The sequence below is a fragment of the Ischnura elegans genome, chromosome 10 (genome assembly GCF_921293095.1).
Source record: "Ischnura elegans chromosome 10, ioIscEleg1.1, whole genome shotgun sequence".
NCBI classification, from domain to species: domain Eukaryota; kingdom Metazoa; phylum Arthropoda; class Insecta; order Odonata; family Coenagrionidae; genus Ischnura; species Ischnura elegans.
The window spans coordinates 28967854-29039942 of record NC_060255.1 but is presented as its reverse complement, the minus strand read 5'-3'; positions in this window follow the sequence as shown (position 1 = coordinate 29039942).

The window sequence follows — 72089 nt, the reverse complement described above, 5'->3', positions numbered from 1 at the left end:
AATATTGTTTCTTTTTTCGGTTTGGAAAACCATGGATTTAGCATTACCTTATTACCCTAGACCCCCTTTTTACTTTACTTTTTACTTATTACCCCTTTAATCACAAACTCTAGGAATATACTAAAAATTTTTACTTAAGCTTCAGTGGCTTTTACTCTGATCTCAATAATCTATGCCTTGCATTTCCGAACTTTGAATCACTAGCCGAAAATTCAGCCTACCGTATATATTCTATGTACATCATTCTACCGTATTTCATTCGATATTCAGGAGGTGTCTGCAGAAAACAATGGAAAATAAATATTTTAATTTCTTACGAGTTTGTACATTCTGTTTGTCAAGTTATTTTTATAACGCCAATATGCATGTCTCTGAGGTATGATAAAAGTTTCAGCTGTAGTCATTGTTTAGTTTGTCCGTGGCAGCCGTTAAGGTTAAACGTGAATTTAAAAGCACGGCGATTTTCGGCTCTCACTTCATTGCTTGCTCGTGAATGTTTGGCCAAAAATAAAACCGTAACGATACCTCAGCCTCCATATTCGCCGACAACATAGCTCCGCGTGGCTTTTTCCTATTTCAAAAAATAAAGATAACCTAAGATGGCCGTCGTTTTACAGCGATGGATCACATTAAAAGAAATCGCTGACGGAGGTAAGGGCCAAAGACCGAGTTTGTGAAGCTTTTCGAAGTTTGTAAGAAGCGCTGGCACAAGTGTATATTATCTAATTAGAACTATTTTGAAGTTGGAAACATTAGTGTAAACGAATAAATACATATTTTTTCCAAAAAAACTAAATTCTCATAATTTTCAGTACACACACCGTAGAATAGAACTTAAGAGAAACATTCGAAAAAAGAAACAATTCAGCCTATATGTATTTGGCTCATGCTACATTAACAAACCAAAAATGTAAACAATGTGATTGATAAAAAAGTGGCATACGCGCTAAACAAATCATCTTCGCCGAATAGAAGTCAAGGGCATTTGGATATCGCTTTTACCACCAACATTGCCGAAATGGAGGAGTACTTTCCACTTTGGCTTGAAATTTACGCTTCTTTGAATGAATTCTTCTCGGGTTCTCAGCCAGGTAAATTCTTTCATATCAGTCGACGTTTCGAGAGACGACTTGTCTCCCTAGTTCAAGGCGCCGTTTTAGTGTGTGTTGTTCATCAGATTAGCGCAACCAGAAAAGTCGGCCGTGGTAGAACACAGCATGAATGAAGACCATGCTATTAGATGTGGAGATACAAAAACTCTTTGCCACGCACAGCGTTACTGCGACCGCACAGTTAAGGAAGCCATAGAGATCCGCCTCAATCCCAAAAATTTCAATCGGGCACCGGCTTTCATCTCAGCAATACATGGAGACCTGTAATCAGCTGCATAAAAAACATAAGGGAAGAACATGAAGAATTTCAAAAGACCTACTGCCAATCGGACGACACTTGATCCGTATAGTTGTCCTCGGTAAACGGTCGTAGCGGTTCAGTGTGAAATTGTACTTCCAAAGAGCAACACGGCCTTAAAGATGGGAGACAAGTCGTCTCTATAATCGTCGGCTTATACGAAAGAATTAACCTGGCGGAGAACCCGAGAAGATTTCATGAATAGTAGTCACCCGGAGAAATTAAAATCGTTTATTACGCTTCTTTGCTTGAAAATGTGAAATTATTGTAGTTCCTGCGTAGTTTTCCGCGGCGTTGTCTAGATGATGTCTCCATGTTCCTGGGCTTCACCGCGTGGATTTTTCTTTATGACGACAGTTTCTCCGGTATTCCAACCGGCGTCTTCAGGTCGATCGAATTTTTACTCGATCGACCTGAAGACGCCGGTTGGAATACCGGAGAAACTGTCGTCATAAAGAAAAATCCACGCGGTGAAGCCCAGGAACATGGAGACATCATATTGTAGTTCCATTCAGGACTTTTATTCTAACTTCAACGAGGGCTTCTAAAACTTCGACGAAGAGGTTCGGTTAGCACGTAGGCTTTTTCTATCTTAAGGACGTTGTTCACAACTTTCGTTTGTTAATATCGCATATGGCGAAGCTTTGTATAGGATGAATACTATATTTTTCCGAATATTCCTCGAGAGTTCTATTTTGCGATGGTTGTTCATAAAATAACGGGAATTATAGTTTTTTGAAAAAAAATCCAGAGTAGCTCGTAATAAATTCCTGAATGGAACTACAGCAATTTCAAGTTTTCGATCAAATGAAGCGTGGACTTCAAGCTGAGGTGGAAAGTGCTCCTCCATTTCAGCACTGCTGTTGGGAGGCGCAATATCCAAATACCCCTGACGCCCTCCAACCCTAAACACCCACCTCGCTCCGGGGCAAGGCACGCCGCAGAGCTTGTCTCAATGGGCAACAATCGATTGGGAGTGATAGATATCGTAGGCGGAGAGCAAGTGGGATTGATCTCATGCAATCACTGTGCATGAGGCGACGAACACCTAGCCAATTTTCTACTCCTACACAACACCATTGGATCTTCCACCAGAGGTCACTACCCTATCGCCTAGGCGCTGACCAGTGAACAATTCCTGGGAAGCATTCGAATTTTGAGCGGCTTTTAAATAAACAAAATATAAGATTTTGATTCGATAAGAAATGGATAAAGTTATGGAAGTTTCTGATCAAGTAAATACCGCCACAGTGTTCCCTTCATGAGCTCTCATTTTAAACCAATTCCGTTTTTTAAATACTACTACTTGGATGGCAGAGAGAAGAGTTTTATGTCATCTATTAACAGTTACTTCGATGAAAAAATTTGGATTTTTTTGCATTTGAAATATCCAATGATTCAACCTTCCAACTTATGGTGAGGTTGTGAAATTTCTGATTCATATATTGTAAAAGAAGTTAATTCAATTAAAGAATCCCTTTTTAAAATTCATAATTACGCAATTGAATATTCTTAAACTTTTACTGTTTCAAGTTTCTCACCAACTGCAAACGATATGAATAGCCGTAAACTTTCTGGAACACTTAATATATTGTTTTAGGGCTAAAATATGGCTAGTTAGGTCCTAGCGGTACTATAAATTATCCTCCGAAAATTAAATTTCAGAAATATTTAGATATGAATTTTGAACACATTTATTTCAACTGTACACCTGTAATTTAACTTTAAAACACGAATCATCGTTATCTAATTGTTTTAACCAGTCCCCCTTCATTACCAATAATTACAAATTCAATTAAAAAATGTAACATAGATGGAGCAAGGCCAGTTATGATGCGGGCTCTCTGCTTGTAATCTGGCATCCCACGATATGCAAATCCCAGAGTTAAATGCATTTAATAGCATTTTGCTTGACTCAGGATTGACGCAGTAATTGGACGGGCGTAGACAGTGACATCAAAAACTCGTATTTATTTCCCACTAAAATTTTAAAATCTTCTTTTTATGACAGCCAATAACTACACAAGTAAACAAGAGATAAAAAGCGGTACTTATACTTCCGCATTCATATGAATAAGAAATTTATCATAAATATAGATGGGTTAGGGGAAACAAAAAAGTATAGATTAGGCCTGAGCCCACCAAATTATCGTCAGTGAAATAGGTTGCGTATTCCTATGACTCGGAAGGTTAGCATTCTGTCCTCCACGGTCAGAAGTTGAGAACAGGCACTAGAAACCTCTTATGGCAAACGCACGTATGGTTCTCTAATATGCTTTTGGATCTTCAAATCTGCTTTAGCTTTATTTAGGTATTTTTATTCCTCTTCAAGCTTTCTATCATCGAATAAAACCGGATATCGCCGCTATCATGTTCTAGGCACCTACATTCTGACGAGGATACATCAATCTACTACGCAGCATACGCATGGCATAGGATGCTCTCACATTGGCATTCAGACGTACAACAATCCTCAACCATAGAGCAACCCTCGATCATTGGAAGTCCGTAGTTTCTCGTCGAGCGAGAAAATTGGGCGTGGCAATCAGGGGTGATGTGTAGGGCCGATCGGACCGAGCGACTCTCGCACTTCCGGCGAAGCTCATCGAACAAATGAACAACGGTCAAAACGATTGAGTGCCGGATTCCTGCATGCTCCGTACGACAACCCATTGTTGCAGTAGCAGCAAAGAGGCCCGAGCGAGGGTTGAAATGGTTTCGGATAGAGGCGAGGGTTGTTCCGAGCCGAGCGAAAGGATTTTGATGGCGTGAAATGATTGACCACATGCTTTCGGGGACTTCGCCTTCATTCAGTCTAAGTGCTTCCCTCTAACGGCCCGGCGCCGAGTGGCGTATAGTCCTCCAACCCACTCGGGGCATTGCCCCATTGTCATCGGCGCCATCGAATCGGCACGGCGACAGTGCTTTCCACTGGTGCGGGTATTGGCGTGCAGTTCGGAATTCGAGAGTAGCCATTTCATTGACCATGGATACAATTTTGCAAAAACGGAAATAGAGGGGTCTGTTTCACAGATATTCTGGGAAGAGTCTAGGCTCACCGAGCTAGTAGCAATAGATCTATGTTTAGGTCAATATAGCAATTGAGTTTTTAGCGAAGTTTGAAAATCACAAGAAGAATATTTCACATCGGTAAACCTAATTTATCCCCTTTAATGCCAACTCTTTATAGGCGTTTAGTAGCAAGGTCATATAATTAAAATAAATAGGGCACGAAGTAATTCTATGGAAATGTTTAATGCTAAATTATTTAGTATTAAATGATAAGTTATTAAATAAAATAATAAGTTAACTATTGAGTGTCATTGTTGGCTACAATAAGCAATGTAAAATACATGGCAATAGTTGATATAAAATATTCTATTTGGGTGCTAATGAATAATAATCTCATAAATAAATACTTTCAAAAAAACACCGACGTATATACTTGAATACCCTACACCTAGAAATAGCTTATATGTTTGGTTAGTAATTGTTTTGCTCAATTTTCGAATTCGGAAAAAGTTACTTTTCATCACACATAAAACCTCTCCTCCAAATTGTACGTACACATTAGTATCTGGTGATAATTTTTTTATGACACAAATCATTTAGCATGTCAAAATTGATGAATTAATTATTTTCGCTTAATTTTGATCACGGGAAATCCATTGATCAAGTAAATGTGGCATATAAATTACTTGCTGCAAAATTTTCTAAGCAATCAACGTAATAGGAAGTAGCTCCCATGATAGTACAGCTCTTTGATGTGGCGCAGGGGAATTCAAACCCGTATAGAATAGATTATCGTCACAGTTTTACCAGTGCAAAATTTACACTAGCAGCAATTCGTAAAAATCGTACTTGTTTTGGGGGAAATATGGCTAAGCACAAGAAAATTCTATGACTCATTAGGGAAATTACCTCTCATTCAGTCAAAATAGATTGGCTTCTACCGCACGATTCATTTCAATCACCATTAAGAACGCTAAATTCGTCGATATGCATCTCATGCCAACCAACATACAAAGCGTCAGATATTTCCTAGCTACGTATCCTTTAGTAATCAAGCGTGGATTAGAATATAAATCAACATACAATGAGAACACAATAAGAGCCATATCATCAATCATATCTACAGAAAGCCATCACGAATGAAAATGAGAAAAAAATAAAATTTGACCTGAGGGAGGGCGGGTTGGTGTAGTGGCTGGAATGTTGGCATCCCACACCGTGGACTCGAGTTTAAATCCCGGCGATGGCAGAGATTTTTCAGAGACTGCCCTATCGCTGCTTAAATGCAATGTGGAGGACATTTCAAGCGCAACACTCCGTCCGTCGGATGGGATGTTAAGCAGTGCCCTTGGCGCCTTTCGTTAGGAACAGGCTAATACCGACGGCGGATTTCTCTCCACCCTTCCCTCAAGGCGCAAATGACCTAAGCTGTCGGTCGCCTCCTCCAAATACTATACCGTCTTTGACCTCGAGAAAATTGGTTGAGAGGGTTAGGAAATATTGAGTGCGTACATTCCTCCTATTATTCACTCACGGCGCGGCGGCACTCGACCGAATGTGAACCTCATTGCAGACGTGTAACTAGGCATTGATTTTCAACACATATCAACCAAAGCGTCAGATAATCCCTAACAATACATCATTTAGTACTCAAACATAGCTTAAATTATATAATAACATACAATGTGAACACAATAAGAGCCATAGTATCATTGATACATAGAGAAACCAATCAGAATGAAAACAGAAAAAATACAATATGGCGTCATTACAAATGATTGAAATGTTTAGGAGCTCTTGAGTACGTACTTACCTTCAATAATTCAACCACGGCTGCACTCTGTACCGAATGTGAAGCTCAGTGCAGACGTGTAACTAGTCGGAAACGAGTTCATTGAACGCTGGGGCAAAGAGAGAGACTGGTGATAAAACTTGTCGCATTGCCAGCAGCGAAACCACCGCCACCACCGACCTGAGAACAATAAAAGGTTTTCATAACTTATCGTGCTTTGTAAAATACGGCGCCCAGGAAACGGTCGCCAGACCAAAAGGTCGAATTGAATCACATTTGAGAGTGTGTGTCCTGCATTACGAGACCGATCGGAAATGAACATTTTGTGGGGGTGGGTGGGTTAAAGAGTGTTGGGACAATCGCCACGAGCTGGATTGGAACAGAACGAGTTTTCGGTCGCACTTTGACGTCTGTTTGCCCCTCGTGTCCCGCAACAGGCTGGTCACACAACTATTGTAAGCCTGTTGAATACGGGGAAGCCAAAAGGCGAACGTTTTTGCCCGCATTAAGCCCCATGACACACTTATTACTCATTTCGATTACCGCGAGTTTCTCCCTAAGGCCTCCCTATCGTACTATTGCTCTCTCCGAGTCAGGTTTATTGCTCGTAATTTATGGTTGGGAGCTCGAGTTATTTAACTGTTTCCCTACGAGTATCAAATTGAAGGCAAATCAGTTTTCCTCGACACGAATGCTGAACCTGAAAATAATTTCTCAAAACAGCATGAATTACGAAGCGTGAAACTAAAAATCCTTTCAGCTTGATTTCGTAGAAAAAAGGTAAAACTTTAGAGCATTGCAAAGAGTATTCATTACCTAATCCTTCTGAATGCGAGTATTGCTGCAGGAGCATGAAAACTGAAGAAATATTACATGGCGTATGAACTATTTCAGGATATGCTATTTCACTGCAGTGAAAAATCAATTTCAATTGGAATTTGTAAATTGCCAGTGTATCCGCTCAATGTATATTATCAGGTCATCCACCTGGTCAGGGCGTCAATATGGACCAACGCTTTAATCCTCGGCTGAAGGAGGATCATATTTCATGTCGCCTTGAAAATGATCTAGTGGAGCATCAAAATGTTGCCTCAAATGGACATTCTCGATTACAATTATTTAACATCACACCTGGCGCTCCAAGCGTACTTGTACCAAACTACCTAGCGCAGGCTGTTAGCTAGTAAAAAGCATTCATACTCATTAGATTCAAATACCCAAAAGAAGGATACAAAGTTTAGTCCACTTGAAGTATCCAAGGGATGTAAGGATGTCTTGATATTATTAATCAGCGAGTAAAGCGATGTAAATCAGTTTTAAATTGCTGCTTTTACCATTGAATCAATTCTATATCATTACAAAACATTAAGCAGAAGAAGGGACAACTTAGTTGGCCACATTTTGAGGCACGATAGTCTGATGAAGACAATCGTTGAAGGACGACTGGAAGGGAAAAAGGGCAAGGGACGGCCCCGAATGAGTTATATAGGACAGGTTATAAAGGATGTAAAAGAGAATAAATATGTAGCTATGAAGAGATTAGCGGATAGGAGAGAGAAATGGAGAGCTGCGTCAAACCAATCTTAGGATTGTTGACTATTGATGATGATGATGAGGAAATATGTATAATTAATCATACATATGTTAAATATTTGATCGAATAAAAAAGAGGAAGAGGGGAGGAGCTCCGCGAATCCAGTTTGGCCTTCACCACCAGGAAATGAAAATAGGCAAGCGCTTGCGGGTCGACTTGTCGCGAACAGGAAATAGGAATGATCCTAAATGTTACCACCTAATGCATTAGAGCAATTCCACGTAAATGTCATACTTACTGGTTAAATAAAAAAAGTGGTTGGAGGCTCTGATATAGATCACAATTTGTGTTATAAAGTCTAGACTTTCATTATTAAGTGCTGACACTAGCATGAGTCGCGTGTGTCTCTGCTAAGAGAAATTTTTTAATGTATTCACCACAGTTTTTAGCCACATACTAAATTGAATGAGTCATCTACGCGCAAAAAACACCTGTTTCGCTAATTGATTTTTATGGCCACTGTATTAATAATTTTTTTCTATTTTGAGGTTCGATCATTATTTTGAATGATTTTAAGGGTTTTTGCACAATATTTTTTTAATTTTGAATTTAAGAAGTTATTTTGTAAAATTCTTTGGCAGTGAATAAATTTATACCAGAAGGGAATCACAAAAGTCAGTCCGTGACATTTCTGGTCAGTCTGTGACGACGCTTTTCAAGAGGAATTACTCCTCTGTAAAATCAGTTATTGGAATGGGCTTTGCAGCATTATGAAATTTGCATTTGTTGTTCTGAGATGTATTTTACTGAAACTCTGATCACTCTTTGTTTCAGAGCACTTAGAACCTTACTCTGAGCTGAAAGTTTGTTTCATTTTTGTCAGTCCGTGACACTGAATTTCATGTCACGTAAGACCTGTATTTTTCAAGACAAAGTAGTGTATCAACCACAGTTAAACTTCGCACCATTGTGCAGCAATTTGGAAGTTGAAAAAGTTTTGTATGTCAGTCCGTTCGCGTTACGTGTGTTCTTAAAAGTTCAAAAACGTATTGTGACGGTCAGTCTGTGACGCGTGGAATCGCCCATTAGGCTCTTTACAGGATACTAGAATAACTGTTCACACGATAACAATGGACTTGTGATCGATTGAGTTGCATATTGATTTCTCGAAAGATGACCATAAGAACCAACCTCAACCCTGTTCAATCGTGAGGGCTGTGACCTGGAAGCTGTTTTCATGAGATCACATAGACTACATGATTTCCCAGCGATCACAATACTGCCTTCAAAATTGATTTATAGCTTGGATATACATAAAAAAATATTCATTACTCTTCCCAAGGTCCACTACACTATTTCACCTCAAACTACGGAAGCACGAGTACGCTGAAGGGAAGGTAGAGAGCTAAGGAAAAGAGTGGCATTGTTTTATACTCACGATACACACCAATCAAGACCTTAAGCATGAAATGGTGATAGACTGTAGCAAATAAACCACTTCTGAATGCATTGCCTCATTTATGAACTTTTTTAGATATCTTTACAGATTAAAATTTAAAGACTTTTGTGGTATGCTCATAAAAGTTTCCCATAGCAAGCTTTTTTATTTAATAGCGAGTTGGTTGTAAAAAGAGTAGTTGTTGTATAGATTATTACGTAAAAAACAATTATGGAACAGAAGTCCATGATTTGCTGTTTTTAGCTTTAATATGGTTTTCAAGACATCTATAATAAAAATAGGTAACCTAGAGGGAAATTTATTGCTCATTTAAAAATCGCTTAGCATTATTTAATAAATTATAAAGAATCAAGTACAGAGTAAAATCAGTCAAAAACGTGCTCAATGCTCCAATTTAATGCGTAGCACACAACTAATACACTAATCAATCATAAAAGATACAGTTTTTTGTTTGCGTGCCAATTAACGACAAAAATTAAAATAGTTTACCAGCCTCATGTTCGCATAATGGTAAACTAAAGAGATTTGCATCATGAAATCGTTGAAGGGGAACTGAAAAACATTTCGTATTGAGATGTTGATTCCGCTAAGCCATGGTAAGGATAGAATCATGGACCATGTGATTACGTAAAAGTTATTCTTGCTTAACGTATTCATGTATAAATCCCTTTGCTACCTCTAATTGATACATTTACTCTTATTTCCCGAAGAATTTCTTCTACAAGAAAAAATATCAGTCTTCTACAAGTATTACCTAATATATCGGCCCATAAGCGATCGAACAACTCGTACGCAATACGGGCAGTCAATGCTTATGTTCCAGATAGTATGCGTACCAAGAAGTGCGACAGATGCGTTAGCGTTTAATATTTATTAACACATGATATTAAGTCTACTAAGAAGAATAAATTATAAGAAGTAGGCAAAAAATTTACCCCTACTATAACTCTATTTTTGGTAATGTGATTTCATAATTAAAAACTCTTTGAAATACTAATTCTTCTATTTTATAGCGAATTCAACAAATCCATTCAATACCATTCAAAGCCTTGGTGTTTCATTTTTACTATCTACTAAAATTACGATGAGTTCCAATTAGAACTTAAATAGTCCCTCTTCATAATGGTTTTTTAATAATATATGCAATAATCTGTAGTAAATTTGCTACGAAAAAATTAGATAAAATGCATCCCAACATAGAGGAAACGATTCTCTACCTAATTTAATTACTTGGTTAAAAGTAAACGTGTATAAAAAGCGGGAGTAATCATGTATTTTCTACTTCTGTTGAAGAACTGTGATTTCCGGGAAAGATGGAAGGGGAGCGTTTGATTGTGAGAGACGAGTGTGGGAAGACACTGGGCGGCGAAAAAGTAGGTTGAGTGGGTGGTTGATAAGTGCAGTTTGAAAGAGCTTCAATTTGAAATCACCTCCATGCTTATTCATTCATGCGGAGTAGCAAAGAGATAATTTTAACCACATTCCGGAAAATGTACACATCGCAGACTAGCTGATTTTCTCGTATCTTTACCTTGATATATTCAAAGAAACGTAATTACCCGATATAGATCACGAACGATGACGTGGGAGCTGAATAGTCACAGGCACGTACCTTATGCTCTGACTGCATACGATACTTCAGAAATTTCTCCATTGAAATTCTGTGACTGGAACATTCTACTAAGACTACTCTAAGAAAAATACGCAATGAAGACGTTCAAGTTTATTGCGTGGGAAATCAAAAAAAATCCTCCTTTCAATTAAAAGCGACATGCTATCATTATTATGCTTGTGAATAACGCAGGGATAACGCAGGAATAACGCACAGAAAATTTGGATGGAGAATTCTGACAAATTAGGTATAAAAAAGTAATGCAAATATCTCTATGTCTGCGCTAAGAAAGAACAACCTTTGTAATAAGTGCTAATGAACGTTGAATGACAATGACTACAGATGTTATCGTTACAAAACTATTTCCAAACATAAATGTATTTATAGGGTTGCAAACGTATTCTGCAGCGACTCTACAAAAAAATTAGCGATTGAATGATTTTAATTCACAAATCTCAGACAAACGATCAAATATATTAATCAAGGCTTAAAAGACCATTCCACGGGTATTTAAAAGCAAAAGAGTTTAATCATAATTTAAAACAAACACTGTACACTTCCTTCAGGAATTGTTAAAACGCCTCTAATATGATCGTGCGCCTCTCATAAACCTACTAAAATTGAATGTCCCCATGGATTTAAAAGAATCATTGGCATCACATGATAAAGGAATATAAACACGTACTTCCTCAGTAAGTATTAAATCGAATGACGTAAGCTCAATGACTGAGGTTTTTCATTTCACACAGAAATGCACAAACTAATGGGAATCATGAAATTAAATAATATTAAAGTAAAAAAATAATATTTTTTAAGACCACGTTTTATTAAAAAGAAGAAAATAACTGCTACGGTCCCTTCTATTATTGGAAATTTCAAATGTGATTTATAAGAAAGTAAGATATGTTTTAAAAGTGCATTTCAGATATCAAAAACGAAACACGTCGAGCGCATGTGACATTATAAAAATAAAAATTGCTAGTCAATATATATACCAGATTTTTCTCCTTCGAAGGCAAATATAATAAATAGTTGAAATTATATAATAATAAGTTGACGTATTACCTTAGTATTATATTTACAAATAATAATAATATCTATTAAAAATCCTCAATCGATCTTATATGAGAGGGGAAGAAGACAAGGGGACCAGTGGTTTTTTTTATGAACCAAGTAAGGTACAGAAATTGAAAAAAATATTTATATGGTAGACAAGGGGTTCAATTGAATTTTTGTTCTGTGATGACATTGTTTGGAATATCATATATTCTACTAAATATCTAATTGATCTCCTCAGTTTTCTTCAACCTCCTGTAACTAATTCCGTTTGGAAAAGAAAATCACTTGTACCCTTTCGCCCCTCACTCCCTGATATGATTTCTCAGAGTCAAATGTCCTCTAAGCATAAATCAGCCACTCAGAAGCAGTTGTTTCACCTAATAATGCTTCTTTCCATAGTATCCATCACTTGTACCATTCGTAATCTACAACCTTTACATTTTTTCCCAAAGTAATTACGTCGGAAGATATGCCTATATGTAGCTATGTAAATAAATCATAGTTCTTTCGCCAATTCACCTCTGCTACAGCATGCTTTTCGTTAATTAGGCTGAGTATAGGACTGAATCGGATAATAACTGAATGCAAAGCGATAGACTTTATTTCCCTCAATGATCAAATATAATCCTGAGAACGGCTAATTATTCATAGCATCAATTATACACCCTGAAATTATCGCCATAACTTTTGACTTCGACACCATAAAATATGAAAGCGTTCATATCCATTTTTTTTGGGTTTCTGGGTGGAAAGGCATGGAAGGAAATAATAAAATAGCAACATTATTCGTGTAACTTTGAAATCCTATCTCAACCCGTTAGTGCTTAAGCTCCGACATATCGGATGCGGATATTTACTGCCCTCAAATAGATGTTTTTTTTACCGCTGCATAAATATCTTAGTTGCCTTAGTGGATTTTTGCTGTCAATAAGCATATAAGACGAGGCAGTGAATGAATTTTCAGTGTCCTTAACAGAGGAAGTGAAATATTTAATTTTATTTCGCAGCATAGTACATTGGTAATATCAATTAATTTTTTCTGACAAATATGATCTATTACATCGGTTTATGATGAGTTTTTCTTGACTATTTTTTATTTATTATGACCACAGAAAACTGACCGTCCTATATATCAAGCACGGGATACCAAGTACGGTAATCAACTTCTGTAGCCAATGTAATGATACCGGCTCTAAAACTGCTATCTTATACTTTCATTTATTATCGTATATTTTCACCTCTATTTATCCCATCTAAAAATTGAATGCAATTTCATTATCAATAACTTCTAATAAAACGGCATACATTCTTTCATGGCTTTGCGTTATATAAATGCTATATGTTCATAGTTAATGGAATTATGGAAGCTCCGTGGAATACTCTGGTTGCAGAAAGACTTCAAAAAGCAAAATCACTGCCAGAAAAGCTGGATATGGCAAGGGCAGCAACAACTTATATAATCAGTATGTTACATCATAAAATTGCAGCAGTAAATTAAAAAGAGCCCTTAATGAAATCTCATTAATATTGAATAAAAATTATTTTATGCAAAAATAGGTTAACTAGCTAAATACCTACATTTTTGCCATTTTACCAAATATTTATTACTCTATTTTTGCGTTTCATTTTGAATACAGATGTCATATTCCATTATATATGTTTCACATGCAACTGCGGCCGTAAGTATATTTTGTTACACCAAATGCCGGGATAGTCCACTAATTAGAGCGGTAAATATTAATAGCAATCCTAACTTCGCATACTCTAGCTTATTTTACTGATATAGCAGCTGCATTGCATGAACAAGCTACAAAATACGTTACCAAGGTGTTTAATATCACTGGGAAAGGTTATTCATCTGATAATATATAAGCATGTTTCTACGACGCATCAACGAATCCGCAAGGCTCCATTTTATTAATGATTCGAAACCCCCAATATAGAGATATTTCAGCTCAATCAGATGGTTTAGAAGGACATTATGGGAGGTTGCTGAGAGAATCTGAAGTCATTAGCGAACCCTATCCCGTTCTTAGCAGATTGATCCGATAACACGGGATTACAAAATGACAACAAATCCTTGCCTAAACGGCTTAAAGCTTGAACTGGAAAATAGACATGGAGGCTTAGCAAAACGAATCTCCGAAACGGAATTGATAGCGTTAACACTCTCCGCTTGATGACTCCCGCTGCGAGCGACGAAACCGCTGCCCATGTGAGACGAGTTGGTTTTCTCAATTTGGCCATCGGACGCTGGTCGGCCGAGGACCCCTCATATAACCTGACGGCATCCCCACCATTGAGTTATCTTTTGCCCAGTCGAGCAGACAACATACCCGTCGATCGAGGGAGCTCTCTCTCTCTCTCCCTCCACGCTGGCAAATTTTTGGCCAACTTGATAATGCGATCATCAAATGATGAAAATAACAAATCCATTTAGGAGGAAGCCAGAAGGGTGGGGAGAGAACGGTGGGGAGAGAGAGGTTTTGTGTGGTTGGGAGGGAGGGTTTGAGGTCATGTTTCACGCCGCGGGGAAGAGAACAATCGATTTGTCAACTGGCGCGTGGATGAGCGAATTTCTGCTGGGTGGGAGAGGAAGGGGTTGTGCGTCGTAGCGGAGTCGAGCACTTTCAGTGCTAAATTAAAGAGAAGTACGCAAATACAAGAGAGATACTTAGGTCACTATGTAAAGTGCATTAGGGTTTACTAGTGGTTTCTTACACCGCGGATATGGAAATATACTAAACACAATTAAATAAAGCACAGTGAAACCTCTGTTCACGGACACCTCTGACTTAAGGACTATTTCATTTCCTCGGCAGAAATATATGATTTGCTAAAGAATGGAACCCCTAGTATCCTTACTCTCCCACTTACCCACACAAACAGTTTTCAGGCACAATTTTAGACTTTTGTGGACACTATCGCCTTGGGTTTTCTGACCAATCTCTCAAAAATTGAGAGTTTTTAAATAAAAGGATTTCATCCCACTGCCTTATATGCCTATCAACTATAATTCTTGTGGGTTAATATTGAACGTAAAAAAGGTTTATTTTATCAAACTAATAAAGTTTTTTAAGTCCTGGGAGGCGCCCTGAGAAAAATTAATTAAGTTTCCTTTAAGTCACCTCCAACTTAAGGACACCATTCACTTACAGTCATATTTTCGAGGATCGTAAGTGTCCGTAAATGAGAAGTTTGTAGAACTAATTTTTAAAATATCGAACGGAAATAATCGACATTTTTAGAGATTATTGTCTTTTAAATTATCTTTCAAGCTCCACGTTACATTTTCCATAGGTAGAAAACCTCTGCATGTCCGGAACGATGCATGAAATTGAAATCATAGGTCCCAGATCAGTTCCATAGATTTGATTAGCAAGAGTTTATGATTGACTGGAGATTGAAAATGTGCATTAAATATATGCTATATATGGATTACTACATTAAGCAAATGCTAGAATGGAATGAAGACAGGAGTAGGAAAGAATGAAGTATGCAGACGAGCACCATAACTGTAGCGCTGGTTGCCTGATATGCAGGTAACCTACAATGCCGGTCGTATATAATAAAGGATACCATGTGATGGGGGTTGCCAGTTACGCAGGTTACCCGAGGGCAGGATCTACTGCTTGTCGCAAACTTGGACTGATGGAATGGTAATCAAAAATTTTTTTAACTGCATTTTAATTTTCTGTACGCATGTGAATGAGTGGAAAGGAAGTAAAGAAAATTCCCCACGTCAAGTGAGTCCTTCGAAGCTGGCACGATAAAGCTTCATGCAAGTAAAAAATATGTGTTAACCAATATCTAATGATAATTTTACTTAAATTTGATCATTTATCAATACCATCAATACATATAATTTTGTATGCACGCATAGGCTTCTGAAAATTTCATTCTTAATTCCAAGATTCCATTTCCATTGCTAAATTGAAAACATCAGTATTCCGTTTTAGGGAACCTAAAACGAACGACATGAAGGCGTGTTTAGTAAACTGTATACAAATTATTCACACGATAGTGACATTAAAAGCAGCGAGAGGCTTATTTTAAAAAAGGGGCTGTTGTCTCCAGGTTTTTATTTGCGATGGGATTGCTAAAACTGAATCGAACATGTAACCCTATAATGTACAATTTGTTGCATTCATTAATCATTTACCCAAGCCTTATGTACTCACATTGCCACATAAGCATTATTTCACACCTGAATAGTGAAGTGAGACTGTTTATTCAAACGATTTTAATCAAGTTATGAAAGCAACATACGTTTGAGCTGGCTCCAAATGAACGTTTACCGTTTTTAAAATCGAAATAACACCTGATATATGCGAGAATGGCCTCATTTTTGCTCTTCCGTTTGTTTTATTGCAGTGTAAAAATTAATGCTCATTAAATTTTTATATTTCTGGTGATAAAAAAACCTTTTGCGGTGAATTCGTTACACCTACCATATTTTATTTGCTGGGGCGTCGAAAAGAAATGCGGCATTTGCAAAAGATTGTATTCAGCTCAGGGAGCAAATGTTACACTTTCATTGATCATGATAGACACCTTCACAAAAAAATTGGCCTTATATTTTAAATTATATTTCTACTATGGTAGGTGGTTTGAGTATGGCAACTTGAAAATTGCCTCAATAGTCTTCATTTGTTTCACACAACTTAAATCCATACACAAACCGAATAATTTTATTTTACATGTTTCTCAAATAAGGTATTCGTTGATAAATTCTTCTCGGGTTCTCAGCCAGGTTAATTCTTTCGTATAAGCCGACGTTTCGAAGGGACAAGAATTCTTGCTAAAATTGAATCGAAAATGGAACCCTAAAATAATACCTCGAAGATGGGAGACAAGTCGTCTCTCGAAACGTCGGCTTATACGAAAGAATTACCCTGGCTGACAACCCGAGAAGAATTCATCAATAGTTTTCACAAGGAGAAATAAAAATCTTTTATTAAGGTATTTGTTGTTTTGCCGAGCAATATTACCATTTATTAAAGGGAGAATCAGACTAATAGAGAAAATTACATTATTAGCCGATTGAAAACATTAATTGAATATGCACAAGTTTTATAACGCCAACAATACTTAATAGATATTACCGACAGAAGTGGGAAACCAGGAACTTTGAATTCATGGTCACATGGCATAAGTTTTAGTTAAAGGAACAAAGCTGTTATAATGACGGTATACATACGTAAGAGCAAACAATGTGAAAAACGATTTTCGTATACCGCCCACTGGATCAGCTTATAAGCCGTGCCATTCCGCAACATAAATCGCTATGTAAGTCCGCACGCGCGTAGACCATAAACTTCATGTGACTGCTTACCACAGAAAAAAGGTTTGAGTGAAAGGATTAACTGTAAATGTAGAATCGTTTGAGTTACATATTCCCTTTTTTAGTGTCAAGAGTTGTGCCTTCCCGGCAGGATGACCAAATATAGTTGTTATGTTGTATGACGTGACGTAGCAAACTGCAATGAGAAAACGACGTAACGGATACGTCAAACACAACCACAATTAGCATTAAGGGCTTAAGGAATATGAGATGTGCCTAAGTACTTCCTTTGGTTGCAACACGGTTGATGGCGATTGATGATGATGAGTATATGACTGCAAATAAGGTGACGAGCAGAAAAGATCAGGAGGTATGTATGCTGGATGCGGACTCACGCGATCCTTAATGTTGCACAACATCAAGGGCACTATCGAGAGCAGGCGACAGCAAGAGCACAAGTAGGCAAATGAACTAAAGGGTCTGCCTGAACAGATATCATACATCCTTGCACCTAATTCATGGTTCCAAATTTTTGTTAATCAATTAAAATCAGTATACATATCAAGTGTTCAGGGTTCACACGTTGGAAACATACATCTAAAGTGTGAAATAACTCACTTTATAATGTTCCACAAAACTTTATTATTCCGACCTTGGGTTTTAACTACTTGATAATAATTATCAAGGTGATCAAATGTTTCACCAAGAGGTACCGCCGCAGTACAATGAACCGCCTCCCTTTACACCCTCAATGTGAAGGTAAATAAGGGGCTACCTGTAAACCATTTGATCACCTTGATAATAACTATCTACTTGTTAAAACCCAGGGTCGAAATAATAAAGTTTTGTGTAATATTACAAAATGAGTTATTTCGCACTATAGAATTAAAATCGGGATTAAGACATGCATTAAAGAAAACTACTGAGAGTTTCATCACCTTTTCTCTGAAAATCATTACTTATTTATTCGACCAAGCTTTTAGTTTGAATTATCCAAGGATTACGTGCATTCTGTAAAGGAAAATTACCCTTGAGGTACACTCCACAAATTATGTAAAGGATATGCTGATGAAATTCAACCGGAAATAAAAAGAAATCGCTCAAAGCTACTAATAACCGCTGAGAGCTCGAAATCTATTTTCTGTGATTTCTTGAATGCTAATGTTTGCAGGTCGTACAGTGAAACATGAATAAACAAAAAAACATGTATCAAAATACCTATTGCTTGTATTCTCTTTACAAATGCAATTAGTAAAAACCTTATGAGGATAATAAAAATGAAACAAATTCAACGATTTCAAAGGGCCCAGCTATGATAACAACTTATCTAGATGAAATCACACGTCAAAGTCACTGCAAGAGGAATAACAGATGGAGAATATTCAATTATAACGGAACTCAGATCTATCTAATTTGGCACTGAAGTAGGAATAAGCTCACGTTTCATTTTTGCTAAGTTATCATATTATCGTATAGTCTCTGTAATACAGATGCAATCTTTATAGGCTTCTGATGGATATTAGATTTTAAAACTCACTGATGCCAATGGCGATGTGACTGTTTTCAAAGATAACAAGGCAGCATAGATTTATTTATAGATAGTATTTTTAGAATAGATTCAAAGCTATTGGATGTTATATTTGACTAAAATTTGAATTTATATTATTTAACTCAAAAATCAATGCCCAGTGGTTATAAGCATAATGTATGAAATATAAATTTTTCCTGATTGTTTTACGAATTTCGCAAATAAATTGCGTTAGCAAAAGCATGGTCTCATTTAATTACTGTGGCGTTTCTCATACATTACAAAAGTGCATTGTAAAAAAATATTTAATTTGTAGTGCTCTGAATGTAACTCATAGGATGTGAGAATAACATTGAGTTTATCGTCGTATCGAAATTACAGGACTTCAATTGCGCACTACGGCACTAGGGTATAACCTATGAAATGCATATCCAAGAAACACTATGTGCCAAATATTTCATCTATCAAATAATACGCTTACCTGTATATGAAATAATCAGCTAAATATGTAAAATTCGAGTTTAAAGATTAGAATTCATCGTCGTATTCATTTTGAGCCTGTCGGTGGCCCCCCTCAAATCTATATAACATGAAGCCCCTTAACGACCACTCATTCATTCATTCATTCACGTATACAAATGTTTGGGGTGAACGAGACGAGATACGGCAAAAAGTCTAATGAAGACCCCCTCTAAAATTGTCTGAAACCCCAGGAAAAATTATGAAAACACTAAATTTACAATTATTTATCCGTCTATTCAATTAAAAGTGAGTATAGGGATTAGTTCAAAAAATGGCCACCAAATTCCAATGGCGGCGCGGCAGTCATACAAACGAACAATCATAGTAACATATTTGTTTATGCAAACAAGAGGAGCTAAATTGGGAAAGAAGATAAAGGAAATGAAACGAAAAACTGATAAATATAAGGTAGGAAATTAAGAAAGTAATAATTGAAGTGTCTATTTCTTTGCGTCTTCTTTCCGCAAGAACAAACATCTGTTTAAATCAAAGCGCATTCAAATCAAAAGCGGAGAAATGTAAGGTAAGAAATTAGTTGTTGTTTTTGGTATATTACATCGAGAGTGTGGTGGTTATTAATTTCAAAGTTAACAAGTGCTCTAAATGCCATATTAGAAATATGATTCGTGCTGTTGACTATAGTTCGTATCTTGTTGGCGATACACGATTGTAGTAGAAAGACTTTTAAACAAGTCTTACATAATATAGGTTGGTAAAAATGATTTTATTATCGTGTTTTGTGATGGTGATAACTTTTTATTTTTGTTCACGTTCTTTTTTCCGTTAATTTCCTTTTTAATGTACAATGTTATCCGTGAGCTGCAGGAGTGAATAGGCAGTGAATAATACAATATGGAAGATAAGTGCAAATAAAGGTATTTCTTATTCAATTATTTGTCTTGCGAAAATCACGTTTCCTTGAGTGACTAAGTTATTCAACTGTGAAAATTATCGAAATCTTGACATTCACTATGTCTTGTACACCAAAGGCTGTGATCCGTTACTCACCAGATTTATTGCGCATTGCGTTGGATATTAAAGCTGAGATATTTGTGTATCCCGATTCATTAAAACTTTAAATAGAGGTATTTCTGAAGTGAAATCATTCGCGATCAGGATCAATAATATTTCGATAAAATTCGTCATACTAGCCCCAAATCATGCTAAGGCGCATTTGTTTCTAGATATTGATATTCAGTCCCTACGTAATTCGCTTACGAAGCGGGGAACAGCTGTTACATCTTATTCGTATATGATATAAGAATTTGGTTGAGTTTTGTGGAAAATAATTAATAAACGTGTTTTTCATTGTAATTCGTAAAGTCGTTATGCTATGATATTACGTATGCATTGGGTGTTGCAGTGGAACGTGGTCTCAACGTTTTTTGTATTTGAATTGAATAAGTTAAAGAAACTCGTAGAAATTTATTTTACTTTTTTAGCCCCTCAGAAAAACTTTTCTCTTTATAATAATTTACATTCATGTTGTAGCCTACGTACCATGCGCTCGTTTTACGTGAAAGTGGAAATATCGCTTATACCTAAGCTAGCCAGCTTTAAAGTAAACGATCCTTAAGTAACAAGTAGCAAACAAAAAGTGTAAGACCTCCCACAGTGAGCATAACAGGCCGTAGGCCTTTTTCGGGGGGGACTAGGGGGGGCAGAGCCCCCCCAGCGAGCATAGCGAGTATAACCAATATATTTTATGATCAATAATTTCTAAAAAATTAGTAAATAAATGCCTCGAAAGAAATAAAACCACCCTGATCAGGGAAAATAGATAAGGTGTACGAGGAAAAGGAATTCAATGTACAAATGTACAATGTACAATGTGTAAAGGAATTCAATATACAAAGACTGAAGCAATACCGGATAAGCCGATGAGAGGAAAGGCAAAACGGAAATCAGCGAAGATATGATCTCGTTCACCGTTTTTTCCCACCAAATAGGATTGTGTTACAGTCGAATTAACTATAGAGGGCCGTATTTTCCAGTTATTCATCCGTCGCTTACTTACGAGTTACTCGTGTCGAAAAAATCGATGGGTAAACCTTTTCACAGATAAGTCGATGACGTCATGAATATTTGAGGAGCTATTCACCGCTTCCCGACAATACCTCGACCTAGCACATGGTAAACACGTAGTTTACTATTTCTCGCACTCTTACATGCGATTATTTCCCTTACTTAGCGGCCCTTCTGGGTAAAATTAATGAATGGCAACTCTGATGACGTCATCAAATCATTAAAAACGGGTCGGATAATTTCACAGTAATCACCTTACACTTAAGAGAGAATGCATGCATCGAAAGATCCATTTCTTTGCCGTAGCTTATCTTACTTTTCTCTGTACTGATTTCTTTCCATGAAAATCAATTTATGGTCGGACAATAAGTGCACATGCCAATTGAAAGTACCGTCCTTCGTCTAGGCGTCACCGTCTTCTTACAAGTAGAGGGTTATATACCTACGCAGAAGGAGATGAAAGGATAAAATGAGCTAGAAAGGTAGAGACAGTAAAGAAGACGCAATTAAAAGGATCGGTAAAGTACAATATTAGCATCAGTGAAAATATTTCGCAGAAAATAGCAATTAAAAATTTTTTTCCCACATTAGGAAACAAAATATCAGCAATTCAGACTATTTTGAGGACACTAAATCCAACCTAGCTAAAAATACAACGTCCAAATTATGTCTAAAACAGCTCTAGCTGAACTAAAATTGGAGTACAGCAAGTTTTGTTGGGATAGGTGTTGCCCAGATATTATACTCCGTTTAGGATTGTAAAATACAAAAATCTAAGACATACGTTTCGTTGCATAAGTCTGTTAGAACCTATTTTCAACTATTATGTTCCTAATTCGCACTACTTTTGAATGTCGATTGAATAAATTCCTGCCGCCAGGCGATTGGTGGCTTCGCTATCATGGGGCTGCTTTCCAAGCTTTGTCATGCTGAGGGATGAATGGATTTTGCTTGGGGCTAAACTAAGGCTGCCGACCAGAGGTCGAAAACATTCCAACCAAAACTGCAAATATGTTGAAAATCCATGCAATGGTGTCTTCACTATCTCACGCTGTACATCGACAAATATCTTTCCCGCATTGTTTGGAATGTTTTTGAACATCCATATAATCACCTATTTTGCACCAAGCCATTTTTATTTGCCCCGAAAAATGATAAATCCGCCGGCCTCGGCGGCGGTGGGGCAAAGTCCTTGAATGCAAAACCGTAGTTTGCGGGTTCGGGTCCCACTTTGGTAGATATCCCTTATCCAGTGTATGGGTGTAATTGTGTCTTTTTCAGTTGTTGAAACCCCATGATGTAAAGGCCTTATTGTGCAGTTTTCAATGGTAATAGAAATAAATATATAAATGACTAGAAACTCAGTGCATTGTGATTAATGGAATGAACACCTTGAATACTACCCTTAAAAGCTTAATTCCACAGAAGGGGTGATTAAGTATCTTAAAGTCAAATCAATGTAATTTCAATCCACTCGATATGAATGTTATTTCTGAATCATGTGTTGTAATCATGTATGTAATATCCCACAAACCACCAAAAAAGGCGTGCAGCAAAGGGTGTTAGGACATCAGCCCTTTACATATGAAAATAAAATACTAGAGTAAAATTACGACCAGCGTTTATTGAAGTCCTTCATAGCTCGGAGAAAAAACATATTTCCATATCTATCCGTCAAGCAAAACATATATCTCATTTTTTCGCTCATGTCGTAGTGTTTTCTTTCGGCGATCCAAACGATGCATTTTCAAAACATATCAGGAAATGCAATTTAATGAATGTTATTTCTGTAGTAGGTGTAGCTAATTACGATTTTTTCCGTTGATTAAAACGATGCAACCCCAAAATATATCAGAAAAAAATATTTCATGGATTAAGATTTTTACTATAATATTGGCACACCAGTGTAAAATGGAAACTCACAAATTATAGTGATAATTACGTGAAAAATACTTCTAAGCTACGTTATATAAGAATTATAGAACAATAAAGGCTGCCATATAACGAGGTACTTTTAATCCCTGAATGGAAATTAGATTTCGCACTACCCTCGATTCGTCCTTCGCCGCGGTGCCAGGGCAAGCGGGGTTGGGGTTGTAGTATGTCCAGGTAATAGGGGATAGAGGGAATAGAGGGAAAGGACAGGAAAGGAGGGTTGAAAAGAAAGGGTCGGCCGCCTACTTCCGGTCACAGGAAGCGAAGGGGTAATGGCGAATGTGGAGGGCGAGAATGGAAGTTGCCAATGGCAGCAAAGGACTGGCGGCAGAGAGAGAGAACGACAAACAATGGAAAGGGAACAGCGACGGGATAAGCAGTGCCGGGCGGACGATTACGGGGGAAATGGGCAAAAATGGCCTCGAATCCCCGCCGGCGTCCATCCTGCTCACTTCTGAGTGGAGACGAAGGGGAGGTTAAAGGGTTCTCCACACCACATAAGCACTGCCCTATAGATGGTGAAAGTAAGGAAGCTGAAAAAATCTCTTGCTTTCCAGCTCTCTTCGTAGAAGATGGAGCTAGCAGAAAGGAAAATGAGCCATAAGTAAGGATTTTTGGAGAATCGGATGGGTTCACATTATCGTTCAATTGCACAATCGCCGGTCTCGGTGAAGGCGGGGTATAGTCCTCGCCGGCAAAAAAAGTAGTCGTGAGTTTGAGTCCCGCTTGTGTATGTTTCCCCTATCCAGGGCATGCTTCTTCGTGCACTTTTTCTGTTAATGTTTATAGAACCTCGATGAAAATAGTCAAAAAATTTCGCTGTGGTCTGGATATAGAATAAAAAATAAGAAATTTTCCAATAAAACGGACAAAAGCACTTCTGCATTGAGGGGAAAGTAAGAAAGATGAAAAAAATGTCTTGCTTCCCAGCACTCATCCTAGTAGATGGCACTGAAAGGGAATAAACCATAGGCACGGATTTTCAGAAAATTAGGTTGGTACACAATATCGTTATTTCAAATCTGCCGCATTAAAGATAATGTACCTACTTCATAATTTTATTTGCTATGACGCGTTCACTCGATGGAGAATCGATCCTAGATCAAATGTGTTTCCTCTCAACTAAGAATCCCACCACGGTAAATAATTCCGCTATAAAGGTGATAGTGATAGGGAAAACATAACGTATCACTGACCTTCGTGAGGTGCCTCGGGAAGAATTTAGTGATGGGTGTGCTCTATCCTGGTAAGTAAAAATTCAACATGAAATATCCGCATCATTACGCAGTTCTCGTGGCATCAAGGAAAACCACAAATATTGCCGGGGGGTTCAACGGAAGGTGAGAAAAAAACGCAGCAGATTGTCAATGTCAATCATTTTTCCCCCCATAAGATATGCTAGATAATTTCCACACACTAAAAAGTAGTTATATAGTTTTTTTATATTTTATATGAAACGTTCATAGCCTGGTGTTAAAGGTAAGGCAAACTCTTTCCGTTACCAATCCAACTCGATACAAGTGATTGAACGAACTACGGCCGTTAAACAGTTGAAAGAAAATTAATTCCACAGGGCCGTACTCTTTGGTGGGGCCGCAAGGTGCGTGTGTGAGAACACACTCTCACTAACGCACCTCGTGGATTTGCTCCAAGGAACAAATGTCCGCGGAGGACACACGCACTCACTCACTCAGGTTTGTGGAGCTCTCGCTCAAGACAGTGACCCACTCACACAAAATAAAAAGACAAAATAATAAAATTAATACAAACACGCTCTCACTTACGCACCTCGCGGATTTGCTACAAGGAACAAATGACCGCGTAGGACACACGCACTCACTCACTCAAGTTTGTGGAGCTCTCGCTCACGACAGTGACCCTGTCACACAAAAGAGATGGACAAAGTAATAAAATTAAGAAAAACACGCTCTCACTCACAGTGTGTTTTTCTTAATGTTGTAATTTTGTTTATTTCTTTTGTGTGAGTGGGTCACTGTCTTGAGCGAGAGTTCCACAAACCTGAGTGAGTGAGTGAGTGTGTCCTACGCGGTCATTTGTCCCTTGGAGCAAATCTGCGAGGTGCGTGAGTGAGTTTCGCGTTTGTATAATCTGATAGGGTTTTATCTCTTTTTCGTTCATTACTCCCCTTGCTAGCATTATATCTTCTCACCCCCATATGCCCACCAAAGAGTACGGCCCTGGGGAATTAATTTTCTTTCAACTCGATACGTTTATTAGATGCCTTCTCCAGAGGAAGAAAAGGCATAAATGGTGATCATACGGAGCCACTGGACGCTCGAGTATTATTCTTTTATCCTCTATCCTAATATTGGGTGGTAAAAAGGATATTTCTTCACTAGCAGAACTAAGTTCCAATTTCAAATTGGTAGCACCTCAGTCAATAGATGAAGCACTATCAAGGATAAGTACGCATTCTTGCACATTATTTGAAACGAGCATTGAGAAAGGGGAAGCTAGGCTCAGGCATCAATTATCCTCCTCCGCAAGATGAGTAACTCCGTCGATGAAGCGATCTATGATAAGTACTTAAGATAATCAGTACTTAATCAGAGAAGGAATACGAGCAATACTTGGCACCTCACATTTAATCTATATGGCCTTGAAATGGACATAGTTTTAACCCATACCGAGTATACGAGTTCATTTTGGTAAAAACTTAAATTATTCATAATGAAATAGTAAAATATATCAAATATTTATTTCATTACATTTTGATTAATATTACATTAAAATCAATTGTAAATTTTAAGTAATGCTCTCATTCTATGATAAATAAATACCTCTTGTCTAAAATTATGTGTTCAATCGGTTTTCCTCCATCAGTTCTCAGAATGCTTTTTGATCACAGCTTTTTCAAACCGTCCTCATAACTGAAATGTCACTCAAATACTTCGGCACCGCAAAAAGTGGTGTATTGATGAAAACATCAAAATTTAAAACATAACATTACCCATTTTTGATATCCAATAATGCGAATTAGAAATTATAGATCACCCGCGTCAATTACATTTTTGGCGATTACCATACCTTCATCTAAGCATACCAGGTGTACACAATATACAAAATATATCTTTTTGCCTCATGATTGTGTGCCAATGGTGAGTTGTAGTGTATTTAATAATATGAACTTCTGATACGAGACAGTTGCTTAATGCAGTCCTACTCCCAAAAATGTATGTTACAAAATCCGATGCATGACAAGCTTTAACTATGACTATAACTATTATTTTTGAATAACGTCTGCCTGCACTCACTCTGAGCAAGAGTTATAACTAAGTTTTTACGAGTACTCTTTCACAAACAAATTAACATAGTTTAATGAGAGATCAAAATAAAAATTGGTTATCTAGTATCTCAAATAATTTTATGCAGAGATTTTTTTAGTAATCAAAATATGCAAATCGTTTTAGATCCGTAGTTATTTCAGGAAAAGATTATCGCAGAACTTATGCAAGCACGAAACGTATAATTTTTAGTTGCAAACATTGCAAACATTACTGGGAGAATTGTATAAACCTGGTTGATTTATCTTTTGCGCATTTACTCATTTCCTAAATGTAGACCTCATATCCGCTTGCGTTTTGTTAAAAAAACACATGAATTACCATGCCATTAATTATTTACAAAAACGTCAAATCCCAACATCATTACCTATTTTTCAACACCATGAATTTTGTGGGGACCACCGGAGCTTAAAATGACAAATTTTATTTGAAGCTCTGACATAGGAATGGTAGAAAGTCACTGAATGTGTATTTTACAGGAGACGAAAATAAGTGGTTCGCCAACATTGCGAAGCTTTTTATAGTGTATAAACTCCGTCAATTGCAGCAACTGGTATACTGTACCAATTGATTTTCTACCTTCTTCATACCATTGGCATGTGCACGCATAACCTTCTCCATGAAAAAACGAAAATTCGATTTTTTTTGTGCTTTACTATATTTTCTATGTCAACGCTTCAATTTATTAAGAGCACTAATGATGCATTCGAGAGCTATACATAACAGAAGCCCAGCACTAGATCATTCCTTAGATGAGTCAATAAAACACACAATCTTATTTTGCACGTAATTGCGTGTTACCTTCAGCTAGAGTGTACCAAATTTGACGCGGCTGCTCAAGGAAAAAATGAAACGATACCGCGATCATTAGCCCATTTGGTTTGCAGAATGTCTTAAGTTTTTAGCTGTCACTGGGAGAAGGTAAGGAGCGCTACTTTTGAAGTTTTCTCGACGCCAAAATAGTGGGAATATCTTTCAGAAAACTTCGCTGCCGTCATGGGCGTCCTCTCTCATTATTTCTTATAACACGGAGGCCTAGTTTCTCAAGCACATTCTCTGCCCCATTTATCTCAATGAAAGAATACATATCACGATAAGAAACTGGCAACCGTATGTATTTCTTCTGAGGTTAATTTTCTGACAGAGCCTATTTCTGAGAAGACAATGCATTGATGAAACTGAAATTTTCTCGAAATACTCGACCTGACCGAAATACTGAAGAATTTAGTCTCGTTTTGGTAAAAACAGCATGTCTCATCAGTAATGCTGGTTATAATATTTTCAATAAATACATCATGGCTAAATTATGCATCTATTTTAACCAGAAGCAATGACAAATGCTCACGACTGAGAATTTGCACAATCATTTATCATAAAATGGTTTAAAATCATATGTGCGGAGCAGAGTGCTAATAGTTTTATCGTCATAAGAGATTAGATGAAGTTACGAAGTTAAGGATAAAATGATTAGGCATTAGTAGGTAGTGGGTAGCATTAGGTAGTATTGCTTTTTCCATTGTTTCAAGTGTAAGCAATAAGATAAAATTACCAGAATACAATACAAACTTAAACATTTCTATATAATTCCACTTTCAACATACAATTGCACCAATGTGGACCTGTAGGGGAATTGACGAAAAAACCTAATCGAAAATCTAAAAATGTATTCACAGCATTAATAAACACTGGTTAACACTTATCATCATAAATGCTTCCTCAAGTAAAATAGTGCCTGTGAGTTTTTTTTGGTAAGAGTTTGGGATGTTGAAAGGAATGTTAGGCTCAAAAGGAAGAGGTAATAAGTCTAGCAATATTTTTAGTGACACAATAGACACAATAGTGGCCATTTTAATCCAAATTTGAGTGGAGTATAAAATAAAATAATGAAATTAGTACATTGGGCCAGGAATGCTTTCCAGGAATTCAACTGCAAAAGAATTATGCAAATGAAGGAAATGTGATTGAGCCACGTGCATCAGCGTTTTTTAGATAAACCGGCTGATGAATAGCAGTAAAGTTTACGCTGATAATCATTAGAGTCATTATCAATAACCAAATTTGTTTTTGCATTGCTGGTAGAAATATATTGGAGTGGAAGTAACCTCTTACCATTAATATGCCAAAGTAATTGAAAATTTAATTAAAATAAAATTAAATACAGAGAAAATAACAAGACAATCAAATACAAATGCATCACATATGCACACCTGATTGCATTGATCCTGAATTATAAACTAAAAAAACGTATTTTGAAAAATAAAATAATGACTCTACTAAGCTTGGGGGTGTTTCCTGATAATGAATGATGTTATTGCAAAAATGAAAATGGCAATTATATAAATAAAAGTTTAGATAACATCTGTTGCGACAAAATCCTTAAAATGGCAACATTAGAAACGAAATATCAATCAAATACAAGAGTAGAATGGTTTCAGATTGGCCAAATTTACTTTTGAGAAATTTGGAAATTAAGAAGTGAACATCTTGACAAGAAAAAATCTTCGGAAACCATATTACTATTGAGCATTTATTATAATTCGCTCCCGCAAATTATTTGTCTTTTTAATCTAATACCCTGAATATGCTCAAAACTTATTATTCAAATGGATAGTTACACGCTTGTAGATATAGGTTTATCCATAATGATAACGGTTTATTATTAATAGAGGATTAGATTTGTAGTTCAATTGTACTTTCTCTACGGAAAACTGAGTATAATTACACTTATACTCTAAACATTACTGTATATTAGCTGTAAATCATCTATTGTCCGCATTTAAAAAAATATCGTAAATAAAGCCTCCATATACTCCCAAAATATCCACTTCTTTAAATCAATTATTTAATAATAAATAGCCTGATAATAGGGTAAATTATAAATTATATCAAGACATATTGAAACTGAAATTCTGTATTTATATTGAAGCATAGATGTGGAGGTAATTATCACGCTTTCTTTTCCTTCGACCCCACTTATTGGCTGGTACGTCGATTAGTTTTTTAATTATAAACTAAACAAATTTAATTTTTTAAATTTAACAGTGGAGACGAATTATTGATATCAATAGGTATAGATACAGCACTCACAGGGATATATTCAGTAGGATATCATTTGACGGGAAAATATTTCCCAAAACGTCATACAACAAACCATGCATGCCTCCAGCAACACAAGAAAAAAATGCAACTGAAGAAATTCCTTTGCTTCCATTTTACCTTGAATGCGAAGATTTTACTCTAGAATCATAGATAATGACAACAAATACAACATTGCATGAGATAGGAAAATTAATAGTCCAGAGAGTGGTATGAAAATGTATCGAAGTGATTGGGAGGTTTAGCGGTTTGATACACGATTGAATCGTAACAGCAACTAACATTTCCAGAATGAAAAAATGAAAGTTAGTGATACATTTATGCACTGGAAAAGAAGCATAGTAAACGATGCATTTTAAAACACTCCTCTTTTTACACTTCCCACATTTTCACCGATAAGCGAAGCTATTTTTTTTTCTTTTTCATCGGAAAAAACGGATAACGAAGAGAGAGATTCAATGTCGATAGCTGGGAACATTTATGCGCCAGAGGTCGATATTGCAGGGCATCGGACAGACGGACCAGTCCTTGCTGTCGTTAATGGATGGGCTGGAGAGGGAAAGGCACAGGGGGGAGGGGGAAAGATTGCTTCCGATCCGGAGAGTGGGATGGGGTAAAAAAAGGGAGAGAGTGAGTACCCAAATCGAACATGAGTAATGCGCATAAAATGAAACACGAGATAGAGGTCCCAGGAGAGAGAGAGAGAGAGGTCGTCCGGCGTGAAGAGTATACGGAATGGGAGTTAGGAGGTGAAAATTGCAATCATATTCGTGCGCGCACCCCGTGGATGCGAGTCCAATTAACGTCGTGTTTGAATTGGGAAAGCGTCGCTCTTGCTCGGTTAAAACATTTCCATAACATTCCGAGGGAGGCCGAGAGAGATGGGCAAACAGTGGAGATGGGACAGACACAGAATGAGGGAGAAGCAAAGGGAAGGATAGAGGAAGTAGCGAGGATAAAAAAGAAGAAAAACCGCCGCCAACGAGGCCTTGCTTTCACTCAAACAGCCGCGCATCCTAGTTTGGTATATCGGCAGTTTCGGGCGTCCCTTGAGTCTCCCGTACGTGCCGTGAAGGGAAATACGGTAACCTATGGGAACACTCATCGCGGACCAAAACTACAAGACTTTCAACATACCCACGCACGAATTCTGCCGCGCGAAGCGTGACCCATGTCGCTAGCGTGCAACCTTATTTTCCCGTCCTGGGTAAAGCGTGGTAATTGCCCTACGTGACGGATTATGCACCGGCGGCGTATACACCATTATCCGGACGTGTACGTTGTCGCTGAAGCGTAAAGGGGAAACATTTCACTTTCGTCGCCGCTGTCGAAGGATTAATTCAAGAGGGGTCGTTCGGGTACGAAGGGAGGGATTTAATCAAATGTCCGCTAAACTACAGTGCGCAGAAGGGGAGCTTCCTGAAGGGGGTGAGGTGGTTGGTTCGTCAATGGCCCGGAAATCGCATCTTTGAGGTCACGAACAAACTGACGCACTACTTCGCGCCAATACCGATGCGTCGCCGACTGTACGTAATGCCGCCAAACCGTACCGGAACTTATTAAGCTACATGATCATCCCTGATAAGAGAACAAGGATTCCTAGCCTAGGGATTCAACTGAGTATGGACATCATGTTTCAAAAAATACTTCCACTTTCTGAGAAAATGATCGCCGTAAAATTACTAAAACTAAAAATATGGTTCTAAAAACGCTAATATTTTCGGCAGGAGATACACGCATATTGTTAAACAGTAAAAATCTTCATCAAACCCTCCCCATTCAAAACATTTTCGATTACAATATATTTTTATTTTGCCCAACAGTGGCGTAACAAATGCCTTGCTGGGAATGGGATGGCCTGGAGTAACGGACCCTCCCTCCCCCCTCCGAGACAACGAGATCTGGGAAAATCATTGAGAAATCACATGCTTGGAAATAAATTTTTCATAATTTTTGCACTAAAGATTTAACTTAAATCAGATGCAGTTGTTACATGTAAAAACTAGACATAATTAAAAAAACAGATTCTGGAGCTTTGGGGGGTGGCCCTATCACCCCATCACGCCTGTGGTCCCCAATATTTTCCCCATTCCTTTTATGTCAACTACATTAGATGATCGATTGGTGACTATGACTCCGAAACTAACTCTTAGAATGGTCCAGTATTCTGTTTCTCTTATGGTCCTCCACTATTTAACTCTTATCTACAGGCACCCGTTCACTGCGTCATCTCGAGGGTTGGTCATTTATTTCAAAATTAAATGGATGTATTCAATGCTGTGACGAATTGATAAAAATACACTAGACCAAGGAATAAAGCAAAGAAAGATTATTTAGTAGCACATATTTTTGGTCAAAAAATTACAGACATTTTATTCAATAGTCACGTCTTCCTTGAAGGCAAGCCTCTCTTGCGATGCGATCGCCGATGGGTAGTAAGAAAACAAACAAACCCAATGAATCATGCGTATGTAAACATGAAAGTAAAAAAAACCTGCTCAACCGCCACGCCAACCAAATGTCACGCGCTCGAACACCGGCAAAAGTAGTAATTTCAAGTAATCCGAGAGCAATTCTACATTGAAACCAAGCTAACTCGGATAAATATAGGAATTCCAGCTACGGAAACAGGCGAGCCAAATCAAACATGGAGAGAGAAATCGGGGTGCTAGTCACATGAAGTTGTCTTGAATTACCTGAATTACACCTGTAGTTCACCAAAGCAACGCATTTTTTTTCATTCCCAAAATTCTTTCCCACGTCTTGATTGAAGCATCTCCATTAAGAGAAATCAAGTACATGACATGTTCAGAAATTTTCAAATTTTTTCACCGATTCTGTCTCATCGACTGATAGATAAAACAATTAAGTAATCTATCAATAAAATTATTTTCAAAAATTTACATTTTATACTAGATCCTATGGCGATATTTGTTTATGTGTGTGAAAAAAGTTTTAGAATACTGGAATAAAATGGTTCTAGCGATAAAAAACTGATGTAGTTTTAGCTAAACGTACCTTAAGAATAATGATGAAACAAATCCTTATTTCCTTACCAGGGTATATTAGCAAATGCTAGCAATAACTAACATAAAAATAGTTTCATGAAAATGACGTCACGGTCTCCTCACATAATAGGTAATAGTGTTACATAGGACTTATGTCTTCACATTCTGCCCAAAATTCTTTTGAATTTAAGCCCTTTAATAGTGTCTTCAACGGGGAAAAACGAAGCAATTGCTTTGAATATTGTAATCTCCACCAAAACTCCTTCAACACGATATCTCTTTTAATTTGTTGTTGTCGACTTCCCTCACTAAATTTATATCTTTCATTCAAAATTTCTGTCCCCTTTTTACCACTTTTTCTTGAAATTGAAATCTCCTAAAAGCATCTCAAAATACATATAATACCCTTCTGTTTCTTCCCTTCTCCCCTTTCTTCTGTTTTAAGGGATCTTACGCAATAGTGAACTACTTATATTATAAATAAAAAAATTTGGTACAAAAAGTTCTTGTCACGATAAAACGTCATGATATATGTCTCTGTGAAAATTTACAATGTAAATATTCAATAACGACCACATAAATGTCAATTTTGCATACCTGGGGACATTTATTTTTCTTCAATCACCTAAAAAATTGGTAATATATTTAGCAAAGGTAAAAAATCGATAATTGCGTTCACTATAAAGTTAAAATAGGTAGTATCAATAAAAAATGCTGACTCTATATGAATGGATATACTTATGGAAATATAATTTTTTGGTAAATACAAAATGGCCAAATTAACAAAAAATGCATGGAAAAATGATAACTTAGGGAAACATTCTTTCGAATTTTGAGTAATAATTAGTAGTCGAAGTAAAATGTAGAGACAGACGGGTTCGAGGAATACGGAAAAGGTATTTTCAGCGGCATAAATTTTATTATAGCATCGGTTTAAATGGGCGAAAAGTGCAAATAAAACATATTTTCACACCGGAGGTGATTTCTAGGAAAAAGGTTTTTAGGTACAACGGATTCATTACCAGAAAAAATAAGGTATCAAAGTCGCATTCCAGAGAAATAGAGTCACATATCGATGAATTTAATTTGCTTCTAATGCATGCAATGAGATGATTGAAATGGAATTTTATTTTTCAAATCTATGGCCAGATTCAAGAGAAATAAGAAAAGAGACAGTATGTGCTAGTGACAAAACTCACATTTATTCCATTTAGCGTGCGCTAATTTTTTAATACATCTGATAACGTTCAAGCGTTTCGTTTTTGGACTCATCACGCTTCGGTATTCTGCCAACAATGCTAAGGCAAAATTTTCCGAATTCCGTAGCAATTATAAAACAAATTGGCATTGTTTATCAGCTGGATCGCTCCAGATTTTCCTGCTATTTTGAATAAACTCTAGCAACATTAGCAGATTACGTTTATCAAGACATGCAAATCTGGTTAACTCAGTTAAATTTTAATCTGTGTGGAGTACTACAGGCGTTTTTCTCACAATTTCATCTGTATCGGGCGATATTTGATGGAACAACATAGTGAATGGCACAATGTAAAATAAAGTTTTTATAATCTCCACTCTATTAAGTGGCGAAAAAATTGAATTATACGATGGGTTTTTTTAACACCTACGGTAATCATGAGGTCAAACTAATAGTAATAAAATGAATTTGTAATAAATATTTATATAATTTTTTTATTTCCCTCTATGAAATTTAATTCATGATTTTTGAAAGATTAGGATATTTCGTCGATGGAATTTTTATTTGCACACTCCCAAATTCCCAACTCATCCTCGGCTAAACTGCCCGAACCTAGCATTTCACTTCCACCTATTTACTCCCCATAAGCCGTTTTGCTTTCTTCCTCAAAGCACACTTTGCCTACGGAAGTTTGCTCAACCCCCCAGACCATGAACGGTCTCAACCACAGTCCCCCCACCCTTTTTTACGCCTCCCGTTCCTCCCATCTGGTTTCCATAGGAACGACGTGACCGGAATATATGTGAGATGCCTTGCTGTACGGTGGGGTTCTATGGTAAATTCGAGGAAATGGTTGCATGCGGCAAAAGTATTGTGGAATTAGGGCTTGAGTATTTGAGGATGAAGGATAGAATAGTCGTAGCGACGATAGTTACGTATCATGGTATCGGTACTTGAAAAGAGCAGGAATCCGGTTTAGAACATAGAACACTTTCAATAGATGGGTTATTCGATATCAAAGGTGACATACTGCCCGAGAGCAAATTCAAATACAGCTATCTATAAAGATGTTTTATCATGACAAATCAGCAGATTAAAAATCTGTATCCGGTAAAATATTTCGCTACGTTATCTGATACATCCTGTTACTATATCAGGAGGCAATATATTATCGAGAGGTATAACACGATATTCTAGGGTGATTACCTCATCAAGTCCCGATAAGATGAAAGTTATCGTGCGTATATTCGCTATTGTAATCACAATTTATCTAATTCAACAACTATCGTATAAAAATATCGAATTTTAAACATCACCCTACCTGGGGGTAGTGGTAGGTACTAGGTTGAATACTTAAATGGCCGATTTCATTGAGGTAGCATAAACATTAAATTTTCATTTCCATTTACTCTTTTTCGGCCTCAGGCAACTCCAACCCATGTAGGAGAGCTGAGTGGAGGGGACCTTTAGTGTAACAGTCCATAAGTGAGATGATATTTAATTCATGGAAGCCCTTGTGGCTTTCTGCTTTCTTATTACCATTCCGGTTGTCTTTTTAACTCGTCTTTCCCAAAATCCAATGTCAGTTACTTACCAACCATATAAACCGTCATATGAATGACTTATTTCTTGCACTTATGACTAAGTGGGCTACTCTCTGATAATATTTCGGAGATATCCCAAGATGGACAGATAATTTTTCAGTAACATTTTTCGGCACATGGATAAATGTTGAGTAATGTCTTGGAGTATAAGTCTAAGAATGATATGCAAAATATTTGGCAACGTTTCCATGTATTTTTTAAATCTCCTTCAGGGCTTTTTTAAAGATTTATTTACTGGTTGCAAAACAAATCTTTTCCAAATATTCTGATTAAAAAATTATGTAAAATTAGTAATTAAATTTTTACATAAAAGCTCTGAAGAAGGCATAAATAATATATCGAATTATTGGGAAAACTTTTTGCATATCATTTTTATATCAATAATACGGGATGTTAATCATCATTAAAAATGAGGTAAAAAAATTGACACAGGAATAAATAGAAAACGATCAAAAAATTGCGCTTTGTAATGTTGAGCGCAGCATGTCACTTTAGCTTCGTAGTTCACCTGGACTCATGCGTGAGTAAGTAAATAGATCCCGCCATACAGCGTGGTTAAATAGAAGGCTGGAAAAGCAGAATTGAGCTCGTATGCATGAAGAGCAACATCAAATTGCTTTTTAATTTCAGGTAAAGGTTTCCGTAAGTTCATTTTAAGATGTGAGATGAAAAAAGGGCTTCATAGTCTCAGTATTGTCCCAATAAAGGATTTTCATATTGTTATTAGTATAATTAATATGGACCAGCCAACAGTTAATTATTCGTTAAAACTTTCGCGGGTAGTCGCCATGTTAGATAAAAACTTTTGGGCTATGTCGCCGCGTTAATTTTTGGGTTGCCCCAACGCTTCCCGACCGATGCTGGTCGCTTTCTCAAGGGATTCTGACGAGGTGGGAAATTAAATTCATGTGTTTATGTGAAACATACCTATATATATGAATTTGAATTCCCATCTAATCAGATTTCCTCGAGAAAGCGACCCAAGCGAATGTTGGGGGAATCCAAAAATTGACGCGGCAACATAGGTAGCCCAAAAGTTTTTATTTAACAATCCAACTATTAGCCCATTCATTTTCACCGAAGATATAATACAAAAAACTAGACACTACATAAAATTGGCATCTAAAATCACTGTTGTGTCATAGGTGGTCTAGAAAATACATGTAAACTATCAAATAAGGGACCAAATAAGCCATAAAATCAACTGCATTCTCGTTGTTATCAAAGGTATGGAAATGCTGAGCCGACTAGGGTATGAAGGTTGTAGCTTGAGGTGGAGAAGGGCATGTATACTGGTTGATTGAGAGAGAAGGTAGCAGACTACTGTGAGGTCACACGGGGCGTCAAGGTACGGGCCAAGGCGTCACTTTCTCCCATCGGAGAACCGCACCAAGTAATGAGGTACAATCTCGACACGCGGGTGCATGCGGTAAACGGGGTACTAGAGCGGAGTCGACCTCAGCCAATCCTAAGCAGGACCACGGCAGCCGGGGAGAAGGAGCTGAAAAGCTTGACCATAAAAAACACCTGAGTATCGCAAAAAAATAAACTCCCAGGCTAACCCAAGCCGCAAACCCAAACCAGTGCGTCGTTCCCTCTCCAAAGTGATGTAGCCATTTCACTCAGGCGTAGGAACATGGGTTCTTACCGCTACCCGCAAAAGGCGCATCTACTGACGCCCAATCTCCTCCAGAATCTTATCCTTATACTGCTCCCATTGCCCCGGAAAATTTGTGCAACTCGGCCCTCGCTGATTTCCTGTTTCTCTCCTGGCCAGTTCGGCTTTATTGCTCTGGAGTAACCCTCGCGGCGACTTTGAGGACTCCCTAGCGACTGAAAACTAGGATGTGCAACAATGTCTCAACTTTGAATTGCGTAGTGCATGGATATATTCTCTGTATGAAGCAGCTCGTTCGTATTTATTATGTATCATTATTACCAACATGATTAAAAATGGCAAATTTCCCTAGTGGTAACAGAAATGATTAAATAAAAAATATGTAAGTGACAATTATACCGTCAAAATTACTTATTTTTTCCAGAAGGGCTAAACAATATATATTGGTATAGTTTTCCAATCAATCATGATCTTATTAGACAAATAATCGTTTTTACATAGGTCCTTTGCGATTAGCACTATATTTTGAACTGTTGACCATTTTTTCCCACTATGGTTAGCTTTTCTTTCCTTCCCGAGTTCTTTTTCCACGCCCTATCCCCGCTGACTATCTCATACAATTCGCATTATCTACTTCACTTACTCTGATAATTTTCTATATATTTTGGGATAAGTGAATAGTTACATTTTTTTCTTTGAATAAATAGACATTTCAGGCTATCGCTGTCTCATTCATTGATGCCAAAGTTAGCCGAAATCATTTGAAAAGTCATTTCATTATAGTATAGGATGCTTTCACTTTCAATGCAACGATACATCAATTTTATCTGATAATGGTATACTGATTATTCTTATCAGGGCTGCAAAAAAGGAATGTTGATTATGTGATATGATTGAATATCACTGCAGTGTGACTCAAGGCGAAATATAAATTCAACTCAACGCATAAAAACGCAGACGTTTAGCCACATAGAATTACAATTCAATTTTCTCGTTTGGATTTATAGCTCGCGTTATATGCTAGGTGCTACATTCCCGATTAAAATATTTTTATTCATGTTTACTTCCCATGAGCTAATCTCCATGAATGAGGAACTATAGATGTAGTTCATAAAAAAAGTTCGATCCACGGAATCGTTATAACCAGGAAATTACGTACAGAATTCCGGAAGTAATATGTTACGGCCACTGGCCAAACAAATATTGAAATTATAGGATGAAACCATGTTATCTGGGCATAAAATATGTGAGTAGACTGGTGGCGTAGCTTGTTAATAGACGAAAAATACTATTCGTAATCTAAGTAAAAATAATTAAAGTTTAACTACACAGTCATGGAGAATAATTTTTTAACCAGCCATTTAATTCATTCAATTTCATAATCTTCCTCATTAAGACTATGTTTAATATTGGTATATTGTCCATGAAATTACTTAAATAAACTATTGTGTAAGTTGAAACCAATTTCGGGCTTTGATTTTCATCTGAAGCAGGGGCATGCTGAATATATCTAAAGACATTTTCCATAAACATTTCTTGGAGAACTTAAATAATTACATAACAGCTTCCTTTATTGTTTAAAAGGGGACTATAATTACTAAATAAAAAGTTTCTTGCAAAGAAGCATAGTACTATGACAGAAACCGAGGCGGGAAAGAAAGCCTGTAAATCACTCATGCGGAAATTATAATTACGAAAGGACATTCAGCTTGAATAGTATTAAGGTTATAAATGTAAATAAGATGTACCATATAACGACGAACAATGTTTTACCGATTAAATATGCCAAGAATGGTTACAGATGCAATAGTAGGGAGTTTTACCAACTATCCAGTGATACGGTAACTTACCACCATGAAGACTGCCTGTGTCAAAACACACAAGAAATATCTCCTAAATTCTCCACTAAACTATAATTGTAGTATTACTCATATAGCATTACCTTTGGCGTTTCATGCCTTTATACAACAATCAATGCGTGACCTTCCGAAAAGTATATTCATTTTCGATAATTTTAGGAAGGTATCTCCAGTGATTTTTTATATGGAGTTTATTAAGTGCACTGATAGGTTAATGAACAAGATTTTCCGATTTTTAAGGCAATTTGGAGTGATTTATAGTTTCTAATTTTACTAAAGGTTTTACCTTATAAAAGCCACAAATGAGAACAAACTGCGGACGTCATTTAAGCAGGCCCATTAATATTTTACCTTAAAAAATCCCCGTCATATTTGATAGTGAATAATTTATAAAATGAATAAGGACTCTATGCTATTTGCTTTAAGAGGAGGCATGAATATGACCAATAACCATGTTAAAATGCATTTTGTACCCCTACACATTGATACAATAGCTCTTTCAAGTATCGCAAAAATTGTTTTGTCTATCCACAAGCATCACCTCCCATTGCTTCAAACATGTCATTCCTACTCTCATTTTTTGTGGCTCATGCAGAGCATTGAAAACTTTTCTAACAATTCTCACGCAAAAGCTTGAAACGAAATAGAGCCCTCAGTACATTATGAATGGAAAACAAAAACCGCCAAAGCAGAGGCACAAACTTCCGTGCCTTAATCATCATTTTGCCCCTTGAGAGTTGGATCACGTACAGCGCCCATAAAACAGAACGATAATCTAGCGGAGCGCGTTCTACCGCACAGGTAAGCAAGAAGACTCGCCGGGTCTCACAAAACGAGGGGGTGGCGGAAAAATACCTCTATTCTGCTCACACAGTACATTTACTTAGGCCAAAAAACTGATATAATATCGTATGTGTAATCACAGCATAAAAAACAGCATTTTCAACGCTATGAGGGCCTCCTATTAACATTTCCCAACCCTTGACTAAGCGAAAATTGCTACTCCGAAAATATAGATACATTTATTAAGATAAAATCCCAGCTCAATTTATAGTACTGTACGCAATAATATGAATCGTTAGATTTTATAATGGGGAAAAAATACCAAGTTCACTTTTTTGGCAAAATATTACTATAATGCCGGAAATATCACATTTATACCATTTATTACCACATTTATATTTTGGAAACTACTTCCACAAGTAAAATACATTCTGCAGGCATAACGCAGTAACATATAGTTGTGTGTTTTAAATAATCTTGTAAAATACGAAAAAATATATCATTCGATAAAAGAAAGATCATCCAGGTTTAAGAGAGTAAAGATAAGTATCGATTCTAGCCACAAAAATATCTTTTGGCTTATGTTAAACAGATGATGGACATCCAGGAGATGCGCAGTTATTTTTCTGAGACTAATTTCATGACTTCTCATCCGCTTTTACGAAGCTCTATGAATATATATCTATTGATACGCATAGATCGATCGATAGAAAATTCTAGGCATAGCATAGATCGACCTAAAGAATTCCTAACTCAATAGTATTTTTGTGAGTGATTGTTGAGTCTAATGATGATTATAAGACACTCAGCAACCAGGTCATTCAACACAGCTTAACCTTCGTGGCATGAAATTTATTTTTGAATTGAGAGCATCACGCGAAAGACCAGGTTCAAGGATAAAAATGCACGTAAAAGTTCCTCTTCAAAGGTGAGAGTTAGATAAATTCATGAGAGAAACCGCTCAACTCAGCACGCGTTCAGCTCACCTTTCCTCGGATAAGGTGAAACCATCCACTCACACACCTCCCAACCTTATTGGATATCCTCTAGGTTTTTAGTGCACTCTCAGCCAACCATACCCTTTCTCCCTAATAAAAATGAGATAGAGCTTTCCCGCTCCGACAGCAAAAAAATTTGCCATAAGCGGGAGACAAAACGGTAACGCTCAAATTTTATCTCTCAACTATTTCGGAACGAGACCTTTCATTTGAACGAAATTTGAACTGCTCTCATACGTCGATGGAGAGGGTGATACGAAAGAGGGATCGAAAACGGACTAAAGGTATCATGGGCGTGGCAGATTGGAGCATAAGTGGAGAGAAGGAGAAATGGGGAAGTGGGAGGCGAGATAGGGAAGCCATCTCGTAGGATAAATTCGCACTAAGCAATCAAGTCACGCTCGTGGAATGGGGGCAAAGGGGTGCTCCCTCTAACCTATCCCCCCCCCCCGTCCCTTTCTTTGAAACCGTCTTGTACGTACCCTCGCTTCACCTCCATTCGGAGGAAGCTTTAGCAAGAGTATTTAGAGGGAGTGAGCGGTTTTAATGTAGATTTCGGGGAGAAATGGCTTAGAAATACACTCAAAAAAGGGGGTGTGGGAGAACGACGTATCCCGGAAAAAGGAGCATTACTTGAAAATGCTGCCATTGGTGGAAGGGATTAGGTGCTTCAAGCACAGCAAGGCCATAATATGTGCTAAGAAAAGGGAGGGAAGCACTTTAACGGCCTATTTAGAGAAGAAAACGATGCAAATTCTCCTTCCGATGGATTTGGGACGGTTTTGACTTAAAGTGCAAGCTTATTGCGTGGAGAGAATTCAAGGATTTACCGGAGGACAACGAGACAGGTAGGAGGCTCGTGCCTCGGAATTTCGGAACGCGTGCTCTAGCAAGAGGAAATTTTAGTATGCATTTGTGGTACAATGCGTCAGTTCTTCTTCCTTTAAAAGTAAGTGCTCATATCATTTCCTGTTGGGAATGACTAACTACAACACACGTGACTATATTCCGACCATTAATCAAAGAAGCTGGGTCCATGCACATGCAATATTTCAGATTAAATAATATGGGAATAATTTTAGAGGTCAGAAGTGTGCCTCAACGGTGTCAATCCGAGTTTACAAACTCCAGAAATTCATCCACCCTTGAGCAAATCCGAGAACAGAAACCTAGCTTCGATAATACTCAATGTAACGTTTCCTAGTGCAATCGTTTGAGTAGTTTATTTTACTAGGGAGCTGGGCGTGAAAGTGGAAGCTTCATTGTGAAAAAATGAAGCATTTTCCTCACATGTGTAAGGACGTAAGATCGCCTCAGCCAGAGGGCTAACACAAAGTTCATGGGGCGCGTCAGTATTTCAATAATCATGCAAGTCCAAAAGAGTATAGTCTAGGAAAACTGACAAGTTATTTTTCTCCTAGAAATACCAATCATGTGCTTCATGATATTACTGAAAATTATATACACTAAAAGGTAAATATTGAGCGAAAATATAATCTTTCTTTGAAGTAATAATTCCATGATTTCCCACCAGTGTAGTTTTGAGTAAATTGTCCCAAGGTTTCCCATGCTGAGTATGCCATCGTCTTTAGGGGTGCCAACGTCATGTAGGGTAGGGGTAGAATAACCTACCCCTGAAGATCTAAGGGTAGGTTATTCTACAACTATCCTACATGAAGTTGGCACCCCTAAAGACTATGGCAGACTCAACTTTTGAAAAACTGGAACCGATTACACAAAACAACACCCGGTGGACAACCCGAGAAACATTTCTTCCAGCTAGACGCCTGGAAAAGCTCTACATCATCTTTCTCGTTCAGCACAGGATCCAGGGCCTGCGTGTCATTAAAACCTTTGGGAGTAAACCTTTCGTTACTTAGTGAGCCATAGCACGCAGTACGAGGGCATTAGGTTTTCTTAGGATGCTAGTTTAAATCCAGGACATAACGGAAAAATTCTTCCTCGCAGAGTTTTGGTATTCAGAAAGGTTAAGGAGGCATAATGGCAATGCATCAATGGGATGGCATCTTCCATCTTGACCTTCCAGCGCATGTCATGCTCATGATCGAGTAGTGTGGGCTTACACTGTGAAGAGCATACAGAAGACTTGGAAAAGAAGCATGCAGTGCATAATACCTGCCACTGACGTTCATCCGGCTGCTTCTGGTGCGTACCCTTACAGTCGTGTGATCTTAGAATGGGACAAAATAAAACACACGTGCTATCTTCGTGCGATGAATAGCGTATGGCGCCAGGAATAGCAGAGAGGGATTTGTTGCATCGGCGTTGTAACGCAGATAGAATTCCAGGAATGACACTGACAAAAACAGCTGCAATCGTTGAAATATAAGGTGGTCAAGGTGTGAAAAAAATCATGCTCGCAAAAAGCTGATTAATGCAAAGATTTCGCAAACAAACGCGATTTTACTCATTGCTATCCTAAATGACGATGAAAATACAAAATACAACTTCATTTCTGCACATGAGAGTTAAAATAGGCAAAATTTATCTCTACTTCATGTACCTATGCAATAAGTAAGAATACAAATAAATTATTATATATTCAAACAAGGGGGAAAAAAGGGATCAGAACACATATTACAAATGGATTAGGAACACAGTGTAATAGAATATGAGGAAGACGAAATCAGAGGGAAATATGGGGCCTGTAAGGGACTCAAACCCGGAATCCATTAACTGGGTTCCTATCCATTTCCAGCCTCTTAAGTTAATTTATATAAATACTCATTTATTATGATGGCTTGGTAGTCAGCAAAAATTTAATTAGAAAACCAATGCATGATCAATAAATTATTTTTGGTGGGTTGCGAGAGACTAGATAAAGAGCATAGTAGTTAGCTTCCCATAATATAATTAAATTGTTATGATGTCTCAACCAAAAACCTGATGGGAACGTACGTGCAAGTGTATATGAGCAACTGGGAAAAAAGAAATTCACCAGGCAGATGGGAATAATCATGATACTCCAGTTATTTGAATAAAAAAAGTCAGCTTATTAAAAACGGGTAAGCCTTCAGCGTCCGTTGCTTGCACTCCAAGTAATCCAAAGTTTTGAATTTAATCATCATAAACATTTCCTTCCTTCAAAGGAACAACACAGAATAAGAGACTTAGAAATGGAAAAAGGGGGCACTCGCAAATTGTTAGCATATACAAAAATACTCCATGATCCTCCAGTAGCTTTTACCCTTCGCCAAACACTGGCATTGGCGTAAAACAACCTTTCAACTTCCATAGCAATAATCCTCATTTCCACACTTCATGATCTCTCTGAGGAATAAGGCAGGAGGGGATATGGGAAACTCATAAAGAGAGCTCACACTTATAAAATCGTATCTGGCTCGATTTTGTGGAAGTTCTTTATATCCATGATAAAAAGAAGAACACAATGGTAATTTCCACATGTTCCTCTTTTTTTATCATAGAGCTCGCACTATTTTGGACACAAACAGTTTTGGGTTTAATTTGCGACATGACAAACTAACTGGGGTAGGACTTCATCTGCGTACCGTATCAGACCCTATAGAGATGGTGAGCAACAGGGAATCATCCTACTATGGCAGGAGAATGGCGTGCGCGCGGAGATATTCGGCGAGAATTAGGCAGGAAAGGAGCAATGAAGGGGTGAGAATATGGGTGCCTAGGCAGAAGGTCGGAGGGAACGCCGGCAAAAGCTTCCGACCCTAGCCACGAAAACCTCCTACCCATACCCGACCTACTCCTACCGGTCTTTTGCTTTCCCCGGCCAGATTATTAGGCGGAGGAGAAGGGGATGGTCGGAGCTTGGTACGGGAAGCAGAAGAAAAGCTGAAGTTTATGGATATAGGGAAATACAACGGGATAGAATTGGTGCCGGAGAACGAGCTGAGATATTTCGAGGGGGTTTGCTTGTGGGTGTGGAGCGGGCAAACACTAGGGAGTCGGGAGGACGGGAAACAAAGTGTACGGAACTAATGAAAGGCAACGCTGTGAGCTTTAACATTTCGAAGAATTAGGAAGCAAATATGAATATATATTATTTTTATTTCCCTTGCCCCACGACTTCAAGCAAAGTTGGAAAGTTCTTAATTGGGAATGTATACACCTTTTTGAGAATTAGCATGTTCTAAGAAATTAAGCTGCGTGGTTGTCGAGGAAACACTACGTGGAGAAGAACGTTCCCTAATTACTCAGTATGACGGAGATCTCGCGAAAATTGATACTAGGGTTTTCAGAAGATAACGGCAAATACTTGGGGGGGGGGGGGGGGCAGCTATTTATGTCAAAAGGGCAAAACTGCCAAGAAAACACAGTAATACAGACGAGTTGGGAAGCGAAAAGTTGATGAGGCAAATGAAAGTCAGGTGGTAAAGAGAAAACGGGGTACAAGGCAAGCAATTTTACTGAACTTTAAGCAATCATGATGATGAGGCGAATGATGATAGTATGAATGGTATAACAGAACAGCCACGAAATTAACAGAAATTGTAAACGTGAAAACTAAGTGTGCAAAAATGAGAAAGTTTACTTCATGAGGGAATAAGCCGAAACAATGGGAGGCTTAAGGGAAACGAGGAAAAATCCCCAGGGAAAGGAAGGTGACATCTTTCTATTATTAGCTTCATCCTTAGACTTCCAAGAATGGAAAAAAGATAATATTGGGTGGTCATTACATGCCTGCAGCTATTAAGTAAAATATAAATTAAGAGAAGAATATCATGTTATTACGAAATGGCTTTTCCCTCCTTCGTTCACAAAAAACAAATACATAAACGCTTAATAAATTCAGTGTGTGGTTGCTTTACTTCTAATACACAGGTTCGGCCAAAATTTAATTGGTGGTTTTATATTCTTATAAGAGTTGTGTTATAATAACTTCATATTATCATCTCACCAAGACACCATTTCAGCGGTTTGCAATAATTATAGTTCAAAGTCTGAGAAAGTTAAAGACATTAATATCTCTGTGGGGAACCATAGTATAGAAGATAATATTTATAATGCTAGACAATTCATGCGCAAAGCTGGAATAATAACAATTCCCTAATATAAGAATAACTATTAAAATTATGCAATTAGGATTCATTATTATTTCTATTACTATAATTTCAAATACAGTATTATTTATCCAGATTGTAGTACTAAAATATTTTACTTAAATAGCTCTGGTGTAAAGCAATTCAAACACCGAACACATTCAACAGCCAGCGCATGAACAAATATAAAAAAATACAACAAACAGTGAAATTTTTGAAAACCAAAGAAAGATACAACCTTTTGTTAACAAATCTTACTCTCCATTCAAAAATGATCCTTAATGTCCAAAAAGATGAAAAATATGGAAAAAATAGGGATGTGAATTGGATTTGACGAAACAAGTCACTGAATTCGAACAAATAAAACAAAATGAATCTAATAAAAACACGTTTGTGTCACCGTAAGGAGAGCAAATTTGGAAGCCCGCCGCATGAAATCAATGAGGAAATAAGTAGAAACAATGATATAAAGGTAAAAATTCAAGTTTAAGATCATGGGGAGTAAAAACTTCAAACGAAGTGAAAGAAAAAATTAAAGAGGAATGTTGTCCCTTGAAATGAATCAGGTTGGAATTTATTCAACCAATATTTTAACTCAAATCTGAAAACAAATATCCCCATTTTCTGAGGTAAAATAATCCATGTTTAGCCCTGTATGAATGAAATGAAACATTACCGACTATATTCTGATGAAAAAGAAGCGAAATGTGCACAGACGAAAAAAGTGACCTTACAGGTAATGCGAAGATAGACACCATTTATGGATACGTTAATAGAGAGTAGTTAATTATGTTTTAGTGATTAAATAGTCAGCATAAATGATCAAGGAGCCTATTTTCAAATACAAGACCTAAAACGATGACCAACCTTTAACTTAAGCAATTATCACTCATTTCTTTAAGTGTTAAGAAGAGTGGGAGAAAAGTGAATTCTTCTAAAAACCTTAAGAAGACGGGGAAACTTGGTTGGTCATATTATGAGGCATAATGGCCTGGTGAAAACAATCTTAGAAGGACCGGTAGAAAGTAAAAAGGGCATGAGACGGTCCCGAATATGTTACATAGGATAGGTTACAGTTGATGTAAGAGAGAAGAAATACGATCCTGTGAAAAGACCAGCAGATAAGAGAGGGGAATGGAGGGCCGCACCAAACCAATCTTAGGATTGTTGACTAATGATTATCGTGACCGTTCATTTTAAACAGTAAAACATGCACTTTTCGGCACATATAAACCTTGAAAAAAATCAGAAATCTGAATTAAAGTGATAGAGATACCACTAGAGTAATGGAGGTGTCGTTAAAAAAGATAAGCTGAATAATATTCAGCAAAAAAATATCGATAACTTTCCCTGGCGATCCATGACGAAAAATGGAAGGAGGGTCGGGGTCAAATGGCATAAGTTTAATAAAAATTAAATTTGGCTAAAAAATAAACGGGAACCTAATTGTTACGGAGAATAATAGTTAGTAAACGAGCAACTTTGTCATGAGGAATCACTAAAAAAAAACAAGCGTAAATTAGTAGAGAAATGTTTGAAAGCAAAAGTAAGAACCAACCTCTATAAAACAAACTGCATTCGAAAAAGGGTCTTTCGTAACGTGGTGAATCATAGGTAATATAAAGTTATTACAAATTAAGTTTGTAAAAATTTATATATGCTATTTTATTTAGCTCATATGTTATTTTATTCACTCCACCTTACCTCTAATAAATGGAGATACTGCTGAGGGTTTGCTTATATGTTATTTTATTCACCCCACCTTACCTCTCATATATGAAGATACTGCTGAGGATAATGGGGGTATCGTTAAAAAAAAAAACAATAATATTGGCGAAGAGAAAAATATCGATAACTTTCCCGGGCGATTCATGACGGAAAATGGAAGGAGGATTCAAATGACATAGTTTGGTTTGGGATAGGAGGTTCACGGGTTTCGAAAAGATGCCAGGGACGCCATAATGATTAAGGTGCGAGTTTGAGAAAGGACCGCAGGACGGGTTTGGGTTGGCGAGAATATAAGGAAATGGGGGGAAGAAATAAGAAAAAAATAATATTCCCGAGGATGGGAGGGAGTAGTATTTTTTTTCTTGCATAAAAATCCCTGAAGACGAGGGGCCAAGATCTTTCTTTCGCTTTACACCACATCCCGAGTCCTTTTGTGATGGAGAAAAGGGGTTGAATATTATTTTCCCCTCTCAAAGTATAAAGGTTTTCCTTTCCCGTCCCGGAGATATTTTTGGCTGAGGAAGGGGGCCAAGGTTTCAGAAATCTGGGCAGAAACGGTTTTTGGTGGATGAGGAGAGGTGGTGATTTGGCCGATAGGTGCGCGAAATAACTTCAGTGCAGGCGAGTGTGTCGTGAAATTCAAAGCTGGAATAGATGAGGGAGAATAATAAGGGAGTAACAAGCAAAGATAGTAATTGGTATGTCTCTATATAGTATGTCTCTGTATGTGACGGATATGTGTGAAAGATAATCGGCAAAAAAAGAGGGTTAATGCACCATACACATACCATTAGTGAAGGCCCATGCTGGACCCCTTCTTAGGAAGGTAGACGAAGGGCGCCAGCACTATTCTGGGGGAGGACTACTGGGGGTTTGGGGATATGGTATATATAAATAAACTAGTTGTGACACGAGCCGTGACACGAGAATTTTATATACCAGATTTTGAAATTTAAATCCTTAATCTAAAGATTCAATTGATTTAATTATATTGATTTAAATTATTATTTTGTTTTCTCAAGACAGTGTTTATTATGCTATTTAACAAGACGTCATTGAAATCAAGTTAACCGCTCAATAGTGGCATTTTTACTGTAAAATGTATCATTTTCAAAACAGGAGGACATCAGAGATTTCCAGGCTGGAGGGCGCACCGGGATACGTCCCGGTGTTCCGGCGGCAGAGCAAGGGCCTGCATAAGTGTATGCCTCCACAGCAAAAACGCTCAATAATAGCTCACCGAATCAAATATGCTCATCTGGTAGCCCAATAATACGAATCCGCTCAGCTGGCAGTGTCCGTCGGTGGCGCAGCGAGGGGGGGCTGGTTTGGGGGATAAACCCCCCCCCCAGAGCTCAGAGAATTTTTTAAGTTTAATCCATTTTACTTAAATGGATTGATATTTCTAATAGAATAGTGTAAGGATTAATAATATATCCCTTAGAAAACAGTAAAACTCACCGTTTTTAACCATTTATCTTTCTCCAGAAAAATTCCTCAATTTATTTATCTCGTACCTACCGCTTATCCTGGTGGGTATTCCATACCCCCACACATCCCTGTATTAGTTGCACCTACAGCCTTATTAAGGGCTAACTTAGAGCTACTTAGTGAAATGCTTGGTGTTCAGGTTCTGTTTTTTCACAGCCTTGGCTGAATTACTTGATGAAAATAGCTCCACAGGTACGCTTTTCGTCATTATGATTGATGTTAATTTCAAATTATTTACCTTATTATTACTTATTTGTGGGATTATTTACTACCACATGATGACTTATTTGATAAAAAATGAAATTCAATCGAAATGAATATTATTTTACCTGCAATTCAGCCCCCAAAATGGAATTTTAGAAATGTAGGCAAAAATGAGTTGTGTTGTGCGGGTGGTCTATACTCTACTTTTGTTGTTAATTCATAGGCATTTTTTAAACCATAGATTCTATCAAAAAAACTTCAAATTTCATTTTCATAAACTATAAACATGTATCCACTCTTTGATATTGTCCATTATTCCATATTTTCTTAAAATTCGTCTTCACAGCCGTTTGATTCTGAAATCAGCCTGATTTTTCGCAAAATTTTAAACTTTAGAGCTCGGGCGGCAGTGGTTAATATTATCCGATTTGAAAAAAATTTTGTGTGCGAAATCCTTATATCATTTCGCAACTTTCCCGCACAGGGCAAATTTGATCAGGAAAAAAAACCTTTTTTCGGCCCACCCTGAGCCTTAATTCCTAGCTGCGCCTCTGGTGTCCGTAGCATTAACTCTCACCTCCTATTCTCCAAGCTTATAGGTGAGCGTTTATGCTCCGGACATATCCAGCTGAGCGGATTCGTCTCGTTGGGCTTCTAGATGAGCGGATTTGATTCGGTGTTGAGCGTGTTTTGCAGTGGAGGTATCGATATATGAGGTGGAGAATATTGTCACGATATTTTAACCGTGGATAGCTGATGCTTTAAGGAAACAAAACTACCGATAATTTTTATGCCAAAAACACACAATTTTTAGACTACAAAGACTTTGAGCCAAGCGCTCACATTAACCGCGAGTTTACCCAGTTGCCGGCATTGATGCATCGCGATCTCCGGCGGGCAATGCGGTCGAAGTCATGGGGTTGTCCAGAGCATGGAGCAACAGGGCAAAATCGCGGCCAACGGTAGCGCTTGGATCAAATTTTCTGTAGCTTAAAAATGGCGCATTATTAACATAAACATTATTACATCATTACTAATTTTACTTCATATTGGCATCAGCTAAAAAGGGTTAAAATTTCGTTCCACAAATTTTCTCCACACTCTATGCACCTAGGCTTATAATAAAAATAAACTTTGTCAACTGATTACTACTAACTCAGTAAAATGTAGATATTTTTTTACATTAATGCATGAAGTGTTCTTCGTATTTATTGTATTCCATTTGGTTCATTGTAAATGTAGTTGTAAAATTACTTTCAAATTAAAATATTTTGTATTGTTCTGCTAAAAGAAAAAAAGCAGCTATAAATTCTGGTATGGTAGGCATGCCACAGGCATTTCTCAGATGTTACCAAAAGCTTCCCTTTGATGTTAAAAATAGTCTGTAAATTATTTGTGGAGATTGTTTTCCTGTTTTGGGTAGCACTATTATTTTTACTGTTAATATTAAAAGGGAGTCGATCCCCCCAATAGCATTTTTAAAAACTATTTTTAATTTTATCGAAGTATTTTCGGTATTTTTCCGGGAGTATATTGCCCTAAGAGTCTACTCGGATTCCATATCAGGTCAGCGTTGACATTTTTATTCGAAAACCAAATCGCTTAACATCTTCAGGGCTGCTTAGTTCAGGCCAGTAATAACATAATCAGCCCTCAAGATGCGAAGCTACTCTTTTTCTTGAAATTCGGAAGCCATGCCATCACCCGAGTACACATTCAAGATTTATTTCATCTAATGCATGCTAAGAACATTAGGTTTTCCCCAAAATTCGCAATATGTATATAATATGGCTTTTGGATAGCTATAGCACTCTATTCAGAGAGCTCGCGGATTTTAGAAAACATGATTCATGAATTTACTAAAACTTTGAAATCTAAATATGATGAAAAACATTGCCTTAACCATCACGCAATTACCCGATAATAACTTAAAACCAAATTACATTAACGCATTTCTTTTAGTAGGTACATTAAAATTGCGTACGTTGGGTACATGAGTATAAGTTTTATAATACATAAATCATTGATTTAATTATACTTTCCAAATAAAGAAGGAGCCATTTTAAGCATCAGTGGTAACGTCTTAAGTAAAGAGCTATTTCAACGCTGTGTTTGAAAGTATCTTTGGAAATCGTGTGTTATAAATCCAAACTTAAAGAAAAAAATTATTCACAATAGTATTTCGTTTCCATAGAACGTAAAACGAATGTATAAAGGCGTATAAAAGTATATACCGATAAATAATATTAGAACTCATACAAATATTGTGCTGATCTAATTTATTTCTTCAACGATGAAAGTATTTATATTTTAGAAACGTTGATGAAGAGATTTTTTTCAAGCCCTTCAAACGAAAATAATCCACATAATGTAAAATTTTATCAAATAGACTCTCAAAGAGTCAATTCCGATTCAAAACAGATTCTAAGTCAATGGAAGGATTACTCATAAAAACATGTATTTTTATATTCTTTGGTGCACACAGTTTTCAAAACATTAACGTTGCAGCATATATTTGCGAACGTATATTCATCGAAAACTGAACCTTTTTCGTTTCTCATGGAGTGAATGAATTCCCATTTGGGAAATAAAGAATACAAAAGGCAGCTCTCTCGGAAATTTGCGGAGCAGAGCTTAATTTCCCATTCTTTGAGGAGTACTGAGTGAATATGGAATACATTTGCAGGGTATTGCACCACCAGTACTTGAGCAAGTGGGTCGAAAAATCCAAAGAGCCAGGAATTCACTCACTTATTTAAGGGGAACAAGAAAACTACAGGTCATCAATCTATAACAAAAATAAGAAGGTATCATTTTGAAATTGACGTTGGATTCACATATAGATTACTATCCATCGTCAAGTGTTCCTATAATTGCACTTAGTCAATTTTTTATCTTTCGATACCAAGGGCTTTGATTTTCGGATTTCATTTTTGATATTCATGCATCATGAGTTTTCTTACAAAGAAATTTAATCATCACTATGCCTTCATATCGATTTTTCTCTTTGATGGACGAATTAAATATGTTCGGCATTCCCCATCATTTTCTCATGATACCATTTCTTCATTTTACAACCGCAAGTATAACATCAGATCAAGAACCAGAATTCCGTGTACGTGAGCAACTTAATTTATTTCCGCAAGATAGAAAATTTGAAGACACTTTATACTATCAAATGGTATTCTCATGATACTGGTTCGTTCATTGAGATTTTTGTAAATTATTCACGTGAGGTAGTTCCACTTATATCATTGAATTATTTAAATCGTACATCTGGAAGTGGATCGGGTCAAGTATCCAATCATATCAATATTACAATACCAGAATTAAACAGTTTTCCCGTCAATTTGGTTGGTATTAAAGGAAAATTAAGGTAATGTATTGGCTTCTGATATTTCCAAATTTTCACCAGTTAATATCTTAAGTTTTATTCGAACAAATAGCCAAAACTAGACATAATTCTCCAACCAGGTATTTTAATTTCATTTCCAGTTTAAAGGATCTCAGCAGCTTTACTTCAGAACATTGCACTTTTCTTAACGTATGAGTTTTTCAGCTATAAATGGCTATACCCTGATTTATTTAATTCCATGAATACATTACAGGACAAGCAACGTTACTACAATGATTACATTTTATCAGGTCAGATGCAGGATATTGGGCGAAAATATCATCTCAAAAAATGTGCATGTGTTTCTGTGTGCATTGCCGGTTTTTCCCGATGTTTGACATCACATCTTTTAGCCTCTTTGAGAACTAAGTACGTCCAATGTAAATTTCTGTTTATTCCTTTGTTACGTTTACTTTCCCTCTTGAACTATTAGAAAATAGAGCCTGTGGTGGATTAAACGAAGTAAAAAATAAAGAAATCTTCTTTTCCTGAATCTATCTAAGCTGTTTATGAAGATGTTTATTTACAAAGCTAAAGCAAATTTTATAGTTCGTTCGCTTCGTCCACTAAAATTCCACGTATATTCAAGATCCACATGAATCCATGATATTACTTTTAATAAAATTTCCCATGGTTACCAAACCTTGCAACTTTGGAAAGAAAGTACCTTTCCAGCTGCACAAGTGTGTTTTGGAAGGTATTTTTCTGCAGACGGTAATACTGTAACGTGGGAACGTCAAACCTGCTCCATAAGCATGTAGAGTAATTGGTTTTTCTGCATGAGAATTTGAAAGGATCAAATATTACATGATAGATTCACGTGTACAATCTTCTTTAAAATTGTACAAATATATTTTTTGAGGGTTCTTCTGAGGTTTAAAGTTAATTCATTTTAATTTTGCTTATGGTACTGTTTAGAACGAATTAATTTTCATTCATCTCCTAATTGTGACTGAATTACCACCAACGTTCCCTTCGTTATCTTTCCCTTTTTACATCAAGCTTAAAATTCAAAATAGAAAATTTGCAAGGGAATCGAAAAAAATGAGAATATGTTGGAGCATGCATTCCTGTATTGCCTAGTTCATGAATTACCGTACTCGACTCGATACTCGAGAGTAGTTTTCAACTCGACTCGAGGTCAAAACGTACTACTCGCACATCTCAATTAGCAACCCCATGAGCAAGTGTTTAAAAGCAGATATAAGGTTTTACATCCAGTTTTATACACTACTGAGAGGTACTGGACGAGTAAATTTGCTCATTAGAAACTCATAGTGAAAGTATAGCCTTGATGATAGCATGAAAAAGCGCTGTCATATCTAACGTTGTACCCCTGTAAGGTTGATCGTTATTCCATTATGCTTGGAATAATTTACCACAGTATGTTGACCCAGAAATCCATCTGTTCATAGCTTCCTCAACATCTATGACAAGCTTTTGTAAACATGGTTCCACGGATTGATTCCACGATCAGAGCTGATAACGAGCACATCCTACTTCCTCAACAGCAGGTAGGATCACGCAGCATGGCTGATAATAGATGGAGTCGGAGAAAGAAGTACATATGATCACGTTAAATGGAGGAGACGGGGATGAAGAATATGAGAAAAGAGTTCCATCGTAGAAGGATCAGTAATGGGACTTCGGAAACGCTTCGGGCAGAGGTGGCGGGAGAGGAGCCTCCGGTCGCCGCATGAATGAAGTGGCGCCTGCGGCGATGGCACAAACTACTAGTGAGCGGAACCAAGATCAGAGGGCGCAACCCTCGTTTCATTACGGAGAGAGGGGTTGCGGCATTTTTTGGAACTCCTGAGAGGAGGTAGCTGGAATCTCAGGGAGAAAAATTACCCTGGGAGATGGGTGGAGAAGAGAGTGGTTTAAAAGCATGGATCCTCTTGGAGATATCATGGAATCACCTATTCGAAGGCCGCATATTTTATTTCTTCGGGGATTGATGGCAGAGCATTAAGACTCGAGGAAGAGGAAACGCTCCAAAAATGGGGGGAAGGAAAGTTGAAATTGGTGATCAAATGTCGAGTTGGTCTTAAGAGAATCTTCAGTCAGAATGAAGCATAATCTTTAAAACTAACCAGTAAACATTTTTGGAAAGTTTCCCTTCATGGGAGATCTTAAGGAAAATGCCAGATTTGGGAGAAATAAATGAAATGTCTAAGAATGAGAAAATGAATTAATGCTGGCGGAATGACAGCTATTTTTATGACCCATAAAGGTCCTAAGGGCTTTTAAAAGTACAATCAACATTGAATTCCCCTTGAATCTGCTTCCTTACAAATTCAAGCCAACCATCTGCTTTCACTTACAGATAAGACGAAGAATTATCTACATTATCTACTTCGGCTGCCAAAGTTTCATTAAGTCGCTAAAATGAGCTTTACGATCATTTGTGCAGCCATTCTGATGCCAAAACACTTCTGATTTTCATTGATGTACTAATAGGGCCTCTAACCCTTGCATGAAATGTTTCAATCGATAAATATTGACACATTTTATCGCAATAAAAAATATGAATTCTCAGATCACATTCTTCAATTTTATACGAAGAAAAACATACACCAATCATTTTAACCCATTTCCGCCAAGAAAAATGCCTGTTTGCGATTTTGAAGCCATTTAGGTGTTTTGCTACTAAAATAGTCTCAAGTTATTCTTTAAAAATATTTCGGTGATGCGTTCTTCAAGCAGTTTTCTTTGAATGACTTATGGTCATATGGCTTTACTAGGTGGAAAGAATTCAAAATCTATAGTTATTCATTTTATACCAGCATAAAAAATGATTAAATCTTCAATGAAAGCATAGTTTTGGATGAGGGCTATGCTTCAGTTTCATTGTTTTCTCTATAAAGTATAACCGATTCACCACTATTACGGTAGCTTCAAAATCCGTGTCATGTTTCGGAAGCAGGGCTGGATTGGCATTCACATATTAAATTTTTCGAATCACCACTAATTTTTTTAAGAATAGGAGTAAATTTAGGTGTTTCAATGAATACAAAATTAAAATCACCTATTTGCGGTGCACATTGAGGTGGATTGAGTGAGTAGGATTGGATGCAGGAAGAAGTTAAGGACTGGGGAAGAGTTGCTCGGGCGGATCAGTAATAGCAAACGATAAACCATTTATTCGTATTGATTTCGGGGTATTTTTACCAAAATTTAGTGAAAAGATACTAATACGTGTGATAGCTGCTTAATATATTTTTATACAGTATCTTAATAAACGAAAAAATTTTTACCTTCAATAAATCCTCAAATATGCATTTATACGAAAAATTTATTTATTTCGAAGTTCACTAGTATTAAGTTTCACCATGGGAATTATTTGCCTCAAAAGGACCACGCAGTCATTTCAAAGGCCTCCAAATTCAGCCTGAATTTTACCAAACTACTATACTCTAGCGCTTTGCCGGCAGTGATAAATAATATCACATTTGAAAAAATTCGGGTTTCAGACCCCGATATGAGTTAGCTGTGTTTTGAATTGATGTTAAATAATCTACGTTATATAAGTTAACATCCATAATGCTAAACCAAAACTCTGTTTGAGTTGATGGAATCATGATTTTCTGTATTTCGGACGTGTGCTCATACTATACCTCCGACATAATTTGGACGGCTAGGAGGATAATTCGCCACATACAGATAATTCCGCAGTTGTGCCTGGAGGTGGGAGAAGGAAATAAGAGAAAAAAATAGCCGAAAACGATAAAGAGCCACAATCTTTTACCATTTAAATTTGAGGAAAAATAACTCACAATAAAAGGACAGTGGGAGGGTAAGGTCGAAGTAAGTAGGAAAGTCCTGTAAGCTTGCAAAGACGGAAAAAGATTTGGTGAAGGATTATGGATCTCGAAGAGGGATTGTATTTTTCCTTTTGTGAGAATGTTTCTTTTGAGAATTACCAACAATGAGCGAGAGGATGGGGTGGAGGAACGGGGGAAATAGACGTGGGAAAAACGGGTTATTTCATCTCCGTATTTACCAGGATAAATGGACGCGTTCAGCCGACAACATTACCGTAAGGGTGGCTCAGAATTACCGGATTCAGTAACTTTCAGAGTCAACGGATAGTTGCGATGTTAATACTCATATGTCGTCTGATAGATGAGCGATGACAAAGTACCTAGCCCGCAAAAGAAAGTGCGTATGCAGAAGGTGATCAATTGGAAAACATAATTTCCCGGATATTATGCATTTAGGCGTATGGTAAACAACTGGAAATGTACTAACTTACTCGCAGCACTGACATGAAACAGTGTAGGGGATGCATGTGCGAGGGGTTTGGAGGGGCGATTATCGTTCATGGATGATGACGTAATCTTTTATTCAAAATATACCACTATTTTATTTAAAAATTAGGAGGAAGTTCCTCTCAAATTATATTTTTATTCGCATTTATTTGAAATTAATCATAGCCATGGAATTAGTTCGCGTTTGCAACCAAAGTTTACATTCTATTTTAAATCCTGTTTTGAAAATTAATGATATTACTCCATTTGATTTCATGGAAACGAAAATTGAAAATACTCTCAGAGCATATTACTCCTGACTCCAAAGATACTTTGATTACATTGCTATTTTTTTAAATTATCCACGCATCTTGGACGATCACAGATAATTCATATTGTTAACGTAAGTAGTATGTTAACTGACGCCACTGACATAACAACTGCCACTTCTTCGCAACGACTTCGTGAGTGGAATTAAGGAGTAAGGAATGGGAAACGAGACGTCCCCTCAAATACCCTCCTCCACAAGTTCCTCACGACCGGCGCTTGTGAAAGAGAGAGGAAGCAAGATAGTGGGAAGGAGAAAGTAAAAGGGAATGAGACGGGGATCCGGTGATCAGGCAGTGAATGAAGAGATACTTTTTGCTGCCAAAAACTTCTCTGCGGCTGAAGGGGGGCAAGGCGTCTGTAGGGGAAGAGGCGGGGGAAAGGTGGAGATAGTTTCCGGAGAAATAAGAAAGGGGCAAATGGGAAGGGGTGTGGAGAGAAGAAGAACAGAAAATGAATTATTAATGTAGAGAGAAGTGTACAAAGAATTGAAAAAGACAGAGGGGACGTGATAATCGACTGCAAAGGTGGCAGTTGTTTTTCTCCGATGGTTCAGTGAAGCATATGGATTTGTGGAGGAGGAGATGTTCACTCTACTTTCTATGACCTTTAAATAAAGTCCTAACGAATTAAATTTAATGGTAATAGAATTTTCAGAGATATTCCTTGATGCACAACATCGCTGCTATGAAGAGGAAAAGAAGAAAAGTCGATGGCCAATGTTCATCTCACATGATTGTCTGAGAGATAAAGGACTTTCATATAGCGAAAAGATATTTCGGCCAATATTATGGTACAATAAAATGTGATCACTTGCAATATTTCAATTAATAAATTCTCCAAAAAATTACTTTTAAATTAAATTATCTATTACAGTTTTCCTAAAATCATAGAATATCACATTGAAATCATTTTAAAGGGAAATATAAGAACTTAATTTTCTTAACCAAAAATTATCCTGGGGACCAGAATAAATAAGTTTGTGTTGATTACATTGGATATTAAATACCACTGTAAGTAAATGAAATCAATAAAATCTTTCAAGATAAAATTCGAAACTTCATTAGATTTTAGATGATTTAGGCACCATTACATATAAAGAACTTAATTAATACCGGTATATTTCATTGAAAATAACAATAAGATATGTCAATGTGTGCCGTGTTTCTGCTAAGCAAAGTAAAGTAAAGTATGTACCTTCAGCAAACATGGAAAAACAATAATTTTGTCAACCAAATCTTTTAGCCCCCGTAAATTTACTTCCAATTCATTTCAGGTAGGAATAAGAATGAGAACAAAACTTCTTCCTCCCGGCATTAAACTGGAATAGAATTTTACCTCTAAGCAGTACTTCCAACCCATAATTGTAACAGGAGGTGGAATGAATATTCATTCAGTCTAAAACATGACCAAAAAAAGAAATGAGATCCACTTGCCAGAGAGGAGAAACTTTCCAAATTTAATGCATATGCGTCGGATAGAGAGCTAGGAAGTGCTGGAGAGGAATAAAAAAAACACAAGGGGAAGGAGGAGGAAACGAAAAGGAAAAGACATGAGCAACGATTCCACACGAGCTCAAGGGAGCTCGTTCGGCCTATTTAGCGATCGTCCGGCGGAATATCTGAGATAGATAAGGAGTGTTTGAAGGGATTTCGGGGACCGAATTAAGTCTGTTTTCTTCTTTCCGCCTGCGGTATAAAAGGGTTTTAAAAAAAGGCAATCCAAAGGTAGCTGCTCAGAACTAACGTAATGGAATGGAGAAGAAGGTAGGTAGAAGGTGGGAGGAGCTGATTTGGGAGAGGTGAAAATTCGAAGAGGATTCTTGCGGATTAGAGAAAACTGCCGAGGAGAAGAAAGGACCGCTTGAGGGAGTGGGGAGGTGGGTAGGGGATAGCTCAGGGTGTGAGGCGGAGGTTACTGGAGGCGCCTGGTGAGATTAAACCAATGTGCATAGGGATGGGAAGAAGCCGAAATGAGAGCAGAAATGGAAGAAGGGGGTTTGGGAGACGGAAGAATAAAAAAGTGAAGCCTCAGAGGTTGCAGTTGATGGCGAGCACTTTAGGCAAAGGAGGTGTTTGCCAGGGGTCATTTAATTTCGCATTGCTGCCAAGTTTCATTGTCTTAGGCCTTGAGGGTCGCAGTCCATTAGGCTCCAGCCGGCCATAAAACTCTGCTTCTTGCGGCGAACGGTCCGAGAGGTGGCGCCTTTGGGAGGGGTGGTGGGCGGGGGAGTTAGGAAGTTAGTGTAGGGAAGTGGAGGGGGCGGGGATGCGGATAGAGGCGAGAGAAAACAAACGGAACAAAGCGCACGGTTGATGATGGGAAGGAAAATGGAAAAGAAAGAAGCGAAGAGAAAGGTAAGGGAAAATAAAAGGGGAAAAGAGCTCACACAGAAAGGGTGAAGAAGCTTCTGATTAAATTACGAGTCGGGGCACGGGGGCGCTAATAGGCCCTAAATGCTTTTTAAAATGCCGCTAACTTCCATTTATAGGACAAAAGTCCACCTTTCTACCGCAAAAGAGACCAAAAGCGTACAAGTGATGCAACGCGCAGGTGTTTTTATCTTCTGTATTCCTTGGTATAAGGAAATCTTTGTGATGGACAGTATCTGTATTGATTTAGACTTAACGGATCCATTGCTCTGGACAGAATTGTTTTCCCATGAATCCAGGCTTCTTTGATTTTGTAAACATTGCACCCATTACTTCAGAAGTCCTATATATACAATTATATGTATACATAATATTTTTCTTCGTAGAAGAAAATGACACCTAACAGCACCGTTAACACTGACACCATTGGCTTCGAACAGATGCAGAGTATAATGAATAATTATAAATTACTGCTGAAGGCACATCAAATCTATTAGAGGTTTTAATTTAAGTATTTGGAAAGCTATAATTTTTCAGCACCTCAGAGATATCAGTTAAAGGCTTCCCACTTTCAAATTATTTTTTATATTATTTTTTAACACTGACGTGGCAAAAGTTTCCTCCCAATAGATGCTAATATCAGTTCAATTTTTCATTCAAATCCATTGGAAGGAAAATGGGACATTCTTGGTTTCCGGAAGAATGTTTGGCCTGGAAAATATTAAGACAATGAAGCAGACTAGCGCTCTAGGGTCTTGACTGTAGACCAGCTCACTGGGTTGTATTGCTCCAGCATTTATAGCATTCTGTTGGCCTCTCATGGGTCCCTTCCAGCTCAATTTCTATCTTCTCTATCTCGTACCATTTTAGTTCCCGTGGTCTTATGCTACCACAAGGCTTTATCTATAAAATTTATCCATGCAATAAGCTTCACGTTTCACTGTGCGTGCAGAGCCATATCCACAGTTTTCCCAAGGCCTATTGCCCCTAAGCTTTAAATCTTCAATTCTCCATAAATCGTTATTATTAGACTGCTAACGTACACTCTACCTCTTCTAAATTCCAATCATGTTCTAACTTAGTGGTTCCTCAACCCTTCTTGTGACTCAAAGGATTCTTTTCTACCACAGCTTCTATTCTCATTATTACTTACTACTTACCATCCACTGTTGATAAAATTTGAATAATATCCACAACCTTATTTTTAGCAGCGTATCAGGGAATATCACCTTCATGTCAAGCTACGTATTTCAGTTATGTTCATCGTTATTAGCATCAAAATATTAATAAAAATTTCGATCGAAATGAACGATAACCTTCTAGTACATTACTCCACCTCTTGCATTCATTTATAATATAGTATCCAAATAAGGAAGATAGTAAGTTGCATTGAGCCAAAATCAACTTTGAAAAGCCTTAAAAATATTATCAATAAGGCAAGAGAGAAATAGATAATACATACTATTTACATGCATTGCGATATAAAAAATAAAAGGACTCTATTAGCCTGAGTAATTTTCATATGCCATGGCGTTCTCCATGAAACATGCCGAGGATGGCCCCAGTTTGTATATTCACAAGAATATCGTCCAACTGCTAATCGTAGATTCTGCGGTAAATTTAAGATATTCTATTAAAGTATCAAGCCCTATTCAATCTTATTTTCACTACTAGACGGCCTTCAAAAATAATGATTGAACAATTCTTTCATCTCGAGATACATTTTATTCGCAAGAATCATTTCCCCCGTATAATGATGAAGGTGGTAAAAGATAAATAATTTTTCGGTTACTTGAGTTTTTTGACTTTTTCTTCACTCTACTCCACAAATATATAATTAGGGTGATCTTAATATTTTAGTGGACAAAGCAGTCGATATTTGATAAAAAATGGTCAATGAACATCATAATATTAATGAACAGCACATCATTTTCAAAATAAAGCTACCAAAACACTTCATATTTAACAGAATTTAGTCAGTGTCATACCTTCCTACCTATGTCTTTCCACCTTGCACATCAACGGAGTGGACCATTTGCTAGGAAGATAGATTCGATGGCAATAACTCACATTCTAATTATTGAGATATAAGGCTTCCACATCTTAATACTAAAATCAGTTAAAATGCTGATTGAAGCCCTACTGACATCGTACTTAAAGCCACTGCTGAAGTATGTTCCTACATTAAGATGATATTCCATCATCATCATCACTGGTCAACAATCCTAGGATTGGTTTGACACAGCTCTCCACTCATTTCTCATATCAGCTAATCTTTACAAATCTACGTATTTCTTCTCTTTCACATCCTTCTCTGCTTGTTCCATATATGATATACCACATAAGTTAATACCTACAACTGAGCCTTAGAAGCTTAAACAACTTTTGGTTAAACGATAAAAATAACACACAAGCTGTGGTATCTAGATTGCTGGAACTGCTACACTATTAAGGTAACGATCACATCGTTACCTTAATATTGTAACAAGGTAACATAACGTTAAATATTGAAATAACTACTGAACTCAAGCAAATCAACCAATACGTTCAATACATTTTCATTAAGACAATGAATGAAGCCTCACGAAACCTCAACAATCGTCAAAGAAAGAAATATTATACAATTTATATTGACTTTTATTTGGCCACACTGAAGGGACAGTCAATATTTCCGCCCATCCTATTTTAATGTTTTTAAACTGAAAGGAACCGTCATAAGATCATAAGAAAACAAGGTAAAAGGCAAACATGTTGTTGAGCACGAATTTTCTGAAGAGCAACTTCAACGAATCAGGCTCATTTGATAACAACTTGACCACCAAGGCAAACATGCTACTAATTAAATGTAAACAAGCTGAAGTTCTTCTGTATCAAATGAGTTTCATTAGTTCGCGTTAGGGCGCTTAATTTCATGCGATGAAAATGCGCAGTTAATGCGAAATACAAAAGCAAAAGGTTTGCCCAAAAGCGTAAGGAGTAAAAATGTAATCACTAAAAATAAAATTCAAAAGGATCAATTATAAAATTATACTACACTTCCGCACCTCTAGAATCACAAGAATGCCTCACTTAATTATTTTACTCTAAACATATATCCTTCTACAGCCAAATTTTATCGGTCATCGTTGAAATAAAATATATTCAACTTAAAATTTATAAATGTATTTTTATAATCATGTGATACGGAATAAAATACGGTTTCTATGGATTAAACGAAACCATATCGATTATAGTGTAGTCCGTCTCCTTTTTTGTCGCAGTGTATCCGAATATTTCCATGCCAAAGGATCCCAATCATTGAAATTTCTAGCGGTCTTATTTGCATCGCAGCATCAGGAACAAGCTTTGGCAGGAATGTGTAAATGTATTTTTATTAACCCTCATTAATTTAAAAAACTCATATTTCCCGATAAATATATGCTTGAAGTTTGAAAATATATTTACTTGGTTGATAATATAGGAATTTTAATTATAATACTTTCTCACAAAAAGTACAAGGGAGTGCATTATGTTTCTTAAGTATGTAAATGTAAAAAAAATTCCAAACAAAAATGGGATCACCCGGTTATGACTGAGGATAAAGAGCGTTCCTATAAATAATTACTCAAACGTTCATGCATCATTCGTTCTTAACGTATTCTGTCACGCTAAACACAACTTGTTGATTGGAAAGGTTACAGAAAAAATGCTTTAAAATTCGGTTTCACATACCCTAGATAACTCCATTCAACTGCCATTAACGAAGTATAGTTAATCCCTTTAAGTTTTCGAGTTTTAAACTATATAAACTGAATTTTTAACGGTTTTTTTAAATCGAAAATTTAAAAAATTGAGTTCATTATAGTGAACGATAAATCAAATACGAGAATAATCAATCTTAGAGAGCTCTCCTTATTTTTCAAAATTAACATTGAATTGCCTACTTAATAAGTTTTTTTCGAAAAAAAAGCCTTTACAACAAAGACCAAATTGATTTTTGTCAATAGCTTCCTTTTGATGCTCTTTATATATCGATTTAACTAGATTTATCCGACTATCGTGAAACTAGTGTTATAGCAGTTCCAACCCATTATAATAATTGATAATTATATATATTACGGTTTTCACTGATGTACGGCTAGATAAATGCGGACTTCTAAGACATCAACTTCTTGGTGACCTACCAATAATGCCTCATTAGCTAATTTACACGAGAGACAGAAAGCTAACCCAAGGGGAAAAAGATGCCTCATTGGTTCAGAGATATACCAGGAATTCACTAAAAGCTAGAATTAATGATTGATCAGGCAATTACTTTCCCGTTGCACTCCACACAGTAGGAACACTTCGATTTGATATATTAATTTTCCCTCTGGGCTCAACTCTCCGATGACTGATAACTCAATGGACACTCCAAGAGATGAATGGGGTAGTTTAAATAAAATTTTACCTAGGATTTTTTATAACATCTAATAGCAATTTTTGTGGGAAACTATTCCGAAAAGGAAGAAAATTTATTAAAAAGCAAATAAAAAATTATCCCTTGGGAGGGTAAAAACTTGAATGCAACAAAATCACCTTCAACTGTCGGAGTTGATATAAATGCAAACAATGCTACGAAAGCAGTCCAAAATAATAATGATGAATAATAAAAGGATAAAGTGGAAAAGATTTAAAAAGAATAAGAATAAAAACGCCAGCAATAAGGTTCAAACAATGAATAAGGTCGATGAAATGACGACGATAGAAAATAATAAGTTTTTGATTCCTATGGATTGAAAAGAGATCAAAAAGCATTAAACTGTGTAGGTAGATCAAACCACTACACTAATGTGTTTTCATAACATTCCTCCCTTTCATAGACTATTTAAATCTAAAAGATTAATTACCCATTACTTTCAAAAGTTCTTTGTACACCATTATTTGGATACATAAAATTTCCTTCGTAGATTAAAATAGAGACATATAAGAACGATTAATAGTGGCACTATTGGTGTTATTATTATGGTGCAAGTTCAACCAATGAATAAGGTCGAAGAAATGACGATGAAAGGTAACAATAAGTTTTTGATTGATATTTATTGAAAAGAGATCAAAGAGCATTATACTGTTTAGTTAGATTAAACCACAACGCAAACGTTTTTCATAACATTCCTCTCTTTTATAGAGCATTTAAAACCTACAAGAGACAACCGACGCCTAGGCATAAAATTTATACCATAAGGAAATAAATACTTAATAAATGCAAGATGGGGAAAGCGGTAAAGTAGGAGAAAACTCCAGCTAAATGAGACATAATAAAGTAAAATCAATCATTTAATTATTAGTTGTCTTTCCACCAACAAGACGGAAGAAGGACGAAACAGAACAATTAAAGGAAAATGATGGATAAATTCATTAGCTCCAATGACCTGAAGCTACCAATCATTCCCTCTCACGAATCGTATCGAAAATGCTCTACTCTGTGTTTGATACTCAAAACATCACCGCACATTTTGCATACTTCATGTCTTTTTTGCAATGTACAATTATTAGCGCATCGCGTTTGAGAGCATTTTCAATTGAATCAATCGAATTGGAGCAATCGAATTGCGTCCTATTTCCTTCTTTCTTTGCCCTCCCATTCAATGCGCTCCCAACTCTGCCCTTAACTCAAAGTGTATATCTCAGAAAAGATAAGCAATGCTCCAGATTTAACTCTATATCCATGATATATACAGGGACGAAAACACCATTTAGAGTTTATTTCAATAGATAGGAAATAAGAATTTGGGGTTCATTACTTTAAGATACTGGAAATACATGCATACATTTCATTGTTTTGAAAGTTCGATCTTGAAGGCATCAGAAAGAGGTCTGAGTATGCTACATGAAAGAATTCATGTGAGATACGATAGTCCTCTCTAAAAGGGAGATAGCAGAATATCGAGATCTGTTGAACATAAAAAAAAAACAATAGAATTTTTATCCAGCAACAGATTTTTGAAAGAGCCAGGTACGATGGAGGAGCATATGTGTAGCGGAGTGCATAACATTTAATTTGCATTCCATGGGATCTAATCTTAAGGATACTAAGGAGAACCTCGGGAAAATATTTCGTTCTCTCAGATTTTTGGAAAATTATGTTTCTATCTTGACTGTCACAAATAGCTATTAATTGTCCTGATTATTTCTTCACCATGAAAAACATTCGTCAGTGACACAGAAAAGTCACTGGGCTATTATTAGTAAAATTGCAATATGTGGTGATGATAACAAAATCAGAAATCATTGAGAAAGAATTAAGAATTACGAAATATATAGTTTTACCTATAACGCCTATAATTACTGTGAGCATTCCAAGGATAAGATTTATTTAATGCGCTGGTTGAAACGAAAGAAGTATAAATTTGAAATATCACCACATACTGAGTGAAATTTCGCATTGCATTAGGTTTTTCATATTTAAAAACGCTTTAAATATTCATTAATAATGAATCTTTTAGTTTACTTCATATCTGTAGGCATAAACTAACTCCCATTATGAAAATTTAGCATTCAGATAAATGCATCATGCCGGAAATTCTGTCACCAATGTTTAATACCTTAGATGCGGATTTGTTATCTTTTAAATGTCGTTTATTAAAAACATAATGCCTTATTTAAGTATCAAAATAAAAGCTCCTGATATGTATGTGGTTAATTCGATAAACCTGGAATGAGTGGAAAATCAAATCATACGCTCGGGAAAAGTTCAGATTTATAGTTTAGTCTATGCAAAATTGTAAATCTCATTCCCTCAAAGAATTTGGTTGAAAAATATTTTTTTTTTTTGCACTTCATTGAAAAATAATTTTAACTCATTGCTTATATATGTGCTTCATCCTGTCGAAGTTAAGGTTGTAAGTAATTTCAAAGATTAATTCTTAAGCTGTTGCCTATGACAACATTATTGAATGTATAAAACAAGTCACATCCGTGACAAATAGCTACATTAGTCACCATCTTAGCTTTGGAGACTGTATTCAGCTTTTCTACTTTGCTCGTGAAAAATCGAAGCGAAGATTACTTGACATTAGAAACTGATTTGTAAAGCCCAGGCTGAGTGGTGCCTTACAATTTCTACGTCGGCCTAAAAGATACTCGCGCGACAAAAAATCTTTGACAGTGACAAGAAGATGTGTTTCCCCCGCAGAGCATTAACGTCTCGGCTTTCGCTCCACCACTGCCTCGAGTGGCGACCATCACAGGGGGGAAATGTATAAAGAGATTTACTCCCTTCTCCTCTCTAAGGCTACGGAGTGGACCAAGAAGCTATTTTCTTACCAAAGGTATCGACCAAAGGGTCGAACGATTAATCACGCCATCAATTAATGGAGCCGGTCCACTGGTTTAACCTCTTCTTCCAGATAGCGTCAGTGATGCAGGTTCAAAGACACAAATAAAATCCCAAAGATACAAGTGCCCCCATTTGCCAAGGGAAGAGAGGAAATGGATGGACACTGTGTGAAGAAGGCTGGAGAGAAGATGGGTTAGGTTGAAGGAAAAAGACTCGAGGAACGTGTCGTATCCCAATTTCCTTATCCTGCAGATAATGTGAAAACATCGTTTGAGAAGACTCAAGTCAATAGATTTCATATCAAATAATCCTAATGGTGTTTAAAATATTCAAATTTGTTTCATAAATCTTTCTGTTTAAATACAAAAATTATAAAAACACTGAGTACAAAAATTGGATGGGAGAGTCTCAATTATAACACTCATTCTATACCCTGAAATACTCATACTAAGATAATTATTATACAGGGTGTTTATAAATGAATGTCGGGGTTTTAAACCTTTATAATATTTATTTAATTACACTTACAGTTATAAACTATATGTCAAATGAAAGAGATACTCAAACAGTTTTTTTTTTTTTTTTTAGCAACAATGCACATGTGCATGAAATGTTTCCGCCGCGATCCGCTAGACAGCGGTAGTAGCAAAGATAGCGACCAGTGACTAGAATGCGTTTTGTGTTTTACAGTTTTCAAAGACTGAATCTGTAGTTACTGTGCAACCCATGTTGCACATTATGAGTGTTTACATGTCTACTGAGGTGAAAAGTCGTTTCATCACTGAAGACAACATGATCAAGAAAATCATCATCGTCATGAAACAACATTTCCATTGTGAAGTTGGCAGGTAATCCGCGGTCTGTAGGCTTTTGTAAATAATAAAGTAATAACTGATAACGGTAAGGACTTAGTTGCAAGCGTTTCCTTAAAACTTTCCAAGCAGTCGACACAGGAATTTCTAATTCACAACTAGCCTTCCGGACTGATTTCTTTGGGCTATGAGTGAACGACTCTCTCACTCGCTCAACAGTCTCTTCGCTAACTCTTGGTCATCCCGTGCTCTTCTCTTTACAAAAGCAGCCTGTATCTTCAAACTGATGATACCATCTACGGATGTTATTGTCACTTAGAGGATCACAGCCGAATTTAATGCGGAACACTGGTTGCACAGATCCAAACTTTGCAAACTGTATTACACAAAACGCTTTCTGTTCACTAGTCGCCATCTCTGCTACTACCGCTATCAAGCGGATCGCGGCGGAACATTTCACACATATGTGCATTGTTGCTAAAAAAAATAAAACTGTTTGAGTTGCTCTTTAATTTGACATATAAATTATAACTGTAAGTATAACGTAATAAATATTATTAAGCTTTAAAACCCCGATATTCATTTATAAACACCCTGTATTTCACAGAGTCGGGAATTAAAAAATAAACAAAAAATATCCTTATAGACACCTATTCTGAAATTAACAAACATTGGTTTCTGAATGACTCAAAGTTTCTTTATACTTATCTTCTCGAAAATGCAATGAGAATATTGACATTCAAAATACAAAGAAAAGATGTGGATTTTAACATTAAAAGGAAAAGCAATAGTATCTCCTATGAAGTACTCAATAAGAAAATATCAATTTTTAGGTCATTTTCAATATCAATTTTTAGGACGTTTTTAGGTCATTATCAAGTCATTATAACTGATGGATTTTTCACCCAATGGTACAGCATAAGATAAAATAAGTATTGCAAATTAAGTCCCTATAGAGATTACCAAATTCGTATTAGAACCAATAGAAAAAAGGTTCAATTTTGAGTAGGTTCAACCTCTCCAGCGACAAAGAACCAATTTGTTACAATTCAGGCATATACAGCATAATGAAATCGGAAAGATATTAACTAAGTTGAGTGTAAAATGATATTGTACAATCAAAACATTAGTTGCTAAACTAGGAAAGTCAGTTGAAAAAGTAGTAGCCCAAAGCTAAAAGATACTTTTGGATTACATTTCAAAGACGTAATATGGTTCTATGTATAATAATAATGTCTTTATTCGGGCGAGATTGAGACTAAGAAGTCCCTCTTCCACCTGACCCCTCGATAGCGTTAATGCAAGCATCTTAAAAAATGGCAGATAAACGTTTGCAATACAAAAGATATACAATACTATACACTATTTGTGAAGTGTCAAAAAAGATATAAAGATAGGTTTCAAAGTTGTGCATACAAAAAGATATTCTAAATGCAACTAAATAAGTTATACCAAGCACAAGATCTCGGACGGCGCATTATATAAGCGACTGGCCTAATATATATCATAGCTATGCACCCAAGTCAAAATCAGTGATGTCGACATTTAAATTTTGTGAGGAACTTATGTTGGAAATTAAAATTTCGCTGACATTAACGAAACATAGAGTTAACAAGTGAAGCAATCGGTTTCATTAGATATTTTAGGAGGAAGAGAAGATTTTACTCCATTTAAACTTCTGCTTTTACTGCGAGTTAAACCAGAAGACGAGGAAAGAAATGAAAGGAAAAAAAATCCTAGAAATATCTCTCGGTTCATGTGAATATTAAACACTCCACCAATACTCAAGCCCTCCATAACGTCACCGATAGATCGCAATTACGACTTGAAGCCAGGAGACGACGAAAGAGATCTCTGTAAATTAATGCCGCACGGGGAATAAGTAAAGCTCGCGTAGGTATGTACTAGGCGACAAGGGAAGGGAATAAAAAGCAAATATCCCCCCTTGCCAACGACTTCCAGGGCGCTCACCTTAACCGATCCGTCGTCGGAGTCGCTCCGACCAAGTCAAACAAAACTTGCGCGGCGGAGCGAGCGATAGGAGGGTAAAATCCAGGAAGTCTTAAAACGAGGCCTCATTGCACCCAGGGATATCAGTGACAAATGAATAATGTATACGGAGCGGGCAACACAATGGAGTGAGGGCTTGGGGGATTTCGGAAAGGAGAAGGAGAGGTTGGAGGATTTTGCCGGAGATGAGAAATTTCGACAACGTGCACAGGCCTTCGAGCGGAGGACAGTTGGAGGAGAAGTTTGAAGTGGGAGGGATGTTAGAGAAGGGAGAGGAAAGGGTGCCGCCATTCTCGATACTTTTAGGTGAACAATGAACACATTTACTCAAGAGAATGAACCAGAAGTTACCCATTTCATCTCTAGCGAAGATAACGATTTTAAACGATTCCTTATATTATTTCCGGAGTTTTTGCGAAAAAATGATCGAATGTTAAGCTTTTTTGCATTCCGTGATTTTTCCTTGCATAATTCCCGGATTTTTTGCAAAAAACTACAAAAATATTTAGAAATATTTGCATTTTGCGACTTTTATTTTCATATTTTTAAAGAAGGGAAAGTTCATCCAGATGCAATGACGGCTCTAACAGTAGAAGGCACCAGTGAGGCTCTGTGAAAATATAGCATTTAATAAAAATATGTGAGACTCCAAACATATTTCAATATTTCATCATCCGCGGAATTAAAAATGTTTGGTAATAAAAATTGAGATGGCGATTGTCAAACCCTCACCATCTCTATTATAGGTAAGTACCAAAATAAAACGAAATTGGTAAGAAACGACTCTGTTTAGTTCAACCTGAATTTCTTAAAAACTAAGTTACCGGTAACTTAAAAATTAAGTAGTCGAACAAACGCTAGGAAATTAAAATTCAACCATTAATTAACACAATACAATCGTTGAGTTACAACTACTTTCAGAGTTCAACAGATTTTACGCATTCTTACGTTACGAAGTGATGGATGCTAATTTCTCGCTATAAACTTCCAATTAGTAACAGTGAACACCGGTAAACTAGCGATTCAAATGTCTTTCAAATTACTAACATCAGAGCTTTTATAGAAAACAGTTGATAACTATAAACAGAAGTATTGAAAAATATGTTTGCAACGCCGAAATTTCAAGTTTATTCCTCGCGGCGGAAAAGGAGGCACTCGATACGTGAAGGAAGTAGCCTAACTGACTGGAAAACCTCGGGCAAGTAGAATGGACCAGGTTTGCCGCATCCCCTCCCTCGCCGACCAGACGACCACGGTGATGTATAGTCCAAGAGCGCCGTGCACACTTATCAAACTCATGGGATTCAAAGCGAGAGCGCAGCGTAGTCTCTCCGTTAGCTAGGAGGCTGTATACCGTTCTCGAGACCACGGTCCACCGTTGAGAGTTAGCGGGGTGGATACTGGGAATGGATAAGGGATTGGCTCGACCGTGAGGGATGTCTGAACGGAGAGTTGATTGCAACGAAGGGGGTTGAGCCGAGGGCGGTGTTTTTAAAAGCTTGAGTGCAAGGCGGAAAAATATATGGCGCCGGATCGGCTATTCGTAGTTTTTAGCGAACGGCAAAAATAGTCACCCAAGTCTCAATATTGATCGTCCTAGTGGGTAAATGCGTTTCTTTACGCTGAATGGTAAGTAGCATATCAATAAAATTAGTATCCATCATGTGGAGCCTTTGAACTGAACAACAACTTCACGTGAGCGTGTTAACAAGTGAGACGTGATGGTCCCTTTCAAAGGTGATTAAGATGCAAATTTCCAATTTTTACTCTATTATTTTTTCTGATACGACCGATTTTGAATAGGCCGTATCATTTTACAGGTGAACTCAGTCTTGTACTTTGGCATACAATGTATGCAGTGGGAAGGATAGGGATGAGACAGGGACGCAACTGACGTATATTCGAGGCCCCTGTCCCCTTGCATCACCCCACTCTTCCCAACTGCATTTATACCAATGGACGAGACTAAGGTCACCATAAAAAACGATACTTGGTACTGCACAAAGATACTGTGAGTTACCTCTCGTCTCAACAATCAATTGCATAAAAGTGGAAATTCTTTTTAAGCAGCTTTTTTAATTATTTACGCATAACGAAAATCTGCCGATTTCATAGAAGTAAACGCCTCACATGAGGTCCTTGTTGTCTTCAGTCGTATCTGTTTCACTCGAAACACTTCATATTGATGTTAATGTACAACTCAGAACTATTTGATGCATGTTAGTTACCAGTAGAAGATTGAACAGAAGATGGAAATATTGAATCTCGTGCTCTACCTCTAAGCAGAGCTTATAATAGAAAATTTTTCCACGTGGTTCATAATTCAATTATGACAGCATTATTCCAAATGCATCTTAACTGTTTGACTTTAGAAATAATGTAGCCATCAATTTTATACACTCATATACTCATAGCATTAACCCCAGCGGTGGCTCTATCAATTACGAACTATTCCGTTTCACCAAAGCCGAAAATTCTCTACCACCCGCAAACAAGGTATAGGGCAACAAATTTCGACGCCTTCTAA